Consider the following 70,971-nt stretch of genomic DNA (forward strand, 5'->3'; position numbering starts at 1 on the left):
ACCTAGGGGAATCTAGGTAAGCAACTTCATCCATTATGGAGGAATTGAAATTCGTGAAAAGTACAACCTACCCATTTTGCAATTCACATGAATTGTTAAAAGATACATATATCCATGAATTGTTAAAAGATACATATATCATATAAGAAATTAAACAGTGTAACTTTACCCATATTTAAGCAATAAGTAGACTATACAACCAGCTGTATAGGAAAAAAAATCTGAGCTTTATAATGAATTATTTGAGCTTAGACTTATAAATTATGAGCTTTATTTGAAAGAATCTGAGCTCCATGATAAAAATATTGGTTTTAAAGAATTATAATGAAACTCAAGAATAGTATATATAAGCTCAATTAGATTTTAATTTCAAAATAAATAAAAAAATATAAATCAAAAATTATAAAAGTTCGAAAAAAATACATATAAGCTGAGTTAGATTTGATACGATTGTAAAATGCTCTTGTACAACAGGTTGTATAGTAGTATTTATGATAATTAAGGGGACGTTTAGTTTAACAAACGGAAATGGAAAGGGAATTGAAACAACAAAGGCAATGAAGAGAAAAGGAATAGATAACCCATAATTTAACTCATTGTTTGGTTTGGTTAAAGAAAGCGAATGCCAAGTATTCATCTACCACCTATTATTTCAATCACCGACAACAACCGCCACGCCATATCACCACCACCACAAAGGGATGTTGGCGCCAGTACTACAACTCTTGTTGCCGGAACTACCTTCGTGCCCCACCACATCCACCGTCCTCCCTCGCGCATCTCCGTTCACCACCACTAGGAACACCAGCCACTTAAAACCCACAAAAAACATCCTCAACACCCGAAAACCCTTTCCCTACCCACGAAACCACCAGAGATCCCACTTTCTGGTGTGTGTGTGTGTGTGTGTGTGTGTGTGTGTGTGTGTGTGTGTGTGTGTGTGTGTGTGTGTGTGTGTGTGTGTGTGTGTGTGTGTGTGTGTGTGTGTGTGTGTGTGTGTGTGTGTGTGTGTGTGTGTGTGTGTGTGTGTTAAGGGTAACAAGTTAGAGAGATTTGGGGGTAAGAGAGGGGGAATAGAATGATTGAAATGGTTATACGAAAAGGGAATCATTAACTTTGATTCCTTTGCTCTTTGCTGAATACCCATAACCAAACAGCCCTAAGTATTCTAAATGACTAAGGTGGAAGATGACATGATACATTCGATTTATTTAATATTTTTTTTTTCAATAGCGTATAAGGTAATATCAGCGATTAGCGTAAAATATCTCGTCAAAAGATGAAAAAAAATCGTCTGATATTATTCACCTTATGAGATAGGGACTTTATATAGAGATTCATTTCGTGATCAGTTACCAATAATGTAACAAATTTGAATAAATTTGTGGCTAATCGGGTTCGAAACATAATTGGAAATCAAATTGATCCAAGAACAATTTTTTATAGTTCATCACAAATGAAGACGGAGCCAAATGTTGCCATTTTAGCAACAAATAGTGAGACGGGTCACATTTATCGTTAAAATGGATATGGAGTAAATGTAACCCGTCTAAGATGAAATGTAATCACACCCATTTTCTAAGGTGTAGCAGCTTTGGTCACATTTTTCGTAAAGTAGCAACATTTGGCTCGTCTTCATTTGTGACAAAAAGTGACCCATCACAAGGGAGATTTATTGTTATAATTTAGGGTCATTTGTTAACAATTAATTTGTGCTGACGGGGAGTAATCTCAGGATGGGATGGGTGATCTCCTGGATGAATGTCAAGGATGCACATGAGTATGAGTAAAGTCAAAATGCACTGAAAATAACTCGTGTTGATATGTAGGCCAAGTACACAACATAACAAGAAACCTTGAGTAATCGTTCCCGACCAAAGGTCTATGATGAGTAACCGCTCCTGGGCTCCTGGCCCAAGGAATGTGTATCGATTACCTCTCCCTCCCTTCATGCCATTTCGATCCTAATTTATTCGTTCAATAGTCATTTTAGATGTCTTTTAATTTCTCCCATAGTCGGCTTTTACCTCTTAATGCCTTTGTTCCGGGTGTAATTCCAGAGCAGTTATTTGTCACCACCCGTGCTTGTAGAATGACGTCCTTAGTTGAATCCTCCTTGCGGTCTCCTGAAACGATGAACAAACTGAGGACTCGGCTTTGGGCCGAGCGAACTCACTCCGACGCTCAAGTCAGTAACTTAGAGAGGTAAGTTGTTGTTACTTAGCAAAGTGCGTATTGTAGAGAGATAAGGAAGATATTACCAGATGAATAGTGATTCTTAGGTTAAATTGTGGATCCTTTCCTCAATGATAGTTGAGGAGTATTTATAGACTTTCACCTTTTGTCACGTAGTGGCCAAGTGGCTAGCAGGTGGAAAGACTGAGCTACCCTCGGCCGAGGGACCCATGGCAAGCCGGCGGGCCTTGTTGACTCGCCGCCGAGGGGTCTTGGATATGAGTTCGCGGATGTGTGCCCCGGCGGACAAGGTGTCCTAGCCGAGGCACATCTGACAGGCCGACAGGCCTCGTCGGTTAGGCTGTCTAAGCCGTTGACTTGCTGTGGATATCTTTGACCTTGCTCAATATGTTGACTGGTCAGCGGGTGCAGAATATGCCCCATCAGCCTTATTTTGCAGGTTTTTTAGACCGCTGAAAGGAGAATAACATAGACAACAATGACACGAGGTCCTAGGCATGAATGAGAGGAGAAGGAAGCCAAGGAGTGTCCTCAGCCGTTCGGCCTGGAACCAGTCAAAGCCATTTGACCCCAAAAAGTTACAACATGGAAGAAGCCAGTCGGCTTATCGGTGGCCGGTCGACCGACCGGGGACACCTCATATGTTGATTTTCATGCGAAACTTTCAGCGGACTCAAATCCGGTGAGGGAACCGGCGGTCGGCCGACAGGCTGACATCCCCAAGTTAAATTTTCGAGTCCACAAAACCCTAGATCGAAAAACTCTCTCTAATTAGCTTTAATTAATTCTAATCAAACTTTAATCTTTTCTTATTTTTAGCTTAATCCTTTATAATTTATCATAGATCTGACTTCAATTAGTCTTTAGTAGTTGATAATTTTTTGGGTAGTGTAAGAAGATTGAAGACATTCATTTTTATTCCAAAATTCAAGTTTTCATTTTTATGCATTATTGGTATAATCTTCCATTCTCTCATTTGTTTTAATCTTGTTTTGATTTCATCTTTTATAACTAGTTGAATATTCACAAGCAATTATGTTTATCTTTGCTTTTGTTATGAATCTTAACATTGTTGCTTTAGTTACATCCATTATGAGTGAGTAGATATTCTTTTAGGTTTAGAGAGATCTAATGTGAGATTAAAGGTTAATTTTGTATGTTGAATTGATTGTTAATTTATTGGGGGATTGTTTCCAATCTTGTGCCTGTAATGTGTTTGATGAAATGCCTAGATAAAAGTTGGGTGTTTTTCTATGCTATTATGAAAACCTTGATTTGTGTTGTGATTGTACATGATTGGTAGGTTTTGATTAATTGAAGTGACAACTCGATTAGACTCTACCTAAGGATCGTTTTACATCGAAAGATAAGACCTACCTAGATTACCCTCGACATTTTAATCTCAATTTGACTAAAAATTGTACCTTTCCTACATTGGTGAACCCATAACCCTAGGCCTTCCTAAATTTGATAAAACCTATCTCTTATTATCATATTTAGCTTTTATCTCTAGTTAAATCGCATATCTAGTTTAATAGTTCATAGTTTAATAATCAACAAACAAATCTTATTACTTGACTAAACTTAACTTAGGCTTAAGCATTCTAAGCAGTAGCCCACCCCATTCTTGAGTTTGACCCTGATTGCTACTAAATGAGATTTATAACTTGTTTTTGATTTGGATGTGATGACTAAATTCAACGACAATTTTCCAATTTACCTGTTTACCTGATGTGACACCCATAACGACTCATTTGGCAATATTCTATTTTCCTAGGAGTATATTAGAACCGATAAAAAAATTATCGTCTAAAGTTTCAAAATTTTAACTATAATTAGTTTACATATAAATAAACTATAATAAAAACTAGAATATGAAACTAGAATATTTTTATTTGTCAATTTTTTTAGGAAAAATAAGTATATTTGAAAAATAAGGTAATATACAATGTGAAAGTATCTTATATACTCCCCCCATCCTGATCATGTGTTTACCTATTTCACTTTGGGAATAGACCTGACAAACAGGTCGGGTCGTGTTCATGTTCGTGTCAATATTAAACGGCTCGCCACTACCCCAACCCTAACCCGACCCAATTACATAAACGAGTCATTTGTCTCAACCCTAACCTGGCCCGTTTAATTTTTCTATAACCCAACCCGACCTATTTAACCATTTTTCTTTAAGCATGTCATTTTTAACCCATTTAACCCAATAAACTAATACAATAAACTACGTTTTATAACCTTATTATCCCAAAAATGATAAATGAAAATACTAATTTTAAGTTTTGTTTAATTATTGACTCAAGCGAAATACATTATGATAATTTTAAATAAATGGGTTATTCGTGTCGGGTTCGTGTCAAAAGACATCAACCCTAACCCGACCCATTTAAGTTTCGTGTCGTGTCGTGTCGTGTCAACCCAATTATTTAAATGGGTCACAAGGTGTTGACCCTAACCCGCTAACTTCATGTCGGGTTCGTGTCGTGTTTTCGGGTCGTCAGTGATTGCCGCCTCTATTTGGGATGTTTAATTCACTTGTTTACCTTTCAATACCGAGAATTCTTTGAATGGGTAATTTGATCTTCCGCATCAATTATTATTCACTTGTCGTCCAATAACAATTAGTGGTGGAAATCGGGTCAGCCGAGTCGAGTCACATCGGGTTCGGGTCATATTGGGACAACATTCCCTTTCAGGTCGGGTCGAGTTTGGGTTGGATCATTATCGGGTCCCTTTGGGTCAAATGATGCACCGGGACCGGTCGGGTTTGGGGTAGGTCATTATCGGGTCTAGTTGTTTTATCATGTTACTTCATTTTGTTACCACTAAAATTAGTTTTCAACAATTATTCAGTTTAGTTACTTCATTATTAAGTTAAACGTATCATACTAAACACTAAATCGCTTTCATTTTGTTCAATATTAATCTTAATAATTGTCGGGTTATCAATTTAATCGTGTCAATATTGGGCATGATTCATATCGCATCAGGTCGGGTTCGGGTTACTGATCATCAGGTCATGTCGGGTTACAAGTCGTCATCGGGTCGAGTCAGTTTCGATTTACCATATTCTCGGGTTCTATCGGGTCAATCAGACTTGACATCTGTAATAACATAACCACAAATGACCACTTTCGCGGCTTCGCTCTTCCTGATCTTTGTGTAAAAGACAAGGGTGAACAAATAATCTAAATCGGAACTCGGAAGGAGTATCAAAAGTGTGTTTTTGAAAACCACATCAAAATCAATTGAGTAAATTCAAAGGAGGACTTCTTTAGAATAAATTTCAAAGCACTTTTAATTTATTTAATTGAATGTGATAACATCACTTGGTTTGGTTTAATTGCTAGGCTACTTGGATTGTAAAGGGGAGGGAAGTTTCACAATATTTACGACCATAATACTAATCTAATGCAATGAAATTTCTAAATGACTTAAAAAGAAGTCCGTCATAATACTAATCTAATGCAATGAAATTTCTAAATGACTTGAAAAGAAGTCCGGTCATAACTTGAATGATGAAAGTACTAAGAAGTTAAGAACACTTGACAAATGTGGAAAACACCTTTAGTGAGGACTAGTTGATTTTTGTTGATTTGGGACATTTCAAGGATTGTGTTTTTACTATAGTACTATCTACTATGCTTTTCTTTTTCTTGAACTATAGCTAAATTCGATGAATTTGGCTATATCTGGTTTAAAATTAATGATTGTTACGATTGACATGTCAATTTTACATTTTTATCATATACTCGCATTAAATTTAGGTAAATTTTAAAATGACATTATGTCTCCCCTAAATTTAATATGTGAGAGCAATTCTAACGAACGGTCCTACATCCGGATATAGACCAATCACAACAAAATACATGCCGTATCTTAGAGTGATTGAAGTAAACTAACATATAGGTAATATAGGCAACCATGAATTTTAGTACTTGAGGTTGGTTAGGTGTGTGACTTTTCTACTTTTAAATTCACAAATTCTTATTTAATACGGAAATATCTATTAGGTCAAATACTAATCAACTTGTATAGATAAGGCAAATTTCTGATTATTTTATAGACATTTCATTTTTATCTTATTTAAAGTACTTAACTCATTTTAACCATATAACAGATATATTCGCATTAAGATAGACTGATTGTTTAAATTTCATGCATATTTTAACACATTAACTATTAGTTGGGGCCCCTTAAACCAACCAACCAACTAACAATTGAGTCTTATAATACTTTAAAATTGAGCCATGAGTTCACACATTGACTATTGAATTGCCAACTTACCAAATAGTCAAATACCCTATATATACCTCATGTCTAGCAACATTTTGGACACACCAACATCTCCTAATTAATACTCCATAGTACTACTAATATATACATACATAAAATTATGAGTATGATCAATATAAAACAATCTATTATGGTTAAACCTTCTAAAGAAACACCTCTCAAAATCCTAAATCTCTCAAAACTAGACATGATTGTCCGAGCTCCAAAAACTCATACAAATATATTCTACATTTATGAACGACCTTCTCAATCAACACCAAATTTCGACGTCGAAATTCTAAAAAATGCCCTTAGTGAAATTCTAGTACCTTTTTACCCTTTGGCGGGTAGACTAACAATGAATTTGAATAAAGATCGGTATGTGATCGATTGTAATTCAAAAGGCGCATTATTTGTCGAGGCAGAAACAAAATATAGGCTCGACGAGTTTAATAATTTTGAACCGAGTGCTAAAATGACTGAGTTAATGATCCCTAAGTGTGACTATAATAGGGAATTATCCGCGATACCTTTGCTTATGGTTCAAGTTACTTGGTTCAAATGTGGTGGGTTAGGACTCGGGTTTGCACCACATCACCATGTAGCCGATGGAGCTGCGCATATCGATTTCTTTGCCAAGTTGATGAGGTTAGCCGGTGGTTCGAGCCTTACGGTTCCTCCGGTCCATGATAGGGTCTATGTTGCACCCCGTGAACCGGGTTGTATCAAGTCTCAGCACTTACATGAGTTTGACCCAATTGTCCCGTCTCTACCGCCACATGGACGTGAATTGTCAACGTCAGGTAACAATTTCATAAAAAGTGATCATTTTTAAAAGTTGTCATTTTCTTACATAAAATGTAAAAATGGTCATTTTTTTTTATCTTAATTGGTCAATTTGTAGTTGCACCACACGACGATCGCACACAATAACTACTGATTTGATTAACATAAAATGGTTATTGTTTATACAGATGGTCTTTTAATGAATTAATTCCCTTTTGGGTTTTCAAAAGAAAAAGTTATACTTTATGAACTTGGATATAATGTACTCTCAAAATGATGAAAAAGTACATTAAATTACGATGAAATTATAAAATGTACAAATTCCCGTTTAAAGCGATATTATCCAATTGGTTGTAAAACGGACTTATTTGGTAAATAATTGTCCTTTATTTGGGGTATGATATTGATATAAATGGATTGTTTTTTTATACTATATATATACGTGGAAAAGATATTTTATACTATATATATGTGGAAAAGATATACAGTATATGAGTAGTTTTCTACGGATTAATATAGAAATTTAACATTTACGAGTAATTTTCTAACTACGTAATTTTTTTTATCAGGTAATCAAAATAATAATACAACGCAGTCACTCTTCAAATTCTCCAAGCAACAAATATTGGCCTTAAAACAATCAATATTATCCCAAGCAACCAAGAACAACCAAACCATAACCACATACGCGGCGGTAGCGGGCCAAATATGGCGCAGCACGTGCAAGGCACGTGCACTAGCGTACGACGAAGAGGTCAAGCTCTATATACCGGTGGATGGACGGTCAAGACTGAAAAATCCAACTGTACCTAAAGGGTATTTTGGTAATGTGCTATTTTTTACGGTATGTGTTGCCAAAGCGGGTGATATTATGCACAAACCGCTTTGGCACACTGCTAGTAAAATTCACGAGGCTATTCAAAAAATGGACGACGACTACTTACGATCATCAATTGATTATTTGGAATTAAAAAACGGGTTACCAGACCCGTTAATGGGTGCTCATAAAATGTTGTACCCGAACCTTTTGATTAATTCTTGGGTCAGGTTACCGTATTATGAAGCGGAATTTGGGTGGGGCCCTCCTAAGGCTGTTGGTAATTGCGAGATCAAGTTAGAAGGACTTTCGTTTTTGACGAGTGGTTCGAACAAGGACGAGGGTTTAACTTTGGCCATTAATTTGTTCTCGGATCATATGTCTCGATTTAAGAAATATTTGTACAATTTCACGTCTATAAATAGTAAGTTGTAGAATGTAAATTTAATATATTTATATTATAATATACTTGTAATATCTTTGATCATTAATTGATTCCGGGAAAAAAGAAACATACATCGGATCTATTATCTTAGATTTTACTTGTTTTTGAGTATGTGTGTGTTTTTTCTAAGCTTATTACCTTAAACTTTATTTGTTTTGAGCTTATTAAAATTTATAAGTTAGATTTTAATTTTTTTCGGTCAAAACTCAAATTTAACTAAGTTTATATATCATATTTTTAAGTTTTATTGTAATTTTTTAGGCTTAATGTTTTAGTGAATAAACTCAAACTTTTTATAATAAAACTCATAATTTTTAAAACAAAACTCAAAAACCTTGTTATAATACTCAAAAATTATAAAACTGGTGGTTGTACATCGGATTTATTCTCGTATCACATGCAATTATTGATATACAAAGTAGTATACTCCCTTGGATTTTTTAAAATTGCCCCATTTAATTAAAATACTCGTAACCAAACTTTAAAAGTAGGATAATTATAAAGAATCGGAAATAGTACGAGTATTATTTAGAGTGACGGCACTCAAAAATGTAATGCGTCTGAGGATTAGTACACACTTTTACAGTTTACAAACAAGCCCGTGATAATAAACAAAGAGAGATGCCAGTTCTAAAACGTCTTATAAGTTGTCAGTATTATACAGCTCCTTGAACAATCGCTTCTAAAGAAGTACTACCCTTTCAACCAAGTTTTGTGTTAGCAAATAGCAACACTGCATCACAATTAAGTTACTTCGTACTCCCAAATAAGACATTTATATGATGTTAGGTGGCACTTGGCAAGTTAGCAGTAGGGGGGGCCTTGATTAAAATGTCAAGATGGGCCGAGAATTAAAAATGTTCCCTCTTATATGCGAAGTATACAATTGTAATATTAAAAATAAAAAGAAGGAAATGGAGTCATTGGGGCTCATGAGAATTAAAATTGGTACCTCTTATATACGGAGTATACAATTGTAATATTAAAAATAAAAAGAAGGGAAATGGAGTCATTGCGGCTCATTTTCTGGTCTCCCCGATGAAAGGTTGCTTTGTAAACCACTTGGGGTGGGCCAGGACGGAAATGGATCCTCTCCATTTCCTTTCTCTCCATTTCCTCTCACAATCCCCTTAAATAATAATTTCTTCTCTCACCCTCATTTTCCTTTATTTTTATGCGTAAATTTAAAACCGTTAGATGATATCAAGATACGATCCGGGCCATTAATAGGCACTTGCCTCTCCATTTCTTTTGAGGAAATGGAGAGGAAATGAGCTCGGCCAGGACCATGCCCGCGTGGCCTAAGATCGACCCCTATTAACGGTGGTGTAAATGCGATTATATACCTTATAATGATGATTTTAAAGAAGATTAAATAATAAAGTGTATAACATCTCATTATAAATCCACAATGGATTAAGGCTGGTCAAACATGCGGGCAAGCCTGGTGTCACGATCCGGTACTTTTGCCGGATCGTGGTGCGCACCCTTGCCCAACTCTAGGGTAAGAATACAAGCAACAAAGGGTCTTGTACTAGTGAGGGATCGCCCACTAGCACGTTTCTCGGGACTCGGGGTGTGTGTCGGGAATCATAGTCACGATTATCAAAGTCCGGCACACGAAAGCAATAAAAGTAAATAATACGATTATTGTAAGCAAGAGACAAGCAATATCAAGCTTAAAGATGAGAAGCGGTTGTTTATTGACTAGCACCTCTCATAGAGGCAAATTTGATAGTTTGGTCCTGGTAGCAGGATACATTGATTGTGCAGAATATCGATATGTTTTCTAAACGCCTAAAAACATATCTTAAACTAAAAACGAGACTCCAAGATTCGACACGCAGGAAGTACTCTTGGAGTACTAAATGAAACTAAAAACAGAAATGAAAATACATAAGCGAAAATATAAAATCTAAGGGCTCGAAGTGAAAGGACCGCGCGCGCAATTCTCAGAGATTATGCGGCTAAATGTGCGGCTCCTTACACCTGGCACAACCACCCATCGCGTCAATTTCTTCCCGGCCCAGTCGGGCCCGATACTAGACCGATCCGACCCGTCAAATACAAGAAGCAGGTCCGGGTCGAACATATCTTAACCGACCCACCCAACTCGGACCCACACTTGGGCTGCCCCTCGAATTGGGTCCCGGTCCACCTTCACCAAGCTCACTACGTCCCCTTCCTCGGGTCGTGCCCGGGTTCAACAAGTTTAGCCTGTCCGTTTCACCAACCCTAGAAGAGACATAGGCAAGTTCTAATTTTCATTATTACCTCCCATTATTTTAAGGGTTTTAATGTTTTATGACTTGGTTGTAAGTTGTAACCATTTGACAAGTAATGTGATGGAATTATGTAGTATGCGACTCTTCAAAAACAAAATTCCATTTATAAGGTAGTCCTATTTGATGGTTGCGTTTTTTTTTTGGCGGAATGTAAGAATTTCATTAATCACAACACACAATATTACAGCTTCTCCTTCAACATTAGAGCATGTCTTTCAATTAACCAACATATAAATTGATGTATGGAATACTACCTTGTTCAGACCTGCTTATGCAATTCCCATTACATTTACAAGAAATATTTATTCAGATGGTTGTCTAATTTAATTATTTAAGCTACTTTGTTTAAGGGCAATGATAATGCTACAATTATTATTGTTAATGCCACGAAAACTTAGTGTATTGGAAATTGGTTGATTTGACATTTGTTAGAATATATTTGTTGTGATGACATGCCTATTTTAACCATGCTTTAAGATGTTCCATTTCAGAATTTAGCCCACTTCCCCAATCAATAATTAATCAATGTTTAAAGTCAAGAAGTGTTGATGAAGCTACCCAAGAATTGTGTTGTAATAAGAGTCACTTATGTAAGGGTAAGAGAGTATGGTACTAAGGCAACAGTAAGCAGGACTGTTGTTTGACAACGGTCTGCTTTCTAAGGCAACAGTAAGCAAGACTGTTGCTTTAGCTCGTGTCACTTGAAGGAAGTCTTCAATTTCAAAAATACTCATATTTCCAAATACAAACTTCTATTTTTGAAATACTCATTTCTGATATTTGAATTCTATGAAAGGTTGTTTTTTAAGAAAAGAATATTCTAATTACATCTTTCAAAAGATTTTATCTCAAAATGGCAATACATTTTATCATACCTTTTGGAAAGAGGAACTTGTTTCTTTCCAAAATTCTTTCTCTAAAAATGTCTTCACTTGGTTGTCAATCTTGCTTTGACTAATTTTCAAAGGCCTTTTAAAGATAATAACAAAGCTTCTTTCCTTCTTCAACCGTTGGAAGAATGCCCCCTTTTATGCAAACTTGGTTAAGTCAAAAATATTTGTTTTCTATCATATGTCTTGACTTTTAAACCCTAGTTTGCTTCCCTATAAAAGGAGCACTGTTCTCCTTCATTTCTTAAGACTTTTCTGAGAATTTCAAAGTGTGTTGCAAAATTGTTTTCTAAAGAACTCAAAGCTTTTATTTCTTTTGCATAATATTTCTAAGTCTTCCAGTGACAGCAGTCTTCACTACCGTTGCCTTAAATATTACATTCTCTTACCTAAAATCGTTTGATCAATATGTTGTCCTTATCAATTATTTCATAGAATCAGTTTGAGGAAGCTTGACCTTGTAAACATTCTAGTTAGAGTCTTGAGTTTCTAGACGGAGTAGTCTTAGAACTCGTGTCGCAACCGGAGTAGGTTGTTGGTCCTTTTATTGTAAGTGTTTAAGTAGTCGGAGTAGATCACTTCACTTATGAATAAAAGAAGATTGGACGTAAGCCCTTAAAGTGTTGGCCGAACCAATTCAAAAACATCGTGTTGATCTCTCGTTACTTTTATTTCCGTTGCACTTATCTTACTTGTTCTTCACTTACGTTTTTATTTAACAACTGTTATGAATTCTATTGCTTTTGGTCATTAGCCTCAATCTCTTGTGCTAAGACAAAACAAGCAGCAGTCAGATCAACCGTTGCCTTACAATTCAGTAATCATTTTTAACAACATGATACACTCTTAATGAATCAATTTATTTGATGTATCCACTTGTCGTTCAAATCATTAATCAACTTGCTTTAACTCAATAAAGATCAAGTTGAATTTTTTAAAATAGTACCTAATTCACCCCCTCCCCCTCTTAGGTACTTAGAATCCTAAACTCTTCAATTGGTATCAGAGCCTCGTGCTCTTGATAAAGGCTAACCACCTTAGAGTTTGATTCTTGGGATATGGATTCCTCAAAACACTCCAAGATCCCGATCTTTACCGGCGAGAATTTTGGATGTTGGAAGCTCAAAATGGAGCACTATATCAAAAGTATCGATTATCAATGTTGGAAAATCATTGAGGACGAACCTCTTGTTATTGAGGAAACCGACGTTCTTACGGGTTCTACTAAAGTCAAGGCCGAAAAAGATTACAATGAAAATGATTTTAAATTGGACGAAAAGAACTCGAAAGCAATGTCGATTCTTCAACGGTGTGTAGGTGACGCCGAAGTTAGTCGGATTTCCGGATATCCTACGGCCAAACTAATTTGGGACTCCTTTGTTCTTGGCTATGAAGGGACGTCTCAAATTAGAAAACACCGTATTGATCTTCTCATACAACAATATGAGATGTTTCACATGGCTAAGGACGAGTCAATAAATAGCTTTTCATCTCGCTTTTCGTGTATTATCAACGAACTAAAAAGTATAGGGAGAAATTTCGAGTCTGAGGACATCATTCGAAAAATTCTTCGTAGTTTTACCACTAACTGGCAACCTAAGGTAACCGCCATAGAGGAGGCCAAAGATTTATCCATTCTATCTCTTCATGAACTAATATGATAACTAATGGCTCACGAGTTTAATCTCGATAAGCATTCTAGTGAATCTTCAAGGGGAAAGAATCTTGCTCTAACAGCCTCTTCAATTGATGATGAGGATGAAGAGGAAGATGAGTTTGCTTTGTTCTCTAAGAACTTAGTTGGAATGGTGAATGACCATGGATATAAAAGGTTCAACAACAATTACACGAAAAAACGTTTTCCAAAGAAAAGACCCTCTACCACTATTGGATGCTTTAAGTGTGGTGACAAATCACATCAAATTAAAGAATGTCCTAAGTGGGATGAGATTAAGTCTAAAGATAAGCGAGATAAGGCTAAAAAGGACTACAAAAACTGGGTCATGTCCGCCATTTGGGGAATGTCCGACTCCGAGGACGATGAAATCATCGAGGATGAACTAGAGGCTAAAATGTGTCTTACAAATCATCTTAAGGACAAAGTCTCCAAACCCTCTAAATCTGAACATCTTAGATGTCTTATGGCTCATCCCGATGATTCCGACTCGGATTCCGACAATGAGGTAAAACTTCTAAAGGCCAAGGCTATGACTTACTCCAAAGAAAAAGCATGTAAGCTTCTAAATAAACTCTTTGATAAATGTCTTTCACAAACTGAAAAGTTGGATCTCATGCAAGATGAGATAGAGGAAATTGCTCAAGAAAACTTTCACCTTAAAAATGAACTTAAGGCAACAGACAGTGTGACTGTTACCTCTGAGGCATACAATGAGGTGAAAAGAGTAAACAAATTGAACAAAGAGTTGTCAAATGAACTAGAGTGTCTTAGGTCGAACCCCAATGATGTTTCTGATCTTAAGAATGTCAATACTACTCTGATTTTACAAATGTCCATGATAACTAAGGAACATGATGAACTTCTAAATGAAGAATCCATATCTAAAGGTGTAATTGATGACTTAGTTGATGAAATAGAAGAACTTAAAACAACAGTGTCTCAGACTGTTATCTCTGACAGTGTCAAATGAACTAGTCATTAATCTGTCAAAAGAGAATGGGTGTCTTAAAGTCAACTTAGATGCCTCCAAAAGGGAGATTAGAATGCTTCATGAAAAGTTTGTCAAACTTCAAAATGAATCTCCCGAATGTAGCTCGTCTAGACCCAAAATTATTCATATAGATAGATGCATCTCGAGTCTTAAGCTTAATGTTCAACAAAAATCTAAAACTTTTATGGAATTAAAATCTGAGTATGTCTTAATGAAAAAGGAGTTAGAAAACTCTAAAGAAAGGAACAAGTATCTCACCTTTAAAGTCGATGAACTAAAAAGGGAACTTGTTGAGGCTATGAATGTGTCAAAGAATTGGAAAGGAAGTCAAAATGTCTTAAATTTCCTCACCAATCAGTCCAAGACATGTGATAAAAATGTCGGTCTCGGTTTCAAATGGAACAGTCAGTCCGACTGTTGCCTTATAAAACCGGATCCAACTCAAACTGACTTTCGAAGAAGGAAATATGTTGGATTTCCCGAGTACATCATTTGCAACTATTGTGGTAAAACCGGTCATGTCTTTAGTGCTTGCAAGAAAAGACATAATGACATTAACAAAAACATTAAGGTTGTCAAGTATGGATTCGAAAAGATATGTTGAGAAATTAAAAGGATAAAAAGGGACCCAAATTTATTTGGGTTCCTAAACTCAAAGTCTAATCTTGTGTAGGGCTTAGTGAGAGGCGGTCGTAATTGGTACTTGGATAGTGGATGTTCTCGTCACATGACGGGAGATAGAATCCAATTCCTCATTTTTTATAGGAAGTTAATTACATGGAGAGTTAATTAAATGGAGAGTGCAACTTCCCTTATTTTTTACAAAAAAGTGGCAATCAAACAACTCCACTTTTTGTAATTCATGGGAAATTTCACTTCCCATATTATTCCAAGGGCAACAAAACAACCCTTGAGAATGCACGTATATTTAGTTCTATTTTTAGTTTTTATTTTCTACGATGAGAGATTGATGAAAGTACGCACTAAATTTCGTGTAAGGCATTTTTACACATAAATAGTGTAAATGTTAGTGAGTGAAAGTAGTTATTATTTGTTTTACAATGAACTTGTGTTAATATTTAGCTAAAACTAGAGGTCTCGAGTTCGAGTAATGGAAATATAACATGTTAAAACTCATGAAGGAGATGTTTATCGATTTAGTGAATCCTACTAGATCGAATTCAAGCTAAACTAAATGACATACACCCAAAAAAAAATTATTGAAGAACGATTACATATCGGATTAAATATTTACATATTGAAGAATTAGTACAAAAATAAAAGTGATTCAAACACTTTATTTTGTTTAAATGTTTTCTAAGGAAACCCGTTTTGTTTACTCTACATTGATTTCTTGAAGGAATCTTACAAATTAAGGGGTTTATGGGCTTGTGACGGGGTTACGCGCCATTTTAACATGGTATTAGTAGACCTTGGACAGCGGATTGGGTGGGGGTGAGCCCGATCCTAGGTCACGGGCTGGAAGCGGGTCAGGCTGGGGTTGATGACCCTGGACCGGCTCGGTTGGCCAAAAAGGGTGGTGGGCCATGCAGGTCAGGCGGGCTAGGAAGGAGTGAGCCCGATCCTAGCCTGGTTGGAGGAGCGGGTTAGGTGGGCTTGGAACGGGGCCAGATGAGATGTGATCTGATTGAGCGGGTCGAGCCAAACCGTACTTCTGTCTAGCTCTGGGTATTAGAGGAGTTAAAAAACTTTAAGGGAATTAATTTCGAAACACAAATTCTTCTTTCTGATGGACATATGCGTCTTAGTTTACAGAATGCTTAGGCATGGCAAAAATCTTTTTTCATGTATTTAGTAAGTTAGTACTTGATCCGTTTTATTTTTAGATGAATATGACTGGGGATGGCAATGGGTAGGGTGTAACACCCCCTCATACCAAGGTACCTTACCAGGACTACCCCAGCATGAAAGGTTGTTACCATCTCGGTTGCCCGAGGTTAGTATATATCAAAAGCAACAGTCCAAACACATTTATTAATGTACGGTAGTTATAAAAGTTACATAGTCTCCAAAATCTAATAAACGAATTATCCAAATGGCAACAACTACCAAAACAATAACTAAGGCTCGTGGTGGTGTCATCTAATCCAGCGTGGTGACTCTCCCATAACTGCCCCAAGCTCAATAAATGTATCACCTGTCACAATCTGCTCACCATCCCCGAATGGATCTTCGCAGGTTTTACAAAACAACAACACGGGGTCAGTACTACTCAATCAATATAAGACAGCAAACAATACAACCAGCTGATCATCGATTTCACACACAATAACCGATTACACACCGAAGTGTGTAGCCCTGCCAGATTACCCATCGCAACAGGTAATCCTCGCCGCCAGTGGGTGACCGCAGCCCATCCCCACCTAGTCCAGCTCATCAACGAGCGACTAACAATCCCTGTCCCTTAATGTGCACATCCCCTCCCGTGACGGGTTCCGCGGAGGGCGAACTAGGGTGTGAAGCCACTCCCGCAAGTGACTCCACCACAATCATACACACACAGTATCACAACATCACAACCGTCACAACACAACCACACCAACACCGTCATCACAACACCCATACTCCGATGATCAGCAGATAACAACAATTACAACACAAGCACAGTCTTAAATCAATTAACGATGAATCGAGTAGGAAAACCCTACCTTTTCGCAATCCGATATGCTCTAATCAATCATACAATATGCATAGCAATTACCACATCGTCACCTACAACAATTATAATCAACAATCAACACACATATAATGACCAAACCCTAAACCCCCAAATTAACCCAAAACAATAATTAGAGCTGATGGGGCATATTCTGCACCCGCTGACCAAGTCAACACATTGAGCAAGGTCAAAAATATCCACAGCAAGTCAACGGCTTAGACCCTAACAAGCGACGAGGCACATCGGCTGTCAGATGGGTCCCGGCCGGGGCAACCAGCCAGCCGGGGCACACATCCGCGAACTCATATCCAAGACCCCTCGGCGGTGAGTCAACAGGGCCCGCCGGCCTGCCATAGGTTCCTCGGCCGAGGGGTAGATCAGTCTTTCCACCTGCTAGCCACTTGGCCACTACGTGACAAAAGGTGAAAGTCTATAAATACTCCTCAACTATCATTGAGGAAAGGATCCACAATTTAACCTAAGAATCACTATTCATCTGGTAATATCTTCCTTATCTCTCTACAATATATACTTCACCAAGTAACAACAACTTATCTTTCTAAGTTTACTGACTTGAGCGTCGGAGTGAGTTCGCTCGGCCCAAAGCCGAGCCCTCAGTTTGCTCATTGTTTCAGGAGACCGCAAGGAGGAGTTAACAAAAGACGTCATTCTACAAGCACGGGTGGTGACAAATAAACTGCTCTGGAATTACACCCGGAACAATTGGCGCCGTCTGTGGGGAAAGATACTAGAAGCTAGTCACATTCATTCCCAAACAAAAAAAAAACAAAACAAAAACCCACCCAAAAAGCTAAGAAGATGTCGAAACAACCAGAGAAGGTGTTGGTGGAGAACAAATTCTACCAAGACGACACATTCCACAACTCGGAAATCGGGCAGTCCCCCACCGGCCGTATCACGGATACGACGAACGGGACGCCAAGGGAACAAGATATGCCGCTGCCCGCCGACCTGGTCACCGTCATGGGACATGTGGTTGATGCGGCAAAGTCGGCTACTCCCGGACATAATCGGTAGTACGTCACCACACTTTGTCACACCGACAAGAGCGGCGGAACCCGTCCGGAGACCAGGGCCCCGGAGAATGTGACTCCAAGAGACTTGAATAGAGCACCGGAAGAAGGCGGCCTGTCAAGACGCCGGGGAGCCCCAGCGCTAGTGGTAGACCTGAGTCCTTCCCGCACTCGCGGGAGGACGGCGTCGCCGCCGGCCGACGAGGCACCCCCCAGAGGAGTGAAAGAAGTCCGACTCGCCAGAGTCGGAGAAGAAGCCCGACTCACCAGAGTCGGAGAAGAAGCCCTTCCCGCCACGGGGAGAGGAGCCGGACTAGGGATGTGAGGAGCCGATCGCCGCGCGTCGTTCGGCACGTGGTCAGACAGCCCCTCAGCGCCTACGTCCTAGATACCCCGGTGCCGACTAAGCTGAAGTTGCCACCTATAGCATACAAGGGAGAAGGCGGCCCAACCGACCACGTCGAGGCTTACGAGTCTCACATGTCAGTATGGGAGCAACCCGATGGGGTTTGGTGCCGAGTCTTCCCAACGACGCTGCATGGAATGGCACAAAGTTGGTACAAGGGGCTGCCCGACGGCTCGGTATACTGTTACGCCGACCTAAGGGACGCCTTCCTAGCCCAGTACTCTTGCAATAAGAGGAGGGCCGTGGAGACATCGGACCTCCTAACTATTAGGCAGGAGGGGGGCGAGTCTCTACGAAGCTATGTGAAGAGGTTCGATGCCAAGGTTCAGCAGATTCGAGAGATTAATCCCGAAATGGCGGCCTTGCGCGATGAAAGGCCTCCCAAGGGGAGACTTAAAAACGAGCTCATCAAGTCCGGAGGCCTGGGCTTAGACGCCGCCAGGAAGATGGCCGATCAAGCCATCAAGGTAAAGGACTATCACAAGACTGGGTCGGCCAGCCGGGCCGGGCACTCGAGAGAAGAAGAGCCACCGGGAGGACAACCCGGATGAAAGACGCCGTGACAATAATAGGTCACGGTCGATAAATCTGCGCGAAAGCGAGCTCGGCGGGCGCCGGGGGGAGTTCGGGAACATACCACCAAAGGCGGTACCGTGATCACACCCCCTGGTTGTATCTGCCCGAGGTCTTCGCCCGAGCAAGGGCGAGGGCCGAAAATGGGAAAGGCTTCCCAAGCCGAAGGGAGACGGTGACACGAGCCGATCTTTGTGAGTACCACGGCCACACCGGTCACCTTATCGACAACTCGTCGGCATCCAAGAATGCCATTGAAGAGCTAATCCGGAAGGGGAGCCTCGGCAAGTATGTTGCCAAAGGCCAAAAGACTGAGGCCGGCGGTTCAAATAATAAATCCGTCTTTGAATGGATAGGAGTGATCCATGTTGTCATCGGGGCAACGAGAACGGTGGGTCCGCTCATGGGCACAAACGGCACCTGAACGAGCCGTATCGGGCCATCAACTTTGTGCCCAAAACAGCAGTCCCCGCTTCCAACATCCCCGATATGACTATTGGGAAGAAGGACTACGAGGGAGTCATCGCTCCTCACAACGACCCACTCATAGTCCACTTGGACATCTCCAACCACCTGGTCAAGAGGTGCACGATTGACACGGGCGCCTACACGAACATCATGTTCGGGAATGCTTCATCAACCTCGGCACCGAAAGTCAAGGACCTAAGCCCTTGCGCCACCCACTGTCAGACTTCTCCGGGGCCGGACTAGTACCCCAGGGTCAATCGGGATCGCCGTGATGTTCGGCGAAGGGATTGCGGCTAAGAATGTCCTAGCCGAGTTCGTGGTCATTGACGGCTCGTCCGCCTACAACGTTCTTATCGGCCGAGTCACTCGAGCGAGGCCGACGCAGTGATGTCCATACGGGCCCGACACGATGTATGTCTCGGACCGGGGGGGAAGCGCATAAGCTCGTCTCCAAGGACGAGAAGGACGAGGTGGTCAACGTCCGGATATCCGCCAGAGGATGCAACTTGCAATCCCTCAAAGCGGCAAAGAAGTCAGAGAGGGGGAAAAGCCCATCCTTACAACAGGAGGGCGACCTCATGGATGCAACTGACGGCTAACTAGGAAGGTGTGCCTTTAATAAGCCGTTAGAACACTGACGATCTCAGAGAGTACCTTGTAAAGTGCCGGAGGTGCCCAAGACAACTGTGGGTACCCCGACACATGTTTATATCTAATGAGGAATCGTCCAAGTTCTCCATCAAAGTGTTCATTTCCCAAATAGTCACTATCGAAAAGCAGTGCCGCTCACACTCATCATACCGACAAGAGCGGCAGCCATCATCAAGAAGCAGGCGCCATCGCAGTCACCCCAAGTAGTAGACGCTACGGCAGTCACCCCAAGAGGTAGACGCCGCAGCAGTCACTCCAAGTGGTAGACGCCACGGCAGTCATCATCAAGAAGCGGCGCCGTCGCGGTCACCCCAGTAGTAGACGCTACGGCGATCACCCCAAGAGGTAGACGCCGCAGGCGGTCACTCCAAGTGGTAGACGCCACGGTAGTCATCATCAAGAAGCGGGCGCCGTCGCAGTCACCCCAAGTAGTAGACGCTACGGCAGTCACCCCAAGAGGTAGACGCCGCAGCAGTCACTCCAAGTGGTAGACGCCACGGCAGTCATCATCAAGAAGCAGGCGCCGTCGCAGTCACCCCAGGAGGTAGACGCCACGGCAGTCACTACCAGCACAACTGATACTCGCAAAAGCAATCAACCTTCCTTGGGAACGTTAAACAGTTGAGATACGCACTCTAGACTGCCTCGGCCAGGCCGAGGCGAAAACAAAAGAGGCGCTCAATTAATAACGTGAGAAGACAACCCAGACGAAGACGAGAAAAGACCTCGGCCAAGCTAGAGGCAAAGTGAAAACGTTTACAGTTAAGACGCTCAACTACTAGCGCAAGAAGACAACTCAGAAAAATGGGGTAAAGACCTCGGCCAAGCCGGAGGCAAAAGAAGCGAACTCTTATTAAAAATGTTCAACAGATTACAAGAAATGCAGACGACGGCCGTTCCCATAAGGATAAGCCAAAAGACAACCTACCAAAGTTGTACAAAATACAAGGAAAAGAAAGGCAAAAGGTTACAGATATCACTTAAGCGCCAAAAGATGGCAGGGAGGAAAGGCTTAATAATTGGCCCCCGAACAGCTAAAGCTATCCGAGGCGCCGGGAGAGCCTGGTGACAACCGTCCGTCTCCCTATGCCTGGTGCTGCTCGCCGTCAGCAGCGTTAGCAGCATCGTCCTCAATAGGCGACCCGGAAGTGTCTCGGCGAGCTCGGCTTTCTCGGCGGCGCGACCTCGGCGACCTCAAATGCCTTCATCCTCTCGGCTTCCTCCCTGACTGCCCTAGCCTCCTCAGCAAGGGCCGCCTTCTCCGCGGCCGCCTCTGCCTCCCTCTTCACCCTTACCTCCTCCTTGGCCTTTTCCTTCGCCTCTTCCTCCTTAGCTTCGAGCTTGTCATCAAACAGCTCGTCAAATCTGTCCCACGGAAAGGAGCCATCGAGAGGGAAGAGCTCCTCAATCACTTCCCTGGCAGCTCCTTCGGCCAGGTCCCGATATTGGGCACACATGTTAGGGAGAAGAACGGTTTGGAGTTTCTCAATGTCCTCCTCCCTTTGGGCAATGATAGCATCCTTGTCCCGGACCACCTTCCCCGGGTCCGGAACAGTCCCTAAATTCGTTCCTCTGTGTAAGGTAAAGGTCGGCGCGCTTCGAACAAGGTCACGCATCTCCGCAGACTTGGCGGCTTCACGCCGCGGCCTCGGCCTTGGCTCTCTCGGCAAGGACTTCCTTTTCAGCGTCCTCCCTAAGTTTTCTCTCAAAGACGGACGCCTCTTCACCTCCGCCTTGCCCTCTTAGCCTCCTTGTTCGCCGCGTCAAGTTCCGGCCTTAGCCGCTCGAGCGTGGGGCGGCCTCGGCCATGGTCTTCTCTTGCTCCATAATGTGGGAGCCGGCTAGCCGAGTCCACTTCGCCAGCCTCTTGGATATTTTTGCACCCTCCGCCACAAGCTCGGCGGGGAAATCTTCGAGGTAGGGGAGCGACGGTGACATTTCTATCACCCGCCCTCTCAGGCTGCTTCTCCAATTGCCGCACGGTGAGAACGGCGGCTGCCGACGGTTGATCTACAAAAAGTCAATTAGAACATCCGTGTTAGTATACATGGACATATCGGAAAGCCACTCATCAGGAACGCCCAATGAGCCGGCTGAGTTTGAGCCATAGGATAAATCGGTACCAGGCTTGGACTTCTTTGTCGGAGGGCCCATTTCCTTGCCGCCCTCGGTAGCGGCGAAACAAAATAAAGGCGCGAGCGGGGTGGACCTTTTCCTCTTAAGGACGAGGGGAGATCCCTCCGCATCAGAGTCCTCCCCGTTGGTGATGTCAACGATCTCCACCGTCTCCTTCTGGACTGAAGGGATGGAAGGTGGAACGGATGTCGACGCCGTCGCCGCCGAAGACTTTGTTTTCCGCGTTCGACGCGGCATGTTACTAGCAACCCTTGCCTGGGCCGCCTCCACATCCAGGCCTTTCAGTTGCTGATCCATCAGATCATTCGGCGACGTCCTGCGATCGCGGGCCAGAGCCTTAGGGTGTGTGGACAGCGGGCCGCCCACGGGGGCGCTTGGGAGTGAAGGGGCTCGAAAACAAGCGTTTGCATTTTGTATGGAGTCGCCACCAATTTTTATGGGAAATTGGAACCGTTCGAATACCTCGTGTCATGTCAAGACACAAAGTAGTGACATGAACACTAAGCAATCGTTACCCTTAGCATTCTATGTCTAGAATGACTCTCGTGGATGCCAATGAACACGGGTGCTCACGGAGATCTGGAGTAAGGGGTGAGGGTACGTATTAGGAAGCTCTTTTGATCGAACACCTAATCCCGCCCGCCTCGATAGCGGCCTCTACTAATGATTAGGGAAGTTATTCATACTTGATATATCGTCGGCTATATGCATGCAATGCAACATCCATTGATTAATCCTAACATGTGAAGAATTAACTAAGTCGGTGAACAATTAATTAGGCAAACAATTGGGGTCGAAGTAGGATTTAATATTGATTTACATGTGGAAGCATACAAATGATAAATGAAAGGAATACAATAAATTAATATAACTACAATAAAAAGAATTACATTAATTACAATGAATTAGGCGATTTATGTCGAAAGCACCTTTAAAACGGATGATTTGATAAAAAAGAATAAAAGAATAAAACAACAAATTAACGAACAGGAATTAGCGATATTACGAATATTAGTTAATTGATACGTAAACTAATTAATCTAGGTCAAGGCGAAAAAAGGAGTTCGGGGACGAAGTCGTCCTGAACAGCGCAAGAGACATCGCGCCCTTTGGAAGAGGCGCAGCGATTCTTTGCGTCTGTTCCAAGGACGAACTCTGGCTGTGAAGCCAAAACTGCAATTGTTAACGTTAATTGGTGAATTTAATGGACTGATTTAGATTATGTACTCGGATGAAAGTGATTTACAGATTATTTAACATGTGATTGAGGTCATAAAACAATAAACATGGATGAAACGGAGACGAAGACAGATTAAACATGTGAAGGGTCGATGTTAATGAACGAACCAAACAAGCGAATAATTAACTAAACATGATGAATTGATGGCGGATTAACAATGAACATGATGAAAAACATATCAACAATGAATCCCAGAAACTCAATATGAACGAATTGAACCTCTAAAACCCGAATTGAATATTAGTGACGAAAACCCGCAAATATGAATTACTTGGGATTTAAGTCGGATTAGATGAATTAAACATGTGAATGAATGATGAAATATATGATACAATATACATGCTAATTATTATGATTTTATGACGGAGAATTAACAGACGAACAAACAAAACAAATAAACTTGATACGAACTGCAGAGGACGGAGGAAGAAGAAAAGAAGCGAGAATCTGGCGGCCTCACAAAGAGGCGCAGCAGTGCTGCGCGCTCCTTTAAAGAGGCGCGGCGATTCTTGCCGCGTCTTTTCTCGATCGTCTGTCTCATCGGAAATCCGCAAAACAGGTTTTAAAGACGGTTTTAGAAATCGGTTTTAATGAGATGCTTTCGACATAAACCTTACAATTGTTATACAATAATTAAATGCAATAAATAAAAGAGAGATTAATACACCCTCAGACTTACATGTTGACGGAACGAGAAGAACTAAGAAGATCGATTAGTGAATGCTCGACGCGAATGCAAGGAAAGAGTGCCCTCGAAAGAGGAAAACGATTAAAACAGATTGATTAATTAGATTGATTGAGTGTAGTGGTCAAATTGGTCGGTCATGCAACGGAGAGGCTGGTACCCGGAAGGATCCGAGCTTACGTGGTCGGAAGTCCAAGCACGTAGGCGCCAATTAGTAAGAACGAAGTCTAGAATGCAAAGGGAGAAGAGAAGGGCGGACACTCGCGTGAGAAATATGAGGAACGAAGGCTCCTATTTATACTAATCACGTGAAGGAATAGGGTTTCGGAGACTCTTTGGAAGTGAATCTCCGAAAGATATAAAAAAGATACGTAAATCATGCAAAGAAGGGCCTGGGAAGAGGCGCGGCGATCATGCGTCTCTTGGAAGAGGCGCAAAGACTGGCCGCTTTGCGTCTGTTCCCAGGAGGTTTCCTCCTGCTTAAGAAAGAATCTCCGCGTTTAAGTTATGGTAGGACGGATTTATTTGATTATCTTTTACGGGATATTATTTGCCAAAAGATAAAATTTGAGAAATATGGAATAGAAATATCCGGAACATTCCAGAACATTCCGACTCGGGATTTAACAAATATCGAAAAATGGAGACGGTTTTTGACCGGACTCAAATGTACTCTAATTATTGCCAAAACGACCGTATCGGCACGTAGATGACAACTAAGAGGTTGACATTTATATTTGAGCAATCACTTGACGATAATCTTACGAATCACACTAATCGTTCCGCGAATCAAACATGCGGCCCAATCATCACCGGGTGGTTTGCGAGGGGTGCAGAAACGAGGTGTCTACAGGGTGCAAATCAGCAACGATCTTGTCCTTGTGCAGCCCCATCCTCTTAAGAATATCCTCGGACAGGTCCGCGCCAAAATGATCTGCAAAAGAAGCAAGGCAAGAGTTAAGCAAGGAATGAACCAAAATTCAAAACGGACGAAACATTGAGAGCGATCATGGGCCTCACACCGACCCCACTCACCCCGCGCCGGGGCGGTATGAGGCCGACATGGCGAGAAAGCACTCATCCGAAGGATGATCTGCGTCGGGGGGATCCATCTTTTCGACGCCCCACTCTTGTCCGTCTCAAAGAGCCTCATCGCCAGCCTCTCATCCTCATTAAGAGGGACCTTGTCGGCGTCCATCTTAAGCTTTTTCCGTTTAACCCATCTGTCATGCTCCGCCTTAGTCTCGCACCGCAAATTAACTTGGTCTTTGGAAGGACCGGGGAGCGGATAGTCATCCGGACCTCGGATACACCCAACGATCTTTCCTGTCTTTACAAGAAGACAGCTTATCAACGGAGACGTAACCCGACTCCATTTGCACGCTGTACCATCCGACGCGACCGGAAAATGACGGCCGAAGGTGGTGAAGCCGACGGAATAAATTAACCGTTGGGACCTCTCCCTTAAAGAGACAGAGCGGACAAAGCCGACTATGGTCCTAACGACCAACGGGTGAAGTCAACCACGGCGCGTTCATGGCCCTAATGATGGCCATAACGTAATCATTCAAATGAAACCGGAGCCCGTACTCCCGGTGCCGCATATATACGCCGGTGCAACCCGGTGGAGGGCAACAGATGGCCTGACCCCTCTCAGGGATAACAATTTTGTATCCCCTGCCAAAGTAGAAATGGCCCTCGAAAAATGTCTCGCCGGAACAACGGGCGAACTTATGGGTCCAAGTACGGTCAGGGCCGACCTTACAAGGTTCGTCGTGATCCATGACGTACTGCCTCCCCTCATTAGGGTGAGCCCTTTCAGCATCATCACCAAAATCGTCTCCGTCGTCATCAACATCATCATCATCCTCCCATTCCTCCAAAATTTGAGGATCAACTTCGGAGAAGGAGACCTCGGACCCCGGACCTTAGTGGGACGGCGGCGGTGCCTCCCCTTCATCCGACGCGACGGGAACCCCGGCGCAGGGTTACTAGGTCCGGCCTCGATAGAAGACATGGTAGCAACAGTTATTCAACAAAATAAGAGATCGAGAAAAGTTTGTTTGTTTACCTTGAAGAAAAACACTAGCCAAAGTAACGACACTGAAGATTAGAAAAGAGAAAAACCCCTGGAAATTTGGAGGAAAGAAAATTTTAAGAGAACGAAATTGGTGCCCAATTTCAAAGACTAACTGCCCTATTTATAGGAAAAAGCCCATGAAGAAGGACCAATCGGGGCACACCCATGAAACGTCGACCAATCAAAGAATCGACACGTGTCAGACATGCAACCACGGAATGTCAATCGTTGCAACAGTTGAATGTCAATCAATGCAACAGTGACCAAGCGTCTTCAACACGCCCCTTCATGTCTCTCTGCCTGTTCATCTTCCTCAACAAATTCCAAAGTATCCGTTTCTCCGCCGGCCACATGATCAACCAAGCCAGAAAGCACCGGCCAGGGGGCAATCAGAAACAACCGGCACTCTCAACCCTGGTCTCAGCCATCGTCATTGCCTTTTCCACATCGGATGTCCATTGCACAACCATGTGGAGGGGGGATATGGTACGGCCTAAGAAGAGCCACGCCGAGGTAGAAGAAGCGGGCGAAAAATTTTCACTTGCGCGAGAATATACGCTCGGATACATCGGAGCCCATACCACGGCATAGACTACGCTGGGGGCAAATTGATGGGGCATATTCGCACCCGACCAAGTCAACACATTGAGCAAGGTCAAAAATATCCACAAGAAGTCAACGGCTTAGACGACCCTAACCGACGAGGCTGTCGGCTGTCGATGGTTCCCGGCCGGGCAACCAACCGGCCAATGGGCACACATCCGCGAACTCATATCCAAGACCCCTCGGCGGTGAGTCAACAGGGCCCGCCGGCCTGCCATAGGTTCCTCGGCCGAGGGGTAGATCAGTCTTTCCACCTGCTAGCCACTTGGCCACTTGGCCACTACGTGACAAAAGGTGAAAGTCTATAAATACTCCTCAACTATCATTGAGGAAAGGATCCACAATTTAACCTAAGAATCACTATTCATCTGGTAATATCTTCCTTATCTCTCTACAATATATACTTCACCAAGTAACAACAACTTATCTTTCTAAGTTTACTGACTTGAGCGTCGGAGTGAGTTCGCTCGGCCCAAAGCCGAGCCCTCAGTTTGCTCATTGTTTCAGGAGACCGCAAGGAGGAGTTAACAAAAGACGTCATTCTACAAGCACGGGTGATGACAAATAAACTGCTCTGGAATTACACCCGGAACAAGAGCAAAACCCTAAAAGACAACTTAATGAGACTCATGAAATCAGAGACTTACCGACATAATCGACGCAAGGCAAGATTCGTTAGACTCACGAACAATCCACGCAAATGAGAGGGAGATTTGGAGAGGATTAGAGTTACGTTGTGTAGTTTAGGTTTTGTAAAATGTTTTAGAAACTGTAAAATGCGTCTCAATATAACTCTAATCCTTTCTAAATCAACCGCGGAAAATATTACCCGTCGAATGGATACTCGGTCGAGTATAGAGTATACTCGGCCGAGTATCCTCTACTCGATCGAGTATTACCCATACTCGGCCGAGTATTCCCGGCGATAGCTAAACAGAATACCCAACACACTTTACTCGACCGAGTAGGCCATACTCGGTCGAGTACCACCTATAAAATCCGTAGTGTTACATAGGGTGCGGTAGGGTCCACCTGCACCGGACCCGAGATTTTTCCTTTGGACCCGTGCAGGCCCGGGACATGGTCTAAAATTTGAGGACCCATACCCGGACCCTATGGGTAAGGGTCGAGTCTGGGTCTACCCGCGGGTCCGAGTTTCAGCCACTTTAACATTATGAGTTTATTAATCTCTATTGTACACTACCAAATCCAATATACATACCAAAGAGATTAAGAATGACAAAGAAGACCTAAATTAATTTTACCTCCAAATACATGTGAAAGATTCAAACTCGGAACCCTAAAATTAATACCGTACTTGATAGCCGTCTCCATCTGACCGTCGCTGGCTGCCGTTAATGGTGGTTGTCGGTCGCCGCCTATTAGAGAGATGGTTGCCAGTCGCGTATCAGTGCTGTGGTGGTGGTTTCCTTGTGTCAGTGGTGGAGTGGTGGTATTGTCAGAAGAGTTTGATTGGATTTTATCACTTTATGGGATGAGGGAAGAGAAAAAGACTTTAGTTGCTTTGGTTTCTACGGTCTGCCAATATGAATTCAGAGAAGTTATGATTTTTTTTTTTTTTTAATAAAGGGTCTAAGGGTCGGGTATGGGTCTCATAACTTAGACCCGGGCCCGAAATATTTTCATATGACCCATACCCGGCCCATACCCATTGGATCTGAAAAAATGAGACCCATACCTAACCCATTAGGGTTCGACCCTCAAGATCTGGGTCGGGTCCCCAACCCACTATCATCCCTAAATATGACCATCTTTAAGAAGACCAACTGATTCTCAAAATGAGGAGAATATGCTCACTTGATTCACCTGGACTCGTTGAGTGAGTGAGTGACCACATCAATATAGGGCCCGCCCAAGTCTCAACGGTTGCCAAACAGAATTCGTAAAATTCAGACACTCCCTATCTCCCTAGGGAACTGCAAAAGCCAATTTGCAACAACGGAAAATGGACGATAAAACTTAGGAAATAAATCGTCACACATTTATTTTCTGATTTTTCCTAATTTTCTTTTAATAATTTCCTCATAAACCTCATTTTTCGCCATTGTTGCTCATCTCTTCAAGCTTCAACCTCTATTTTACTCATTATCACTGCTCACATTCATCGGTAAGCAACACTTATTTGCTATTTCTTGCTTATTCAATTATTTTAAGTAGCTGCGTTTTTTTTTATTTTAATTCGTAATTCTAGGGTTTATTTTCGCGCGTTTAAGCAATTATAAAAGTTGAATTGGTGAAATTGTTCTTAGAAATTGATTTTGTTGTTTAATCAGGTGAATTGTGTTTTGGTCAACTGTAAGTCTTAGTGATTGTATGATAGAATGGAGGTAGCTTGTAGTTTCAAGCAATCTAGTTTGATTCATGGTGTTGATTGTAAAAGATTTCGTGTTTCGGATTTTATGCGGCCGAAGAGTGTGTTTGTGAGTAAATTTCGCGGTAAGGTGAGGCATGGTGCGAGGATGTCGTTATCGAGGAATGTGAACGGAGTTGTTATATCGAGTATGCCTTATTTGTGGAGTGCACGGGTGGAGAAATCTTTGTTAGGGGTGGTACATTGTCAAGGTAGTGATTCGGTAGTTTATATTGATGGAAATGGACGGAGTGTAGACGGAGATAAGAGTTTGGAGGAAGAGAGTTTGAGAGAAGAGGAGAGAGTTGTAGATTCGAAGAGTTCGGGAGGGGAGAAGAGCGATAAAGAAGACGGTGAGGTGGTGAGTGTGGAAGATTTGAGAGAAATGTTGCAAAAAGCGTGTAGGGAATTGGAGGTTGCTCGGTTGAACAGTAGTATGTTTGAGAATAAAGCACAAAATATATCGGAAACTTCTATTGCTTTAAAGGATCAAGCGGAAAATGCTAAGGATGCGGTAGAAAAAGCACTTAGTATGATTGAAGAGGTTGTAAACCAAGAAGTAGGTGCTAAGGAAGCTGTTCAGAAAGCGACGCTGGCACTATCTTTGGCTGAGGCAAGGCTTCAAGTAGCGTTGGAATCGGTAGAGGCTGCCAGAGCAAAGTGTGTCCAAGGAGAAGTTTTACGGGTTAGTGGTTCGGAAAATGATAGTGAGGAGGAATTGACCGACTTACTGAGGGATGAGGAAGAGGGTCTTCTATTTGCTCAAGCGGAGATTAAGGAATGCAAACTAGATTTGGAGAACTGTGAAGCTGAGTTAACACGATTGCGGCAGAAGAAAGAGGAGCTTCAAATAGAAGTGGACCGATTGAACGAGGTTGCTGAGGTGGCACATGTAAATGCACTGAAAGCAGAGGAAGATGTGGCTAATATAATGGTTTTAGCTGAACAAGCTGTGGCTTTTGAGATCGAGGCTGCAAAACGTGTGAATGATGTCGAGATTAAATTGCAGCGAGCTGAAAAGCTTCTTACTCTTTCTCGAGCTGATGTTATAGATTCTACTGATCAACAAAGTATTCCTTCCCTAAATGAAGATGTCGCTGCCCTAGAACAGCATTCTGTCGAAGGATCTTCTAGTGCATCTGATAGTGAGAAGGATTTGGTGAATGAAGGTGCTTCTTTAGCCAGCAAAACCTTAAAGGATAGCCCATTTGACAAAGTTGGCCAGAGTGAAAATGATATTGCTTTATCTGATGATTTACGTGATAAGGAAAATGGAAAATTGGGCGTGGAGGCCGCCAGAGATGCGGAGATAGAAGTAGGAAAAGGGAAGAGCAGCGTGCAAAATAAGAAGGCAGAGGTACAAAAAGAGGGAACCCGAGACAGCTCTCCATCTAGTACACCTAAGGCATCAGTGAAGAAATCATCGCGTTTCTTTTCGGCATCCTTCTTCTCGTTTGCAGCCGATGGAGTAGAATTCACACCTGCTTCAGTTTTTCAAGGCGTCATTGACTCTGCTAAGAAGCAAATGCCAAAGCTGATTGTTGGACTATTACTTCTTGGAGCAGGGTATGTTTGAAAAATTGTCTGGTATTATATGTTTGAATTCATTTTGCTTTGACGTTTTATGACATTACTCAAAATGAGATGAGCCAATGCTGATCTATTCTTGTAAGTTCAGATTAGATAACTATGGAGCCTCACTAAACCATGTCATAGGATTATAAGTTGACCTGTAATGAATGATATAGCATGGCCGTTTCTTTTCTAGGCTGATAATTGTACTAAAGTTCCTTAGAATGCCACTATGGAGATGTGTTAACAACAAGTGAAATTTGATGAATGTATTCCTTGATTTAGTGGTTCTTTTAGCTTCAAAACCCTAGCATAAGCTTTGTTCTAACGGGTTAAAACTCAGCTCTATGTCAGAGATTGTCATGTCAAAATGCTAGTTACCTTGACCTTGACAATTAATAGCAAGACGATCAAAATGCTCTATGTCATAAACTTGATTTGTGGATGCACATCTATTACAAATTTGGTGTTGCTAGAGCACACAAATGAAAAAGACAAATCATATACATTTTGAGATGCCTGATCAATTATAATTTGTGATACAGCTCATATGCAATCAACTTAAACCCAACACAGTATCTTTGAATTACAGATTCCCAAAAGGAAACACAATATGTAATGCAAATTTTCGATTGTCTAACAGTTTGTCTACCAAATTTAATTGTAATTGAGTTAGAGAGCCTCTCAAGTTCCATTTAGAATCTGAAAAGTTATAATACTCTCTTTCCTAAAATGTACATCAGATAGTGTTTCTTATTTGTGATTTTTTTATGTGTTACATTGACAAATCTGTTTTAAGGCTTTTAACTAGGTAAGTGATGTTTCAGGGTCACTTATTATTCAAACCGAGCTGAGAAAGGTGCTCTTCTTCAGCAGCCAGGTGCAATAAGTACCAGTATTGAAGAAGTTCATTCAAATACAAAACCTCTGATTCGGCAAATTCAGAAACTTCCCAAGACATTGAAGAAGCTAATTGAGAAGATTCCTCATCAAGAGGCACGTGACTTGCTCCGGAAACATCTAATTTTAATATTTTAATATAATATATTTGTGCTTTTGTGCTTTTTAAATTTGTTTGTAGGTTACCTGTTTTGTATCTGATGGTTGTCCATTGCTCTTTCTTTCTTTTTTCCTTTTCTTCCACAGATAAATGAAGAAGAAGCATCCTTGTTTGATGTGTTGTGGTTGTTGCTGGCAAGTGTGATATTTGTACCTATTTTCCAGAAACTTCCTGGAGGTAACAGCTAAATGCTTATATAACTCCTTAATTCAAAATGTATGAATGTGAAATGTGTATCCTGCTGCAAAGAAACATATCCAGGGAAAGTTTTGGATGGTGTTGGCCTGTTGGGTTTTAGACTTTTAGCACTCCATACTCGAGCTGTATTTTCTAGAAGTGTTCATTATTCAATTCCAGTGCTTTCTATCTCTTAATTGCTTTTTCTTGCTCTCCTTTTCTTCAGGAAGTCCTGTGCTTGGCTATTTGGCTGCTGGCATCTTGATTGGCCCTTATGGCCTTTCCATCATACGCCATGTTCATGGCACTAAGGCGATTGCTGAATTTGGTGTTGTCTTCTTGCTATTTAATATTGGTCTTGAGGTGCATACAAATCTTGAAAACACTGAAAGTTGTTATATTATTAATACTGAATAGCTGCAGTACTAGGACAAAAAATCTCAAAACATGGTTCTTTTGTCAGCTCTCCGTTGAAAGACTAAGCTCCATGAAGAAGTATGTCTTTGGATTAGGCTCTGCTCAGGTAACTACTATCTAATATTCCCTCCTTTTCTTTGATTTCTTCAATTTTTCCCGTTTTTGGTCAATTTCTTTGATTTATTCCCTTTCTATTTTGGATCTTTTGTTTCTCACACATGCAAGTGGCCCACCTACTTTATTATTTTCTTATTGTGCTATTTTGAAAGTAGAAGATATCAAAGAAAGGAGGGAGCAATATGTTTACCTCACTGTATTTGTGTTGGTTTTGCAGCTGCTAGGCATAGTATACACTTACTGACTTACTCTTGAGTCTTGACTACCGAGAATGTGTATGCAGGTTTTGTCAACAGCTGCAGCCGTGGGTTTGGTTGCTCATTTTGTTTCAAGGCAGGCAGGTCCTGCAGCAATAGTCATCGGGAATGGCTTGGCATTGTCTTCAACTGCTGTAGTTCTTCAGGTAGCATCTGAAACAGTTGGTTATTGGCTGTTAGTACTGCACTTGTTTCGTTGAATATTCTCAACTTCAATGAGAATATAGTTTTTTTGGTGTGCCTCATGTAGTTCTCTAGTTCGATACTAAACGTAAACGGACACCGTTATTTTTAACCATGTTTGGTGAATCGGTGATAGTACATTGGGAAACACTGCTATAATACTCCTTTTTTGCTGGGATTGCAAGAATTCAAGCTGTATATATTTTGTTATATTCTGTGTGTTAATGTATAAATTTGCTTGTTTTTGAAGTTGTTAAATGTCATGCATCATTCCTTTCTAGGGTTTTGTAGTTGGTCTATATGCAGAAGCAAAAGGGCATCAAATTTAAAATCCTATTATTGTAGATCTGTATTCAGCTTGTGGACTTAAGAGTGAATAAGGGGGATGAAGTACTCTGTAAAAGAGAATGTTTACTTGTTGCTAATTCAATTTCGATAACTAGGTTGCCTCTTTTACCAACAAATTTGTTTTTGGTTTGCTTAAGACGATAGGGGTGATAATGAGACAAGACAACTCGCGAATAGCTCGAGCTTGGCTCTGTCAAAGCGCACGGCTCGAGCTCGGGCTTGGCTCGATTACTTAACGAGTCAAGCCGAGCTAACGTTAGTTCGGCTCGAAAAACTCGCGAGCGGCTCAAACTTGTGTAGTTGTGTGATAAAATAATTTCTCAGATTTATTTTATAAAAATATTTATCATGATTATAACTTTGTATCACCATATTACATGTTCAATTAATTTGCGCAATACTTTTATATATAACCTTTAAATCCTTGTATTGAAAATATCAAAAGAATAAAAACCGATAATTTAACAATTATATATAGGCTTGAGCTGAGCTCGAGCTTGGGTTAAAGCTCACGTGCATGGTAATGAGTTCAAATTTTCAAGCTCGGGTGAGCTCGAGATTGGGAGCTCGAGTTTTGATTCATGAGCACAAGCCGAACAAGGCCAAGCTCGTGCTTGTTTCGTTATCACCCCTACTTACGACAGTCTTTGAAACTTCATCAACAGGTCTTGCAGGAGCGTGGTGAGAGTACTTCCCGGCATGGGCGTGCTGCATTTTCAGTGTTGCTTTTTCAGGTAAATTCCTGGACTTCGTTGTCTTTTGTGAACCAAGTGAATTGGAAATGGAGTAGGGTGGTCACTTATTGAAAAGCTCTTTGTGAGTGAGCCAAGGAGCCTGGTGGTGTGGCAGGCTCTAGTGTGTCAGTGTAAAGAAGCCCATGGTTCTGCATTTAATAGTTAAGCTTCTCATATGCATAATTTAGTTTATGCCTTTATTCAAGATTGATTGGTGTTCAACTCATATGTGATTGGTTTATTCACTTAAATGGCATCAGATTCTAGTTCAGCCATACCTTTATGAGCTTAGAGTGATTTTATTCCTTGTGCCCCCCTGTATAATTAACTATCTGCTGCTTGCTTTTTCCTTCTCCAGGATTTAGCTGTGGTTGTTCTGTTAATACTCATACCTCTTATTTCACCCAATTCATCGAAAGGCGGGGTAACATTCTTCTCCAATTAATGATCAAAATCCTTTCTGTTACTTTGTTCATTATAGCTTCTGAAATGTAACGAGTAGCAACGATACTTAGGCATCATAATGAGATTCATAGTTTGATATTCTCTACTGTTTCAGGTTGGTTTTCAAGCTATTGCAGAAGCTCTAGGGCTGGCTGCTGTCAAGGCAATTGTTGCTATCACCGCCATTATTGCTGGTGGGCGCTTGGTGAGTGGTCGATTTACATTTCTGCGGCCATTTTTATAGTTTGTTTTAGAAGTCAGAGACTCGTAATTACTGGTTAGGTACTTCAGTACTTTTTTAAAAATTGCTGTTGAACATGGCTGTGTGTGTAGTAGAACATGGCATGATATATTCCTTGATACTCCGTATACCATCAATATGTAATTTGCTTGGTTATGACCTCACATGTATGTGGTCTTATTAACTGTAGCTGCCTCTCGATTCCGCTAATGAAGTTGACTTTGAGTTAAGAAGTTAAAAATTAATATTTTACTGATTCAGTCAGAATGTGCTGTACATGAAAACATTATTCAAATGGCACACTTTATCCGTCCTTCAGTGAGAGGCCGCCATTTTTTACCATTTACCTAGCAGTGAGAAGCTGTCATTGTTTACCATTTACCTAGCGTGGTTAATTACTGTGGTTTTTCATTAATTCTAGAGAAATTTTATTAATAAGTTGAGACAATCTACAGTTTTTTACTAACATGTTTGTACTTTTGCAGCTGCTTCGTCCGATTTACAAACAAATAGCAGAAAATCAGAATGCAGAAATATTTTCTGCCAATACGCTTCTTGTTATTCTGGGAACTAGTCTACTTACAGCTAGGGTGGGTGCGATTACCGATTATAATTCTGAGATGTTTTGAGGTTGTTTTATGCGCTTAAGAGACCATCAAAAGTTATAATTGACTGTGCTATTGTTTCTGTCAGGCTGGTCTATCCATGGCACTAGGAGCATTCCTTGCTGGTTTGCTTCTTGCAGAAACAGAATTTTCATTACAGGTTGAGTCTGACATAGCACCATATCGTGGCCTACTATTGGGACTCTTTTTCATGACGGTAGGTATCATAGTTGTTATCAAATTAACAATCAATTTTTCTTTGCTATACCGTTTTAAAAGGGTGTTTTGATTTCTTCAATTTTTCTTCATCTTAACCATAACTGTCACATTTTGTGTTGAGATTGTGATTATGGCACCCTTGACGAGTATTTTCAGGTAGGAATGTCTATTGATCCAAAATTGTTCATCTCAAACTTTCCGATTGTCATGGGTACACTGGCCCTCTTAATTGTGGGAAAGACTGCGCTGGTCACTCTTGTTGGAAAATTCTTTGGTGTGTCAACCATTTCCGCAATCAGATCTGGTCTTCTTCTTGCCCCTGGAGGAGAATTTGCATTTGTTGCATTTGGTGAAGCTGTGAATCAGGTAGGATTTTCTACTCGTTTCTGTCAGTTGGGATTATCATGTACTGTATCACTATCTAATTCTTAAAGTTAATTTTCCGTTTGTCAAGTGCAGCTAATGAAAATACCACAGGGTAGGTATCTGAGTCTAAGGCACTGTTTGTGTTTTTTATCTTCATTTTCTTTGTTCAATTTGGCTATGGACTTAAGGTGTTCATCTTCAAACATTGTGTGTGGAAAGGTCTGTTTGAATGTGCTAAATTCTAACAGCGTAGTTATATAGGTGCATATAGCCTTGCATATCTTTCACTTGGTCAATTTCGAGTTGTGTGACTAGAAACTACAGCCTCCAAAATATGAGGACTTTATATATTAGATTAAGAATGGCCTGTTGCTCTGCTGATTTATGTTCTGCTTTATCTGCAGGGAATCATGTCTCCTCAACTGTCATCTTTACTTTTCCTTGTGGTGGGGATCTCTATGGCTCTAACTCCTTGGCTAGCGGCTGGAGGCCAGCTGCTAGCTTCTAAATTTGAACTAAATGATGTGAGAAGTTTATTGCCTGTGGAGAGTGAGGTATTAGAATTCAGAATCTTCATTTTCTTCTAATTCCATACCATTCAGAACTCAGTCGTTTTGGCTTTTGATTAACAGTTTTAATGCAAACTGAGGCACATATCCAGCATCCCTTTTTGTGGACTTTTAGTTTTATCTGCTTTCATGTCGCTGTATCTTTAAATCTTGACCAGCTGTCAAATGCTATGCTGGTGAAAATACTACAAGCTGAAATCTGAACCACTGACACCAGTACACTGCTTTGAGATGAGAGATTTATATTCTGCTGAACTTATTGAAATTGAATAGAGTTAAACGTATCTTACATGTTTAGCAAGCAGTTTTAAACAGTTACTTTTAATAATCATTATTACAACAAGATGTTCTTGCTGTAAAGCTTACTACTCTATCCCTGAACACGGAAGGCCCTGAGAAACCAATAAATGGGCAAAATCATCTCGTTAGTCATCCTTAACAGTGAAACAGCTCCTCTGATTCAAGCTTAGATTCACTTTTTAGGATATGAGAGTATTAAGGATTTATGTAAAATAGCTAATAAAGATTTGTTAGCCTTATCTAAATTCACGAGCCTCGACTAGTGGTATCTAAGTTGTTAATGTGCTTCAGTAGCCAACTTATTAGTTGGATTTGTCGGTGCTCGACATGGCGGCTATTGTGGTGGTTTCTGAAGGCAAGGCAATGTGTTTTTCGTACATTACTCATGGTGTACGCAGTACATAGAAAAACTGGATACATTGATGGACTCGCTGAAAGATGAAACTAAATGAAAATATGACTTTAGATTATTTGTGGTGGCAGTTGAGAGAAGATGGCTGTTAGAAACAGAAGGAAAACTGAATTTAGTATATTGTTCATAGTATTATATATGCAACTTCTCAGGAGGTTATCCCAAAAAGATGTTCGTTTAAGAATTTCCCAAACTCCCAAAGACTGCCTTGTGACTTGCGATTTCTTTGTTCGTTTAGGAATTTCCCAAACTCCCAAAGACTGCCTTGTGACTTGCGATTTCTTTGTTCGTTTAAGAATTTTGTTATGGATTGGTCAGTCTATTAGAGGCTATTATTTCATTGGCAACAGTGGGTGCTTCTTAAATCTCTGCCATTGTAAGTTTGTTCCATGACAGAGGCTGTAGTTTGTTCCCGAGTTTTTCCTGTTAGTAAAAAAAAAAAAAACTGCAAAATATCCTGTTGGATGACTCGTAGTTAGAATGTCTGCTGTTTCGGTACAACTTCACTATTTATTTCTTGTTAAGTCGGAGTTCTTTCTACTAATCAATCAAAAGTGAAGCAGCACAGTGTATCTTACACTAACATAATACATACTGCTATTACCTAGAGCATAAGTTCTTATGTTCACTTGTGGGTTCTTGTTTCCAGACTGATGACTTACAAGGTCATATTATCATCTGCGGATTTGGACGTGTAGGTCAGGTATGATTCGAGTAACTTTTTTCTTTGTTCACAAATCACAATAGAACTATTTCCTTGCTCGACTGTATGTGAATTTTACCTCCTTTTCTATTGTCTTCTCCTGTTTGTTGCAGATTATAGCTCAGCTTCTTTCTGAGCGTTTGATACCATTTGTTGCCCTTGATGTGAGAAGGTAATTTTTACTTGCATAACTGCTACATTTGTCATAGTCCTAGTTCTAGCTTCTCTTTTATACGTGGAGTAGTGGAGTGACGAATGCCTTGGAGTCTAAATGATCTTATCCAGAATCGTCGAAATAAATTAAAGCAAAAACGTATGTTAGGAAACTCCAGCATCCATCAGTCTCCATCAATGCGTACGTTGCTTCAAATTTTGCTTATAAAGAAATGGGAATCTCAATGTGACTCCCATTTGTTTTCTATTTTCCAATTCCCATTTTTTATAAACCTCTCAACAAGTGGAACTCATGAGAGCTCCGTGTGCCTAGTTGGAATTTTTTTCTTTTTCTGTATTACTAATAGTTGCTTCTTCTTTTTGTGGTTTCAACTTTCAATCAAACAGTTATATATATATAAGTTTCTGACATTTCAAGAAATATTTAGTTTCTAGAATAGTCTAATGTCATTGTTCATTGTCTTAGTGTTCATGAAGCTCATTACTAAACATTTTCCTGATTCTTTTACTCTGTGATTTCAGTGATCGGGTTGCTGTTGGTCGTGCACTTGATCTTCCTGTGTATTTTGGAGATGCTGGAAGTCGTGAGGTAAAACAAGTTGTTAAATTCCCATTGCTTGTGATCTCAGTTTACATGGTTTAATATTCTCTTTTAGGTCCTTCATAAAGTTGGAGCTGGAAGAGCTTGCGCAGCAGCAGTGACCTTGGATACTCCTGGTGCAAATTATAGAACTGTATGGGCTTTGAGCAAAAATTATCCCAATGTGAAAACTTTTGTCCGTGCTCATGATGTTGATCATGGTCTTAATTTGGAAAAGGCGGGTGCAACTGCGGTATGATGTTGAATTTCATCCCTCGTTTCTTTATACCCTTTCTACCATATGCTTTTGGTGCAAAATATAGCTAGTTTTTTTTTGGTAAGACTTAAGGAATGCATATCCTATTTAATGCTTCTATCTAAAACCTGACAAAACCAAACTGAAGAACCCGAGTATGACCTGTAGCCCTAATTGATCTTATATGTATTGACCAGATTAGAAATAACCCAATGAGATATAACCCATATTGACTAATTTGAAACTCGTAATGGATAATTTACGTAACAAATGATGAACACGGCCCGGAATGCCCTGACAGTCTGACACAAACCCAAATGGCCTGACTCGTAACCAGTCAGCTCAAAATGAGCAGACGTGAGCTGGCCCGTATCTAAGATGACCTGGTAATATCACACCCAGAACAGACTCGAGTCTGGAACTCCCCAGCTTGTACACAACCCGGCCTAAAAGATCCGTATTCCAGCTCCCCTCCGATACCATGGAAAGTGGGAACTAACAGTTTCTGTTTTACAAGATATTCTGCACAGCATAATAAATGTTGCTCAGATGCTCACAATAAATATTTTGTCTAGGTTGTCCCTGAAACTTTGGAACCCAGTTTACAGTTGGCTGCGGCTGTTCTTGCACAGGTATTACTTTGATGTTGCTCTAATAGTATTGGGAATTGTCTGGTACTTCGTATTAGCTTAGTCCATCAGTTGTGATTGTTCAGTATATTATTGGGTGTATAGGTAGTAACCATTACAGCAAAATACATCTTTTGTTTTGTATTACTAGGTGGTGCAACCGGTGCTCTCTGACTTGAATCTCTTAATTTCAGCACAGTGTCTCACTTCGCTTTATATAGTTTCACTATTTATCCTTAGGCCTAATAACTGCTATAACCATGGTCTTAAATCGCAGTTTGAGACTTAAATCTAGGTATTGGTTGTCATGGCGTATCTTGATCATTGATCCATAAATTAGTACGATATGACGACAATGGTAAATTGGTATTGAATGTAGTCCATGATAGTGCATCATAATCAGGTTAGTAATATTTTGAAAGGTACCCCGATTTGAGGCAGTATTGGTCACATAAATCCCGCAATGACCGAGATCAGGCCATGACAATGGTAATTATAAGTTTATAACCTGCAGATATTGATGACCTTGTACAAATTAGTCGCTGGAGCACGTTTCAGATTCAGATGACGAATTATGTTAACATCTTTTATTCTTTTATGACTGCTTTCAGGCTAAATTGCCGACATCAGAGATAACAGCTACAATAAATGAGTTCAGATCCCGTCACTTGTCCGAGTTGACTGAGGTATGTCCGAAATTCTCTTGTTTAATAGTTGCCTTCCTCCATTCTTCTTATAGTCAGGTCGTAATGTTTAGTTATTCGTGCATGGATTTCAGCTAAGTGAAGCTAGTGGAAGTTCTCTAGGGTATGGATATTCTCGAGTAATGACCAAACCCAAGTTGCAACCACCAGAATCTTCCGATGATAACCAAGTTGGCAAAGGAACGCTGGCGATATGATCACGGCATGTAGTTGACAACGAATTGATAGAACGAAAAACTGTATAGCTGGGTTATAGTCTAATTAGTCTCATTCTTTTTAATTTGTATAGAATTTTTTTTAAGTAAAAATATTCAAATTTTTGTCTTTTTTTTCCATTGATCAGGTATTATTGTGATCAATGATGAGTTGATGACTAATGTTCTTTCATGTTCCTTCTCCAAAGGAATCTAAAATTTTGGTTGATCATCAACATGCAAGTTCTGAGTGGCATTTGAAGTTTAAACGTTTAATGTTTGTACCCTTTTTTTCGTTTTTTTAAGGTGTACGCCTCCTTTTGCATTGAAAAACTTGTTGCAAGAGTTATGATCGGTCCAACTTTTTTAACCAAATAAAATTCAATTGAATATATCTCTTGGCCGCATTCAAAAAGTGACGTTTTTCTTCCAAATTAAGATCTGCTTTCAGAATTTGTGGTAGAGAGTTATGGTCAATCAAAGTTTTTTTTTTAATACCCTTGGAAAATGACAAAACACAAGGGAACCATCTAGTTTATTACGATTAGGGCTGTAAATGATATGAGCCGGCTCGTTGAACCCTCGGAATTGGCTCGGTCAAAGCTCGGCTCGTGCTCGGTCAAAACAAGCCCTCCGGCTCGTGCTCGTGCTCGGTCAAAACGAGCTTGAGCCGAGCTTTGCTAAATACGAGCCGAGCCCGAGCTCAGCAAGGCTCGGCTCGGAAGCTCGTTTGGACTCGTTTAAATTTTTTTTTGTATAATCTTTATGTTGTATTATGTTTATTTCAAATTATGTTACTTAGACATTTATACAAGTATATTATGATATACAAGTAATATTTTTGGGTATTTTATAATTTAGTTTTTTTTTTTCAAAAATATTTATATTCAAATAGATTTAAAAGGTGAAAAGGTGAAAATATATAATGATAAAACGAGCTCGAGCCTCAATTTTTTAAGCTCGACGAACTTCGAGCCGAGCCCATTCTCGAGCTAAAAAATTCGAGCCGAGCCCGACCCCACCCGAGCTCAAGCTCAGCTCGTTTACACCCCTAAATTTTAGGATAACCTGTTTGTCTCAAAAAATTTACGTAATTTATTTTCGCAGTACGATTTTACTCATTACAGTACTTTTTGTACCAAACTTTCCATTTGTCTACCCTCCCTAAAAAAAATCAAATCTAATTCTCTCTACCCTCTCTCTATTATTGAAATATTAACCTTCTTCAACCTCTTTGAAATTCTTTAATTATGAATGAATGAATGATTATTCGAGTGAAGAACACTTATTTGATTCGTTAATCTATATTAATTATTAAATTAACTCTTTCTTATGATCTTGTTCCTTTTTTAATTAGGGTTTATGTCTAAATTAATTTAGGGATTAATTAGTGTGGTATGGTGGGGTTTGTTGGTGGTGGTTTATGGCTAGGCGTCGTCGGTGTGGTTCGACGGTGATCCGTCCCCGACCTGAGAATGGATGTGTTGGTAACGTATTACATTAAAAAATAATTTAAAAAAAAATTCAATGTACTGACTACTGCGTTATGCACAAAGGTGACACAGTGATGCAAAACAATATTCCTCCGTAGTACACGGTAATGTACTCCGTAATACTCAATGTAGTACTCCGTATTCCGTAATGCTTACCCAACACCACTCCGCCACCCTAACCCACCCACTCCACCACCCTAACCTACCCACCCCGACCCGCCTATTCATCCCCCAGCCAACGTCGACAACCGTCTGAATAATAGGTTTATGAAATTGAAAAGAAAAGGAGGTTTGAAACTAGAGAGTACATTAGAGAGAAGTGAGAGAGGGAAAATGGGAGGAAAAAATGTAAGGGGTATAATTGTCAAAAGTGTACTGCGGTGATTAAAATGTGTACTGCGAAATCAACACCCAAAATTAAAACACCGCTTATGCAAGCAAGCGACAGAAGAAAATTCTGAATGCAATTCTGACCCAGCATCAACACGATTCAAGTCTTTGATCCAACAACAATGTCATGGATAGGCTACTAGTACTATTACATATAAGTTATAACCCCTTAGACAAAAGTCAGGAGGAGGAACAACCATAGTAACCGAGTAATTAGGCTACCCAACAGCGCACGGTCACAACTACTTCAGTTTTAGAATGCCTTAAAAACATTGACCGAGAACACAGGAATTGGGCGAATGATGCTAGACAATCATCCATCAGAGATCGACTTGATTTCATTATTCGCCTCCCACCTGCCTCTTCCACGAATCTTCGACAATCAGCTCGTCCACACCCCAGTCTTCATAACTGCGCATAGCAGATATGACGAGCCAATTAGCACAGGTTCGAGTAAAATGTACTTATGGAGTTATGGGGTAATGAAAAGGTAAAAGAAGCAGTCTCAAAATGTATACTGAGTGAGACGGTCTTTTTTGTGAGATTGTGCAATTTACAAAGCATCAGTTACTTCTTTTCATATTAACCTTTGCAAATTAGAGTATTGCTCATGAAGTATGATGATAGAAAAGTATTACCTTCCATCGGGCAAGTATCGACGGATGGTAAATGGTATCTTGCGCTGACGAAGCTCCTTCATAGCAATCTTTTCAATAAAAATTAAAAAAAATAAATTGAATTAAGACCATGGGAACATGTACATTGTAAAACAGGTGACAAATAAAACAAACAGAAAAACACGCAAAAAGAATAATACCTCAAGCGGATCAGTTTCCCCTTCCAATTCAACCATGACTGGCGCATTCATACTGTTCAACACATATATTTCCATTTTAACAGCCATGGTATTCAGAATATAAAGAAAATAAAATATGATAAAAAAATACAGTGAAGGAATTGCATGGTAAGGAAACCAATATGACAAACCTAATCTGAAGAGCACGTGTTCCCAGAATTCTAGCTCGCTCATACTTTGTCATGTATTTTGTAGTTTTTCTCTGTTGCTTCTCTTTCCCTTCTCCATCTCGTTCTTCACCATCTACCAAAGGTTCATTTAACTCGTCTTCTTGTGGTTGTGCATTCTCCTCCTCCTCCCCTTCCTAATCAAGAATACATGTCAACCAGAATCAAAGTGAAATCTATGAAAGATCACAGATAAATTTCTAATACCTCAATTTCGGGCTCTGGGGGCTCATCATCGTATCTGCAAGTCATAAACAGCTTCACAAATCAGCTAAGTGAGAAACTAACTCGTTCAAATCAAACACATGGAACAAAGAATAATTCACTTGTTGGTAAGTGACAGTTATCAATAATCCATCGCCAGATCATCAAGCAAATTACATCAAACACAACACTAAAGAGAAAAGAATGCAACTTGCGATCAAATTTGATTAATTAATTTTTGTTGTTGTATCGACCATTCAACCTTAATGTTATGCATAATTCTGACAGAGATGAAAGGATTTTACAACAATAAGAGATCTTTAGTTCCCTTCTTTAATTTAAAATAAAGGGCAGAAACTAGAGAAGTGGTTAACATGAAAGCCCAGGCAAATGTTGATGTGTATTGTTCCTGATCTACTCTTATGGAGATCTCATAAGGGGATTATCATTTCTCATCATGGCTTGCAGAAAAGCAGTACTAGATATGCCTCACTAACCAAAGAAACAGAGCATTAGGAAGCTTGTCTAAAAAAAAAAAACAGGCCTCAAAGTTCAAACTTTTATAATCCCTCCGTCCTGGTCAATTGTTGTCGTCAATTGTTGTCCTTTGGTTTTGGCACAAAGACCAAGGAAGGAGGAAGGGAGCAATTATTAAATGACAAGTGGAACAAATTGAGTGTGAATGATCAAATTACTCATCAGGTTTATTCTTAAAATAGAGAGGACAACAAATAATTGAGACACCCCAATATGAAAATGGACAACAAATGACCGGGACAGAGGGAGTATGTAATAAGGTAAGCCATGGAAATGGTAAAATACAAAGAAGATATCAGGTTGCCTTTTTCCCTTAGCAATACAGGGTTAAGAAAAAGAGGAGTGTTCCAACATTTAAGCTCAGGCAAATATTCATTTGTTTTGTCCCTGACCTCGTCTAAGGAGGTCTCATAGAGCTGGGATTAGTATTTGTCATCATTGCTTTGGGAAAAAAGCTGTTTCAGAATCACCCAAGACCCAACAGAAGAAGTTGGAGAAGGATTTCGAAGTCCGGAAGTAAAAAACAAACAAAATATATTTTAAAATAAGGTACTGTAAGATTGATATTGAGGCCTATGCAACACTTCAGTCAAAAAGTTTTCCTTATTGCACATACGCATTAATGTGAATGCTAATAGTTTCAAATAACTGCTGATGCAAATAACTGAAACCAAAGATGCAACATAAAGAGAAAACTTCAGTTGCCTCCTTTGCTTAAAATCAAGATGAAAAAATTTAAGATAATTGACAACAGTAAGAGCTCAGGCAGATGTTCATATGTCTTGTCCTTGACCTCATATTAATGACATCTCATAGAGCTGGGATTAACATTTGTCATCATCGCTTTACAAATGCAAAATGTAAAAACAATTAGCAAAAGAGATTGAAGCAGAACTTTGACCTTTCAGAACAGAAAAGGTCATAAGCCTTGTGAAGAAAGAAGGTGAGGTTTGTTGATTTTGAGGTTTATCAATATTACAGTAAACATAAGACACCTCATTTCACACAATCAAACTAGAGTTTTACTAACGACAATTTACCGCTCCAACCTTCTCCTCTAATAGAGTACTTAAAGAGAGAAGATTTTGCATCAACCAATTGATATGGAAGTTGGCAAATTAATACCTACGGAGTACTTAGTAGTCTCTGAGAGGAGAAGGTTGGAAAAGTTAGAAAGGAGAAGGGTTGGTTGCACTCCTCATCAAACTAATACCGATGTCTATAAATTGATACTCCCTCCCATTCATAGGAAAAGCACCATTCCAATTTGGACCAAATCTCAAGGCAGGTGAGTGAATTATAGGTAAGTTTACTAAAATACCCCTCTCACTCACCCCATCAAACACAAGTTCACATGAATCACAAGGACAACTCCTTAGTTATTACCCACCAAGCAACCCACCTTACCACCAATCCTGACCCTACCACAGCCCACCCCTGCTGCCGACATCACCTCCCTCTTCCCCCACCATAAAACCCTACCATTTTTCTCTCGCACCATAAACCTCCACTCCACTTCCACCTTAAAACCATCACCAACACCCAAGAGAAAAATACCCCACCCTCCCAAAACCACCACCAAACTACGAATACCCCACCACCGACCACCATCATAACTCAAGGCTTTGATTGGTATTAATAAGACATTACTCAATGCTTTTAGTGTAAATGTGATCACATCATTCACATGCAGGCTTAGTCAAGACATAGGTTGGTCCCAAGCAGGCTAGCAGATTTGGAACGGGTTGGCTTAATAGACCTTTGTAAATATTTGAAATGCATTTCTTTTGATGCCAAGTCTAATAGATATGGCAACACATAAACAACTCGGTTTTAGTAATTGAAAACGTCACCCGAAACCTAAAAATACTTGCCCAATAAAACTGAGACTGAATTACCAAAGTTTAAATGATAATTAGGGTTTACACAAAGATTTAAACTTTCACCATTATTCATTCAGTACTTATACAAAATCAATTGACAACAACTTTATCAATAATCGCGCTAAAAAAAGAGATAATAAATCCCCTAATCTTGATAGAACCTCAACAACAATAATTATTGTGTAAACTCATTGATCATAGTAATGAACGAATGGTTAACGAATAAAAAGACAGTCACAACTGTAAGACGGTCTTATTCTATAATTTCTGACGAAATTAATTAGGGCAAACTTCAATAAACTTGCTAGCCACAACCAAACAAATCAAAATCCATACCTTTTACAGAATTAAAAGGCAGATTAAACAAACAGAAACAAAACCCAGAAACACACACACATGCAAGCTTAATATATCATTCAGCGAAACGTTAAACATCCAAAAAAAGGTCGAAAAACAAAGAAAAGGGAACCCTAATAGCTGAAAAATAAGAAGAGAGTGAAGCGAAAAGAAAGGTGGTGGAAAGAGTAGAGTACCCATCAGCCATGTCCATGTCATTGTAGTCGTCGTCCGCCATTAATACGCTACAGTTAAAGGATTCTTGTTCGCAAAAGAGAGAGAAAGACGATGGAATGTGGGCGAGCAAATGAAGTAAGGGGATGTATTTTGGGGATATATATACAGATACTAGACCCTTCACCCTAAGTTTCTTTTTACCCTTTAGCTCGGATTCGACCCGGATAATAACAAATGATGAGTTGGCATTTGGCAAACGAGTTAACCGGATTGGGTCCATTTCGGGTTTTTTGGTTTTGGTTCGGGACGTGTTATTTTGGGTCGGATCAATTCAGGTTTCAGGTTAAACTCAGGTGTCGGGTCGGTTTCGGGTCGGAACAATTTTGTCAGGTCTAATCACAATATAGGTAAACTCTTGCCTTACTAGTTTAATACCATTGTATTTAGTCTGGGTAAATAGACTTGACCTGAAGTGCACAGCCGACATTCGGAATTTGACCCGTACCTAGAATTAACATGTTTTATATGTCTTAACCCGAATATTTATGGTTGCATATAGGTCATTATCTTTAAATAATTTGATAATAATTAACCTGAAAATGACTCGACTCTAAAGTGACCCAACCCGACCTGATCTAGCCCAAGTTATAACAAGCCCATAAATGACCCCACTTGAACAAATCCGATCCGCACCCATTTTGGTTAACCTGTTTGCAATGTCTAAGTGTAATTTATGGCCTCAATCCTCATACTTCTGGTAAATTAAAGGAAAAAATGAAAGTGTTACATGTAACCTAATATGTAACTGAGTTTATGTGTATTTTTTCTGAGTTTTTTAAAGTTTATAAGTTACATTATAATTTTTTGATGTCAAAATTCATTTTTTTTAAACAATCCACAAGGGGTTTATATTGCATTATGACGATCAATCGACGCAGTCTCGCCAATGTTTATAGGTAAACCATTGACCCAACTACGCCTATCAACAAACCATGGTATCAGATGAGCAAACTCATGCGCCACACGATTATAACATCTCCAAGGTAAGAAAACTCAACATCTTCAAAAGATGAACATAACGAATAAATGCCTTCATAAACTAAAAAAATATCACTTTGACCCGTCTTGCATCGATTCAAATCTTCAATCACACCCATGCAGTCGCTTGCTAAAAAAACATCTAATGCAATTATACGGAAAAACAAACAAACAAAATGTTAACATACGAGTAGATTGCTTGGGAGGCGTTTTCAATTATAACTAGTTAACTACAACATTGTTTCATTTAGAATTAGAATACTTACTCCGTAGTTCGTAATTACTCCATCTGTCTCCGTCAATAGTTTACATTTGGTTAATATAAACTATTCACTAGGACAGAGAGTATGTGAAATACAGATACCACATTGTTTCCTTGTAGATTAGCGAGTAGCAATTGCCAGTCGTATCTGATGACACTCGGAGGCTCACGAAACAAAACAGATTTTTTAGAGGCAGAGCAGTGGCATATTCACAAATCACAACTCACAAATTCCAACAACTTTAGCTCATTGTTAGATCGTAAACTCAATACCGTGAAATGCAACATTGTTTCACTAAAAGAACTAGCAATGAACATTTTTTGCAAATTGGAAGATCAAGCTATTTTAAGAATTGTGCCAATTAAGCTAGGACTAACATCAAATGTATCGCGATTCATGAGTACTTCTAAACCAAATCCCACGATTGCCTCACAAACTTCACGGCTTCTCTTATTAATCTTGGTGCTCTTACTCGAATTGTTGATGAATAAAAAACCCGTGCTCTAAAACCAATTAGGGCAAACCCGCTTAAGTAACTCCTCAAGCCTGGGAGTAACATTAATGCCATCTGCCTTTATCCTTTCACGCATATCAGGAGCCGTTTTCTCAGCATCCACATAAGTCTCAAGGACCCATAAATAGGCTTTTGCGTCCAAGGCCTGAGATCTTTTTAATAACCGGCAAAATTTCTCTAGACCGTCAACATCTTTCCGATCTTTGAAGTGCTGAAAGCAAGGATCAAGCTTCTCAGCAAGCGGTTTCCATTTGGAATCAATGGCAGCTTCCATATGCTTCAATGCACACTCCGTCTGACCTTTCTCGAAGTAGTAATTCATGAATTCGACATGTGGAAAGCGTGGTACACTTCCTTTTTTCTTTGTAGCATCTTTTAGCAAAAGGTCGGCCTCCTTGAGCATGCCGTGCCTCAAGTACGCACCTATTAGAACAGACGGTACAATGTCATCGTAATTCTTGGAGGTTGATTCCCACTCACGGAAGTACTTTTCGAGGGCTTTAATATCGTCTAATCTTGACAATGCTTGAAGCAGTGTAAGGTAACTCTGCTTGTTAATAACTTTGTACTTTGACTTGAGCGTGTTCCAAGACTGGATAACGGCGTCCAATTTACCAGCACCTGCATACAAGCTAATCAGACGATAGAATGCATCACGACTTGGATTATCGGAACAATTCAAGACATTTTCCAATTTTTTCAAGTATGAAGAAGCTTTCTCGAATTGGCCAAACTCGATAAACACAGATGCAACGTTGCAATATATTAACCAATCGTCTTCTATAAGCTTATCTTCTAGAGCCTCATGAAACACTCGCTCCACTCCCTCGAGATCTCCAAGAAGTCGACAGCTTTGGATCCAAAAGCAATATGTGTGGCTGTTTAGAGCCAAGTGTCTTTTCTTCATTTCTGATATAAGTTCTGGAACCTTTTCGGGCTGTTTGGTTTTCACGTATAGATTGAGAATATTGTTGAAGACAACAACATGAGACGCAAAACCCATCTCGTCCATCTTTTTGAAAGTAGCTAAGGCTTTATCAGTTTCCAAATCAGCACAGTAGCAACTTAAGAGTGACCCATATACGTAACTGTTCTTAGAAACAGACGGAATGCTGTCAAAGTACTTCTCAACTTCAGCAAGACCCTTAAATTTGTGCAATATATCTATGCGCATTGTGAAGTTTCTATCTGAAATGTCATTTCCGTCTTTCTGAAACCAATCTATAATCTGCATCAAACATAAAACAAGAGAATTAGAAGTCGCCAGAAAGAAACTTATACTCCGTACTTTCTTAAATATCCTTAGAAAGAAACTTATACTCCGTCCTTTCTTATATATCCTCGGGGTGTACTGTAAAATCTATTATAGCACGCAGTGACCCGATTACCCAAAAGCATGTAGATGTACTGAAACTCATTTCAATTCCAGTGGCTACGGAATACAATAAGTCGGTCATTTACTAAGTGAACTACACAAGACACAATCAGGCAGAGAACGCTCTCGGCACAAGCTAAAAATCAAAACTATTTCAGGAATTCGAATTAGCTCCTGAAAAGAAACACGCCAGTTTGGATGGCGTATTCTATTAGAAACGGTGTCGCTTACTCAGTAGTCAGAAGTAATGACAACATTTCGCAAATGACACAAAGTAAAGGTAAAGCTACAACAGGAAAAAAAAAAAAAAAAAAAAAAAAAAAAATCCAATATTTCTTCTTGGACTGTATTTTTTTTTTCTGATAAGGTAAGGAAACTAGAGTACCCAAAACATCAAATTTAAATGTGACATGGCAAATTTAAATGTAATATGTGACTTGGCAAATTAATGTGATATCAATGTACTCAAACTCATTTCAATTCCATTGGCTACAGAATACAATACAATAAGTCGGTCATTTACTAAGTGACTACACAAGACAGAATCAGGCAGAGAACACTCTCGGCACATGCTAAAAATCAAACCTTTATATCAGGAATTCGAATTAGCTCCAGGAAAGAAACACGCCAATTCGGATGACGTGTTCTATTAGAAACGGTATCACTTACTCACTAGTCAGTAGTCACTACCAATGGCAACATTTCGCAAATGACAAAGTAAAGGTAAAGCTACAACAGGAAAAAAAAATCCAATCTTTCTTCTTGGACTGTATTGCTTTCAATCATTCACAGCAGCATTCAGCAGCTTTGAAGTCACTAAGAGCAGAGAGAACAACATAAACACAATCTAAAACCCAAAAAGAAATCGTTTCGATTTCGGTTTATTACCAATTACTCCATACAGCATCTAGCAAATGTAAACTCATACACCAAAAAAAAGAATCCATCTTTCTTTACTAGGAAATGGTATTTATTACCCTTACTAATTACCCATCATCATAAACTCGCAAACTACAATTCTTATATAAAACCGTTTTACATAAGCATGTTTGTTAATTATTTACCTAAATACCCTCACTCAAATAATAATGACATGAAGGTCTTTCGTTACATGGTTATACAATGCAATATTGTAAAACCGATTTACAGGCGACTTACTCATATAGTAATTCACAAATTCTCATTTGTGACGGCGAGGTGAGTGGGAAGTACATGGGGTGCCCCCTCTCCCTTTTTGTGAGAGGTCACAAGCTTGTGACGGGATTAGCCCGTCACAAGCAAGACTAGCTGCAATTCACTATACTAATCAAACTCAAACAAAACAATGTGCTTGGATAAAAAAGTTAGCATCTTTTTGACAAATTAATTCTCGCTCCGTCTTAATCATTTATTTAAATTCGATTAAAATACCTCTCACATGAATAAAAAAAGTCATCTCAATCATTTGTTTACCTTCAATTAAAAATACGGCTAACAATGAATACAAAAGGTAAAAAAAAAAATGACTGAAACGGAAAAACTAGAAGTTAAACAAATGATGGAGACGTAAGAAGAAAAGCAAACAACCTCAAGACATTGTTGGTAACTGCCGTTTCTACGGAGGTCTTTCAAACAATTAAACAGGGTAAATGTAGTGACCCGTTGACCCGTTTTTGTGATATGGTCCAAAACATCCGACACTTTGCCACCAGCGGACCCCACTTTATATATTTGTTTCATGATATGTTCTTTCGATGCGGCTTTGGTGGTTGTAGCGGCGGCGGTGGTGGCAGTGGTGGCGGTGGTGGATATGTGGCGAAGGAGAGAGTGGAGGTTGGTGTTGAGACGGGTGGCTATGGTGGTTGAGACCTTCATTTTTGTGAGCTTTAATGCCTGATGCATCTTTTTTTTTTTTGTTCTTGAGAAATGAGGGTTTTAGTCGGGTCTTATTTAAGGGGATTTAACTAGGTTATTTTTTTTTTTTTTTTTTTGGTGAAGTTTAAACTAGGTTATTTTGGCCGGGTTATTTTTGTAAAATTTATTCAGCTACTCTCCTATAAGACCGTCTTATAGTATAGGACGGGCCCAATAGGAGAAGATAGCCCAACAAAAGAAAGAAGTTACTCCATTAAACTCCTGCCTCTCGCCACCACTTCCTCTATAGTCGACAGTTCGACACCACCATTTCGATCATCGATCGCATCTCCTTAGGTTGCCCCCTTCTATTCTTTTGTCACTGTCGGGCGTAGGTATTTGGTAGTCTCATGGACATCAACTACCAACATCCAGGTTTAAATTCCGAGTTTACGAATTCCCAAATCTGAAATTAAAACTCGGTTCCAAATTTGTTTTACTGTGAGTAGTTGTTTTAACTTTGAATATTCATAATTTTATAGTGAGAACTTTGAGTTTTAAGTTAAAAATTTGGGTTTATTTAAGTGCTTGTGGAGTTTAACATTCAAAACTCACAATTATATTTAGAAAACTTAATTTAGTTATGATAAAAACCCAATTCTTAAAATTGTTCTTTTTCATTGTAAAAGTGAGAGTTTTCTTTACTTTTGTGAAATGAGCTTTTTAGTTTATCAACTATCAATTTTAGTTGGATAACTTTGTGTTTTACATTAAGCTTTGGATGAGTACTGACGAAAAATCTAAGGAAGACTGTGGTTGTTATTTGGTGTTGGGTGGAGGTCGCCATTCATAGGTGTGACAGATGGGTCGGGTGACTCGGGTCGATACTACAGAATGGAGATGAAAGATGGGCATTGCATCAATGGCGTTGGGACTTGGGAGAACATGGGAAAATATAGGGAATACTTGTGAAATGAGATTTTTAAAAAAAAATGAGAATTTTTTTGGACTTTTAGATATTGGGCCGGTCTTATGGTAAGAGACCGCCCTATACAACAATTTGTGTTTTTTTAAAGAAAGGATCTATTCATTAAATGATATTTATAACATGTGTCAAATTTGACCAGATACAAGTCGACTAGAACCAAATAAAATAAATCTCGTTCAAATAAAGATCTATAAACTTGAATTGCTCCAAAGCACATCCTCTATCATATCGCCGTAAACAGCTTTTCACAAGAGGATCATAGAATCTTCAGCCTTGACGAGGGACGATTTCATCTAACCAAATTGAGTGCAACCAACAAATCGACAAGATACGAGTATGTAATACCATATAACGATCAATTACGAAACTGATATTCCGCATCTTCATCATATGAGAAACGATCAAAACGCTATCATCTATATTTCCAATATAACTAAAACCTATAAAGACAGGGACTTCAAGAACTCCGAAAATAGAGATGGACAAACGGATCTCGCCAAAAGGGAAACTTTTATTAATTAATTCATAAAGTTCCATACTAAGAATTGATAAATAAAATTATTTAGGGGCCTACCATCGGGCCATAGTCGATGGAAGCCCTATATTTGATTGTTTGGACGTTAGGGTTTTTAGAGAAGATAGGAAGAGAGAGGTTTACTTTGCCTTATTTGGGTCGGGTTATCTCGAACCTCGAGAATTTTTTTTATTATTATTATTTATTATTTATTTTTGGTGACGAGAGAACCCGCAGCGGCTACTTTTGGTGTGCAGTGGGTAAACCCTATGGTACATGTGAATATGTGATAGCCTGCAAACCACATATACCAAGTCAGTCACCCGAGAGTGACATGCTTGGAATCTATAAGACATGGACTCATGCCAAGAAATGCTCCACAAGCTTTTTCTCTTGGGAGGCTTGAACCTGGGTCACCTGAAAATTCCACTCAAATTTTAAGCACTATACTCCACCCTTGCGGGCCATCGAGATTTTTTTGGAATAAGCAATTGTGAGGCAAACATTTAGCTTAGGTCGGATTATTTTGGGCATTGTCAGTTTTTAGTGGGTTGTTATCGAGTTATATGTGGATAAGTTCTCTTTGCGTCCATAAACATTTGGATTAGATCAATTAGGGTTGAATTGAGGATAATATCAGATGGATCGGATCGCTCAACCACGTAGCACAGCGGAAGTATAATTTTTTGGGAGTGGAAAATTGGGTGGATTTTTTTTATTTAAGATTAGATAAAATATATATAACATATGAAAAATAGAGTTACTCACATATTTGTCTCCTAATGGATAACATGTAAAAGTTATATATATAAGTATATAACTAGTTCCTGTATCCGTGAAATTTACGAGGCTTTTATGTGCAGCGGTATGTTTGCCGGTAATGTATAATTTTGTTAAGGAGAAGGTGGTCGTTAGATGTTTTTGTTTATTTGTTGTAGATAGGGTAACTTAATAGACAATCATTTTCAGATGATGTTTTTCAATTAAAGAAAATAACAAAATTTAACACAATACTACTGATGGGGCATATTCTGCACCGCTGACCAAGTCAACATATTGAGCAAGGTCAAAGATATCCACAGCAAAGTCAACGACTTAGACAGTCTAGCCGATGCAACCCATCGGCATGTCACCTGGGGTCTCGGCCTGTCAACCAGCCAGCCGGGACACATATCCGCGTACTCATATCCAAGACCCTCGGCCGGCCTGCCATGGGTCCATCGGCCGAGGGTAGAACGGTCTTTCCACCTGCTAGCCACTTGGCCACTTGGCCACTACGTGACAAAAGGTGAAAGCCTATAAATACTCCTCAACCTTCATTGAGGAAAGGATCCATAAATTAACCTAAGAATCACTATTCATCTGGTAATATCTTCCTTATCTCTCTACAATACATCCTTAGCCAAGTAATAACAACTTATCCCTCTAAGTTTACTGACTTGAGCGTCGGAGTGAGTACGCTTGGCACAAAGCCAAACCCTCAGTTCGTTCATTGTTGCAGGAGAGGCCGAGAGGAACGATAAAGACAAGAGGGATTCAACTCAAGACATCATTCTACAAGCCACGGGTGGTAACAATACTTGCTCTGGAATTACACCCGGAACAATTGGCGCCGTCTGTGGGAAAAGACACTAGAAGCTAGTCACATTCATTCCCAAACAAAAATATACACACAAAAAACCCACCCCAAAAGCCAAGAAGATGTCGAAACAACAAGAGGCATTCGTGGTATCGACGAAACCGAAGATCTCGCCAAGATGATACCGTCACAAATCTGAGTTGTGCAACCCTCCGCCGATCGGTGATTCAACCGGAGTACGGGATGCCAATAATACCGGACACTCACGCTGCCGACGTGTCACCATCATGGGGCATGTGGTTGACGCAAAAATCGAAGATGCTCCTGGACCTAATTGGGAGTACGCCGGCTCACCTCACACGCCGACAAAGAGCGGCGGAAACCGTCCGAGGCCGGGGCCCGAAACGTGACCCCAAGAAACTTGAACGGGGCATTAGGAGAAGCTGACCCTGTCAAGACACCGGAGGAGCCCAAAGTGGTCGTGGTAGACCTAAGTCCTTCTCGCACTCGTGAGAAGACTGCGTCGCCGCGGCACGAACGAGGCACACCCCGGAGGAACGAAAGAAGCCCAACTCGTCAGAGTTGGAGAAGAAGCCCGACTCACCAGAGTCGGAGGAGAAGTCCTTCTCGCTACGAGGAGAGAAGCCGGACTAGGAATGCGAGGAGCCGATCGCCGCGTGTCGTCCGACATGTGGTCAGACAACCCCTCAGCGCCTACGTCCTAGATACCCCGGTGCCGACTAAGCTGAAGTTACCACCTATAGCATACAAAGGGGAAGTGTGGACAGCAGGCCGCCCACGGGGGCGCTTGGTGAAGGGGCTCGAAAACAAGCGTTTGCATTTTGTATGGAGTCGCCACCAATTTTTATGGGAAATTGGAACCGTTCGAATACCTCGTGTCATGTCAAGACACAAAGTAGTGACATGAACACTAAGCAATCGTTACCCTTAGCATTCTATGTCTAGAATGACTCTCGTGGATGCCAATGAACACGGGTGCTCACGGAGATCTGGAGTAAGGGGTGAGGGTACGTATTAGGAAGCTCTTTTGATCGAACACCTAATCCCGCCCGCCTCGATAGCGGCCTCTACTAATGATTAGGGAAGTTATTAGTACTTGATATATCGTCGGCTATATGCATGCAATGCAACATCCATAGATTAATCCTAGCATGTGAGAATTAGCTAAGTCGGTTGACATGTAATTAGCAAACAATTAATGTCGAAGTTGGGATTTAAGGTTCATTTACATGTGAAGCATACAAATGATACGAAATACAATAATAAATATAATTACAATAAAGAAAATTACAATAATTACAATGGGACAGGTGATTTATGTCGAAAATACCGTTAAAACGGATGATTTGATAAAAAAGAATAAAAGAATAAATTACGAACAGAACAGAAGGTGATAATACGATTAGTAGTTAGTTGATACGCAGCTAATTAAACTAGGTCAAGGCGAAAAAGGAGTTCGGGGACAAAATCACCCTGAACAGCGCGCGAGCGAGCAATCGCGCCCTTTGGAAGAGGCGCGGCCCGATTCTTTGCGTCTGTTCCAAGGGTGAGTTCTGGCTGTGAAGCCGGAACTGCAAATCGTTAATGTTAATTATTAATTTTAGGGATTGATTTGATAATTGACTCGGATGAAAGTGATTTAACAGGTTAGTTAACATATGAATTAGGTCATAAAACAGTAAAACATGGATGAGACGGATTTAAACGGATTATTTACATGAAACTACGATTAATTAGTGAATTATAAACGAACTAAACTAATTAATTAGACTAAACATGATGAATTGATGACGAATATATAATGAACATGTGAATAAACAGATGAAAATATGTCAAAGGATGAATTCCAGAAACTCAATATGAACAAATCGAATTTCTACAACCCGGATTGAATTTAATGACGAAAACCCGCAAATATTGATTATAAGGGATTTAAGTCGGATTTATGACGATTAAAACATGTTAATGAATTATACATAACATACATATGAATTATAAGTTTCCGTGATGAAGAATTAAAGAACAAAACAAAAGAAACGATTTTGGAACAATTACGAGAGGACGGAGGAAGAAGAAAAGAAGCGAATCTGGCGGCCCTCACGAAGAGGCGCAGCAGGGGCTGCGCTCCTTCGAAGAGGCGCAGCGGTTGCTGCGTCTTTTCTCGACGTCTGTCTACTAGAAATCCGCAAAAACAGATTTTAAAGACGGTTTTAGAAATCGGTTTTAACGGTGTATTCGACATAAACCTTACAATTGTTGTACAATAATCAAAATACAATAAATAAAAGAGAGATTAATACACCCTCAGACTTACATGTTGACGGAACGAGAAGAACTAAGAAGATCAATTAGTGATGCTCGACGCGAATGCAAGGAAAGAGTGCCCTCTTAAGAGGAAAACGATTTAACAAGATGATTAATTAGATTGATTGAGTGTAGTGGTCAAATTGGTCGGTCATGCAACGGAGAGGCTGGTACCCGGAAAGATCCGAGCTTACGTGGTCGGAAGTCCAAGCACGTAGGCGCCAATTAGTAAGAACGAAGTCTAGAATGCAAAGGGAGAAGAGAAGGGCGGACACTCGCGTGAGAAATATGAGGAACGAAAGCTCCTATTTATACTAATCACGTGAAGGAATAGGGTTTCGGAGACTCTTTGGAAGTGAATCTCGGAAAGATATAAAAAAGATACGTAAATCATGCAAAGAAGGGCCTAGGAAGAGGCGCGCGCCCACTGCGTCTCTTGGAAGAGGCGCAAGACTGCTGCGTCTGTTCCCCGGAGGTTTCCTCCCGCTAAGAAAGATTTCCGTGTTTAAGTTATGGTAGGACGGATTTAATTCGATTATCTTTTGAATATTACGGGATATTGTTTGCCAAAAGATAAAATTTGATAAATATGGAATAGAAATATCCGGAACATTCCAAACATTCGACTCGGGATTTAACAAATGCTATCGAAAAATGGAGACGGTTTTTGACCCGGACTCCGAATGTACTCTAATTATTGCCAAAACGACCGTATCGGCACGTAGATGACAACTAAGAGGTTGACATAAATGTTTGAGCAATCACTTGACGATAATCTTACGAATTGTCACTAATCGTTCCGCGTATCAAACATGCGGCCCAATCATCACCGGTGGTTTGCGAGGGGTGCGAAACGAGGTGTCTCTGAGCCCCCACTTTGACCGAGGCTTGGACAAGGCGAAAGTCAAAGTATAGCCATCAGGTCAATCGAAGATTACAACCTGACGACTATGGCGACGCGAGGCGGCTCAAGGGGTCTGAGCCAAGGACCTGTCGTCGGGAACATTTTAGAGTCTGTCGACTATCGGGGAGGGTCGTTTAAAGTCCATTAGACTACGTAAGGAGGCTCGCCACCATAAGAATAGATCATACCGAGACTTGATCGAACTTCGCGGGAATAAGAGATATTGAAAATAGCAGGACGTCAGTAGAAACTGCTGGGGGAATCCGCTTGCGTCGGTCTCAAGCGAACTTTGGCGAAATTTGGAAGTTGAATCTGCTTGCGTCGGTCTCAAGCGAACTTTGGCGAAATTTGGAAGTTGAATCTGCTTGCGTCGGTCTCAAGCGAACTTTTGTTGGGGAACATATCGACGACTAGGAACATCTTGATCGTCGTAGGGGAAACTTTGAATGAGCAGTACTGCAAAATACTACTGCGCCGGGTAAAATGATTGAGCAATACTGCGAAATATTGCTGCGCGGGATAAAATGCATTCGGACAATACTACAAAATATTGTCGCACTGGATAAAATGCGGGCCGGAACGAAAGGAAATCGTCGAAACGGACCAAAGTGATAAAATGTCATCGAGGAAGAGGCGCACCAAAGATGGGCCCACAAATAACGAACTCATAACGGATTTTTGAAAATCCACCAGGAGGGAAACAAAGGAAGAGGCGCAGCAAGAGCTGCGTCTCTTGGAAGAGGCGCAGCACCTGCTGCGTCTGTTCCCCAATTCAGCAATTCTGCGTAAAAACGCGAAATCAGAAGGGTTTTATTTCATTATTTCGAAACACAAATCCTTCAATTTCTCTCTCAAATCTTCACCATTTCTATCAAGGTTGGATTCAAAAGCTTGCTTAAAATATGACTAATCGAGGTATGTGTTTTAATCTTGCATTAATCTTCCATATTTGTCGAATTTTGAGCCGCGATCACTAGGGTTTTCGACCCTTTTGATCGAAAATTTGGGGCTTTTCCCCCAAATGGATTTTTCATGCCAAATTGATACTAGAAATGAGTAGTAGGCAATGTTAGGAACGTAACCATGTATTTACTTCGAATTTTCGTCGAGTTTTGAGCCCTTGAGCGAATTTTGAGACGGTTTCACAGCTAGATCGAAAATTGCTTCGAAAATGGCCTTAGGATTGCCCATTTGTGATGAAATTTGATATTAGGGACCCTTGGATGATGGGTAAACTTCCTGTCATCTCGGAATTTTGGTTGGTGACAACTTTTGCAGGGCACCTTTCTAGGGCATAATTGCCGTTATAGCGAAATGCTGCCGAATTTTCGACTCGAACTCGGAACTAGGCTTTGACTTGGACCTGACTTGACCCTGTCCATCACGTGAGTGACTGATTTGGCGGGAATATGGCCGAGGATGGCCAGAAAGGGGTGATTTCTGGGCCTTGAAGGCTCGAAATACTACTTAACAAAGGCTTGTCATCATGTGATGCGGCCTGGATTTGCTTTAATCGTTGCAGGTGACGATGCTTCTACTTCCGGGAGAGATCCCATGGACATAGACGCCGCTGTTGTTGAGGAGGCTTTAGAGCAGGCCTTCACCGCTGCGGTGATGGCTGCTGCAGAGGAGGTTCCCGAGGAGGAGATTCTTGATGAGGAGGAGATTCCGAGACGGGCTCATCTCGGACGAGGAGGTCGCCAGCTGAGAGGTGCTCCCGCGTGGGATGAGACCTAGGAGAGTAGGCACCTTGTGTGGGCTGCAGAGGGTCACTTGTCCTACAGGACGGTGAAGAGCTTGGTAAATAGGAATTCCCTAACTCATTACCTATCCTTTTCCATTTTTGTTCAAATCTCTTCTAAATTTATTCTAAAACTAAAGATAGCTTTGTTTCAAATCATAATAGGAGGCCGGGAACATCCGGTCGTTCTCGGGGTATACGACGGCGATGGAGCATTACGAGCGGCTGTCGGAGGAGGAGAGGGCCATGATCGAGCGCGGAGCGTTTGGTCCTCTGGTTCAGGTTTGGAGGGATATCGTAAAGAGGAAGTTGCGGGCCAACCTTAGCCTGGTCCGCGCTTTCTTGGATCGATTTTGGGATACGACTTCCACATTTCACCTGCCTTTTGGTGAGGTGGGAGTCACCTTGGAGGACTACGGCATGATTTCTGGTCTGCCGTGCGGGACTGAGGAGATGGTGTGGCCGGAGGCTGGCATGAGGGCGGATTCGGCCGAGGCGAGGAGGTTGATCGGCTGGAACCTGTCGCCGAAGGCTGTTGCGGTGCCGGGTTTGGTACCCAGTACCTATGTTCGAGATTACTTTGCGGGGAAGACGCCGACATCGGTGGTGATCGATGGGAGGGAGGCGGCTCCTCCTCCTTGTCAGCCCGAGCGGGGCTCGTCTGTGGCTTTGGTGGTTCTTGTCTTCGATCTACCTCGGGGACAAGGGTGAGAGGCTGTCGACGAAGCTTCTTCCCTTTCTTTCTGACTTGAGTTCCTTAGGGCGCTGGGACTGGGTCACTGCTGGTTTTGCGGTCCTCATCCGCTTTATGAGGGCCATGGTTCGTCCGGAGTTGATGGAGAAGGGGACTTCTCCTGGCGCTGTCGGACCTGGACTACTGTTGGAGGTATGAACCTTCCTTTAGATCAACATAAATTCCTTTCCTTTGTCAAAGATCGTCATTGACTATTTTGTTTTATAGGCGTGGGTGTACTCCTACTTTCCGGGCCTCGCGCCCAAGAGGACGGAGCCGTTGGAGAGGGCCTATCCCGTGGTGAGGGATTGGGTCATGTGCCGGACGAAGAGCAAGCGTTCTTCTCACAACGTCTACCGGCGGGATGTGAACGCCCTTCAGCTGAGCAGCGTGAGTATCCTATTTGTATTCATTCATATTTTTGTCCTTTGCTTTAATTTGATCATAGGAATGACCTTTGCCTTCATATTGTCGCAGTGGGTGCCCCGACCTTGGGCGGAGTACGCTAGAGCGCCTCCTTTCGTTGCTGAGACCCTTCGTCCTAGGAGCTCGAGTCGGCTGCTGTTGTGGACGTCGATGGGTCCTGTATGGTATCTGGGCGAGCGGTTAGCTCGTCAGTGCTTTCGGGGCGCGTTGACGGTTCCCGTCGATCCTCCTAGGACGATGTTCAGGGAGCCTTCCGAGGCTGAGAGGGAGGCGGATTTGGCCGGTGTCGGTGGCGACGACCTTCTTCTCCCTGAGGAGGATTACTCGGCGTTCCTTTACGGGAGGTTGGCCTATTGGCCGGTAGTGGTGAGCATCCTTTGTTTTCTTGTTGATTTGATTTTGAAAATTACGACGAAGGATCATCGATTAATGAGAGTCGTTTTGTCTTTGTAGGAGGTTGAGGCAGCGGGCATCGAGCCCCCAGAGTACCCCGAGACTCTCGAGTACACTGACGCTACTGGGAGGACGACGATCTCCGAGTTACGTGACTTTGACGTAGCTGTGACGGATGCTGGCCTAGATGACTGGCAGCATCTGATTCGGAGGGTGAGTTCCCATTTTGCATAGTTTTCGTGTAAGAACACATTTGACTGAATTTGTTTAATTTGCTGAGAGTTTCCTTTTGAAATGCAGGTCGCGCCATCTCGGTTCGTGGCACTATGAAGGGTGGCCAACCGGCTACGAGCTACGGCCATTGAGGCACTTGTCGGCGGTCGAGGTCGTCAGGTATGAACCTTTATACCCATTTTTCGATCTTCTTTTTTTGATTTTTGGTTTTCCAATTGAGTTGATTGACATGAGCCAATTCGTTGCTGTTTGCAGGGTGACCGCGAGTCAGGACGAGAGTTGGCCCAGGCTCGGGAGGAGACGGCTCGCCTGTCGAGGGAGCTCGAGTTTCGGGATGCCGAGATCGCTGCTCTTATGGCGAGGGTTGCCGAGCCGGGAGGGCGCCAATAGCTTGTGTAGTTTTGTACATCTGATTTTGAAACATTTTTGGACTCGGTTTGGGGCGCGAGCCCCCAGTTTACTTGGTCTTTTTGACTTGTTTGGGGCGAAGCCCCCAGTTTGCTTGTACATTTGTACCTTGTTCGGGGCGCAAGCCCCCAGTTTGCTCGTACATTTGCTTTTTTGTTGTATATACGACAGCCTGAGTGCCTTTGATGTTGGGTTGTGTTGTTTGTACCTGTAGGTTAGTTCTTGAACAGGTTTGGTAGACAACGGTTTACGCCGTCATGCTGCCGGAATTTACATACAAAAAAATCACGCAACACATACATTTTATATATACATAAGGCCTTTAATTAGTGCAAAACGAGACTCAAAAGGACCAAAATGCAAAAAAATTTGTCGAAATGACCGGACGGTAGGGAGGGCTACCCCCTTAAAAAAAGAAAAAAGAGAAATCTATAAGTTAGAAAATGGAGAAATATAAATATTGAATTTTATTAAAATGAAAATAAAAATATGTCAAAAAGAAATGATTTAAAGTGTGCTGAAATGGCGGAAGTGTCGATGTCGCCTCGAAATGCGTGCCCGCGAATTTAGGAAACCTGAAGCATGGTAAATTTCTCGGATTTGCCAAAATAAAATCCCGTAGGAATAGGAAATTATTCGTTATAGGATTAGGAAAGATCCAAACACGGAAATCACGAAGTGAGTGCGGGAAGAGGCGCGACATGAGCTGCGTCCCTTTGAAGAGGCGCAGCAGTGCCGCGCTGTTCCCAAATGGGTCGGTTCGACGGATTTTTGGAAACAGCAATTGGTATAAATAGAAGCGTCGACGAAGCTTTAAATTATATAATTCTTCCGTCTCTTCTTCGTCGCCTCACATAAAATTCTCAAAACAATTTCTCAAGAGAAAATTATCATCATGAATACTTTGGAGGTCCGCTTGAAGGAATGGACCAATGAATTTTCGAACACGGAGAAGCACGATATGGGTGCTTATAACCTTGGGTCTTTGTTGAGTTTGAAACTCATTAAGGTTGTAAAACCGTTCTTGGATGCTTGCCTTGATTATTGGGATCCAAATTATCATGTTTTTGCGTTCCCGGGGGTGATATTTGTCCTTTTCCTGGAGGAAATTGTCGCTATTGGCGGGTGGGACCCCGAACATTTACCTGCCATCCCTTCTACTGCTCAAGGGTATAAGAGCAAGTTTAGAGATTTGCTTGGACTTACCAGGACTCGAGGTGGATCGTCTTGTTCTTGCGAAAGGCGTGCGGATGTTGGATTTTATAGATCGATTCATCAACAGGGCCGACCCTACTGTCTCTTATGTTGCTAGAAGGAGAGCATTTGGCTTCTGTTTGCTTCATGTATATGTCTTTCAGGGACATGTTGACGAAGAATTGCGAGGTGATCCCCGTCTATTGGGTCTTATTGAGCAAATGGAGTCGCGCAGAGCCCGGCTTGCCTATGCTTAGGGGAGATTGTCTTGGGCTTGGATAATAGGAAATCCAACCGCGATCTTCCATTTTTGGGAGTCCCGTCATCCTACGGTAAAGACACCTTCTTTTTTTTTGTTGTTTTTTTTTTTTTTTTTTTTTTTTTTTTTTTTTTTTTTTTTTTTTTTTTTTTTTTTTTTTTTTTTGTGGGTGTCTAATACCTTCTTTTGGTAGGTTTGGCTTATGGAACGGCTCCGATTGCTCGAGCCCCCTGTTCATGCACTTTCCTATCATGCCCGTATGATTTCGATGAGGACGAGGTTGTACATGGTGGATTTCACTCGGTGCGTGACTATTGGAAGAACAAGTCAAGACCGATGATGGCCCTTTGATCGGTGGGTTGTACCGTGGTGGCACCTCAAGTCACACTTTGAGTGTCTTCTTTGGATCCTACTAGGTCCGTGCGCATTCCTGGATTGGAGTTTATGGTATGCATCTTTCCCGAGAGGTTGATGAGGCAAGTCGGGTTGAAGCGGATGATCCCTAGGTTTGACACATCCCCCAGATCGCTATGGCGTTGACTACCGAGAGCCGAAGAGAGTGGGCTATGAAATGGGCCCAAAGAAACATGTGGTTTCTGAGTTTCTCCGCCAATGCTTTGTGGGTGTCGGATTCCTATCGAGGTGGAGAAAGGCCGCAACTTCGGAAGAGCGAAAGATCGAGGAAGCGCGAGCCCGTTGACTACAAAGTGCGCGAGGGAGAGAAAGAGAAAGAGAAGCATCCGATCAAGGAGAAGAAGAAGCCGGCTTTCAAGTCATTCATCCTTCAAAGAAATCGAAGACTACTCCTGTCGCGGAGATGGTGGTTGGCAAGAATGGAAGAGTCAGGCCTCGAGAAAGACCGTTGGTGATTAGGTCTGAAGTGGTGCAAGAGCGCCCGGCTCGAGGTCGTGACAAGAAATATGACAAGAACGACAAGGGCAAGGGAAAGATGGAGGAATAGCCCAAGTCTCATTTATTATTATTATTTGATTATTATTATTATTGTTGTAATGAAAAGGAGGGATTTTTAGAATCCTAGCCTATCTATTTTTATTATTTGTCGTACTATTTTTATTAGAAAAAAATGGATGAATGAAATAAAAAAGGTTAAATGGTTATGAAACCGTTGGTATTTTCTTTAATTATCCTTGTCGAATTTCAAATGCAATGCAAATGTCCTTCTATTTACATTTTAAATATAACGGTGGGTTGAATCCCGTGAAGGATTGCCTACGTATTCACTTAAAAAGCGAAATCAAACCCTTGCGCGTAGTTCGAGTAAATGTAAAAGAATAATTGTTCGGAGCAAGAGCTTGTAATGAACATAGAAAATAAGCATGAGCTTTTGCTTACTCTGGAGGTGCGAATTTAGTTTGTTTGATGATATGAGGATGACAAGTTTGCCAAGATGCAAGAGCATAGTGACATTCAAATAGGCCAGGGGCCGTTTATTTAGTGCCACAAGAGCGACACGTGGGTTTACGCGAGGCGCGTTTTTGTTCTATCCTAGGCATAGTATCGTTTCAGTTGGTCGAGATTTGTGGGGTTTGAGAACTCATTCCCATCTAGGTCCGTGATTCTAACCGCACCCCCTGGGAGTATTGATTTGACTAGATATGGTCCGGCCCAGTTAGGTTTGAATTTTCCCCTTGGGTCGACAGGTAAAAGAGCTCTAACCGATTTGAGAACTAAATCTCCTTCTTTGATGTTTCTTGGCCTAACTCTTTTGTTGAAAGCTCGTTTGATACGTGCTTGATATGTTTGGACATTATGTAAGGCACGTAGCCTACGCTCATCCAGGAGGATGAGTTCTTCGTATCTATCTTTCTTCCAATCGGCTTCCGGGATTTGACTTTCTAGCGAGAATGCGCGAGAGATGGTATTTCTAGCTCAATTGGTTGTACGGCTTCCATGCCGTAGGTCAAATAGAAAGGAGTAGCCCCATGGGCGTCTAATCGATGTACGATACCCCCACAAAGCGAAGGGTATTTTGCTTGGCCAATCTCTGTAATTGTCGGTCATTTTCTTGAGAATTGTGACGACATTCTTGTTAGCGACCTCTACCGCGCCGTTAGTCTGTGGTCTATAGGGCGAGGAGTGGTGATGCTTGATCTTGTATTTGGCTAGCAATTGTTCGGTTTCGGCTTGGAAGTGTGACCCATTATCGCTGATGATCTCATGCGGGCAACCATATCGACAGATGATGTTGTTTTGTATGAACTTTGCCACATTTTTAGCTGTAAGAGCGGTGTAGGAAGCCGCTTCTACCCACTTGGTGAAGTAGTCAATCGCTACTAGGATGAAACAGTGACCTCCTGTTCCGGCTGGGGTTACTTTCCCGATTATGTCAATTCCCCATGCGGAGAATGGCCAAGGAGATGTCATCGTATAGAGCAACGAAGGAGGGACATGTTGTACGTTCCCGAAGATTTGACAGTTGTGGCAATGCCTCACATATTTGATGCAATCGGATTCCATTGTGGTCCAATAGTACCCTAGACGTGTGATTTTCTTTGCCATCATAGGCCCGCTCATGTGAGGACCGCATTCTCCGTCGTGGACTTCTTCCATTACTTTTCGTGCCTGTGAATGATCAAGGCAACGTAGGACTACACCAAGAGGTGTTCTTTTGTACAATTCTCCTTGCATCAGGATGTATTGGGAAGCTAGTAGGCGTATAGCGCGTTGCCCCCTTTTGTCCATATCCGGCGGATAGGTACCATTGAGCTTGAAATTCAGGATTGCTTGGAACCAGGGCTCCTGCGCGATTTCTTCTTCATTGGTAATTTGATGGACGTAAGCCGGCTCCGACCGTCGTTCGATACACAAAGGCATTTCCATCATGTAATCTGGCATGTTTATCAAAGATGCAAGTTTCGCAAGAGCGTCTGCAAATTGATTTTCTTCTCGAGGTAGGTGTAAGTAGGTTACGTGATCAAAGAATTGAGCGACTTGGTCTATTCTAGCCTGATAGGGTGCTAGGCTTTCACTTCGGATTTTCCAGGATCCCGTAACTTGGTTGATGATCAGTGATGAATCCCCGTGCACTCGGAGGTTTTTGATGCCTAAGCTTACTGCCGCTTGTAGTCCAATTAGACAAGCCTCATATTCCGCGGCGTTGTTTGTCACCTCGAAGTCGAGTTTGACAGCAATCGGTGTATGCTCACCTTCAGGAGAAATGAGCAACACTCCTATCCCAAATCCTCTTAGGTTTGATGCTCCATCAAAGTATAGATCCCAAGAGTCTACATCAGTTTGAAGTATATCCTCGCCGGGAAATGACCAAGTATCTATGGTTTGTGCGTCGTTGATGGGATTTTCTGCGAAGAATTCGGCGACGGCGCGACCCTTTATTACTTTCAGTGGCACATATTTGAGGTCAAATTATGAGAGCATCATGGTCCATCTTGCCAGACGTCCGTTGAGAACGGGTTTCTCGAAGAGGTATTTGACTGGATCCATTTTGGAGAATATCTTGACAGAGTAGCTAAGCATGTAGTGACGTAGCTTCTTTGTTGCCCACACAAGAGCGAGGCATGTCTTTTCGAGTTGTGAGTATTTGCACTCGTATTCCAAGAACTTCTTACTTAGATAGTAAATAGCTCTTTCTTCACTTCCTACGGTTTGAGCCAAAGATAGCACCCATGGCGTTTCGATTCTTGTGAGATATAAACCAAGAGGTTGATCTCGTTGTGGTGGCATGAGCACCGGTGGTTTAGCCAATATCTCCTTGATTACTCGTCGAACGCCTTTTGGCAGTCGTCGTCCCACATGGTGTGGTCTGTTTTCTTGAGTTTCTTGAAGATAGGCTCGCAGATCATCGTAAGTTTCGATATGAATCGACTTATGTATTGCACTTTTCCCAGGAATCCTCTGACTTCTTTTTCTGTTTGAGGTTGTGGCATTTCGATCAGAGCTTTGATTTTGGAAGGATCTATTTCTATGCCTCGTTGGCTAACGACGTATCCTAGGAGTTTGCCAGATGTTACCCCAAATGTGCATTTTTGAGGGTTGAGTCTCATGTTGTACTTCCGTAGCCTTGCGAAGAACTTGCGAAGGTTCGCAATATGTCCCTCTCTTTCCTTGGATTTGACGATCATGTCATCCACATATACCTCGACTTCTTTATGCATCATGTCGTGTAGAAGTGTAGTCGCGGTGCGTTGGTATGTAGCTCCGGCGTTGATCAATCCGAACGGCATTACTGTATAGCAATAGGTTCCCCATTGGGTGACGAACGCGGTCTTATGCATGTCTTCCATGGCCATTTTGATTTGGTTGTAACCCGCATATCCATCCATGAAGGATAGTAATGCGTGGTCTGCAGTATTGTCTACCAATATGTCAATGTGAGGTAGAGGGAAGTCGTCCTTTGGGCTTGCTTTGTTCAAATCCCTAAAGTCAACACAAACTCGGATTCTCCCATCCTTTTTGGGTACGGGTACTATGTTAGCTACCCAAATCGAATACTCGGAAACTTTGATGAACCCGGCTTTGAATTGCTTGTCAACTTCTTCCTTAATCTTTAGAGCCCACTCTGTTCTCATTCGTCGAAGCTTCTGTTTCACAGGTTTGAAACCTGGCTTAATCGGAATCCTATGTTCGGCGATATCCCTGTCGATCCCTGGCATGTCTTTGTAGGACCAAGCGAAAACGTCTTTGAATTCATTTAGGAGGTCTATGAAGTCGGCTCGTTCGGTAGAGCTCAAGGTAGTCCCTATCCTAAGTTCTTTGGGTTCTAGTTCAGTTCCCACGTTGATGGGTTCGGTGTCCTCAATTACAGGTCCCCCTTCCCCTTCCTGTAGTATTTCTTTGGCTACGTAGGGAGGTATTTCGGTCAAGTCTGGGTTTTGGTCATCCTCAGTATCATCATAAACAGAATTGCACTCAAAATAACGCAAAGAGTAAGCAGAACCTGATTTATTTGAGTAAAGTTGAAACAAATGAGCCAACTGATCGATGGATAGTGGCGGCAAAGGGACAGTAATTGGGGCATTTCCCGAATTACTGTGACTACTTGAAAATAAGCTAGGAGAAACGAGGGGAGTGGGGATGACGACAGGAGTAGACTCTCTAATGACTTCTCTAGACTTTGACTCTGACTCCGACTCCGACTCTGATTCAAACTCGTCGTCTTCTGGTTCTTCTTTGAACATCTCTCCTTCTCCAGTGGTGAGCTTGAAGAGTCTTCCTTGTTTGTTGGTCCATTTGATTGATTTTCTCCACCCTTTCTGCTGTTTTGTGTCGATTTCCGTGATCAAGGCGGTGGGGTTGAAGCGATCGTCTTGAAGTATCGTAGTAATGATCTCATCCTCCGCGCGCCCTAACAAATCGGTCCTCTCCAAACAGGAGGCTAACGGCTTGCTCGTCTAAGCAAGGTGCTTGACGGGTTTTGACGGTAGGAACCGTTTCTGGAGGGATGAAGTAGCAATCGTGAAAGATCTCGATTCCGGCTAACTTCTTCTCGAGGTAATGCCAAGGTTCGGGAAATCCATGAAAGAGTTCCGAACTTCCTTCTTGAACGAAGTATCCATTCAAGGTAGGGAGATATGGCCTCATTTGGATTCCTACATACTTGCGATTTTGGACTTGGGCGAGCATTTCGAGAACTTCTTCTGTTGTGGGCTTGTATCCTAGTCCAAGTGGTATTCTTGATGAGTTGCCTTTCTTGTATGGCGCGAAGGTGTTTTTCCGAACTGGGTTCAAAGGCATTCCAGGGAAGTATCTCTGGTTTTTGAGTATGTGGTTGACCACCAAGTTAGAGTAGGGATTATAGTATAAGGGTGCCAACTCACTTTCTATGACATTTACACTTTGGAAGCCCCCAAGTTCGTATATGGGATCCGCAAGGACTTGATTATTTGATTGCTTCTCGATTGTGGCCTTGATGGGTGACGAAGTGATTGTCACAACTTTGCCATTTAGTGGGATCTTGATCTTTTGATGAAGGGTGGATGTTACTGCTTTGGAAGCATGAATCCAAGGCCTTCCCAGAAGTATGTTGAATGAAGCTTCGATGTCCACTATTTGGAAGTTGACCTTTCGTTCGATTGGTCCTGTTGCTACAGTTAGGTTAGCAAGTCCTACCACCTTTCGTCGTGTACCGTCATATGCACGTACACCTTGATTTGTAGGAGTCCAGTCCGACTCTTTCATGCCTAGTTTGTATGCCGTTTTGAGAGGTATGACGTTGACCGCGGAGCCATCATCTACCAAGGTCATTGGCACATTCTTCTTTAGACAGATGACGGTGATGTATAGAGCAAGGTTGTGACTGGCGCCAAAAGGAGGCAAGTCTTCATCTGAAAAAGTAATAGGATTACTTAGCTTCGGTGATTCTTGGAAGACCAAGTTGACTACATCTTCGGGAGTAGAGTTGTGCGCCACATTCAATTTGGCCAAAGCTTGCGGTAAAGCTTGGCGGTGTGGAAATGAACTTGCCACCGGTTGCCGGTGAAAAGATCAGCCTTGGTTCTTTGTAATTGCTTGAGCAAATGATCAGTGGGGTCATCTTCGTTGTCATTTGGTGTGATGACATTGGTTGGACCGTTTTGAGTAGCGCTTTGGTATGGACGACCCGAGCGAGTTAGGTGATCTACATCTTGGTCTTCGCCATTTTGGACTATTTCCTTGACTAAGGAGTTTTCAATGAGATATTCATCTTCATCGTCATCGGCCCAAACCCCATTGATTGCGGCTAGTTCCCTCATCCTCATGATGTCACTCTCTAGTTGTATGATTTGATCGACTAGTTTATCGACCACGGCGACTACTTCTTGCATAGTGGCATTTTGAGAGAAGGTCAATGGTACGCGCTCTTTAGGTGTTGCATTGGGATTGCGCAAGATTGTTACCATGTTTTCTAGTTCCCACACTTGTCTATCTACACTCCTTGCCCAGGCGATGAAGTCGGAAATGGTAGGGGAGATGGTAGAGTAGAGTCTTTCTTTCTCAATTGCATGAATTTCATCCTCGGTGGGAGAAATGAGATGTGAGCAATCTAAGGTAGATTCATCACTTGTAATCACTAGAACTCCAAGAGGATTCTGAGTGTTATTGGGCTTACCTCCTGGTGGAATTGGAAGTCGACCGTCTTCGATCATATCCTGAAGCACGTGTTTCAACTTGTAGCATTTTTTGGTGTCGTGCCCCTTGCCCCTATGGTATTCACAGTAGGAGTTTTCGTCCCAGAATTTGGACTTCCTTTCGGGTTCGGGAGTAGGTCCAATGGGTTGGAGTTTGCCTTGCTTCACTAGTCTTTTTAGGGCATTGGAGTATGTATCCCCAAGGTTTGTGAACTTCCTTGGTGGGCTAGTTTTCTTGGATGGCTCGAGAAGGTTGACTTCGTCGGTCTTGCTAGTAGAGCCGTATGAACGACTTGTGGACCCTTGGTATCCTCGACCTACCGTTTTGGACAAGAGTCCTTTGCGGATGTCATCTTCAATTCGTGTCCCTAATACGGTTAAGTCCTTGAAAGTCTTGATGTTTTGATATCTCAAATGGTTGGCATATATGGGTTTGAGATTGTCCACGAATTTTTCCACCAGAGTGGCCTCATCCGGGCGTTCTACTAATTGAGTACTAGTCTTCCTCCACCTACTTAGAAAGTCGGTGAATCCTTCTTTGTCATTCTGGGTAAGAACCTCT

The 70,971-nt window shown here is 41.3% G+C and overlaps 4 protein-coding genes and 2 non-coding genes across 7 annotated transcripts; 2 read left to right on the forward strand and 4 right to left on the reverse strand.

Annotated features, from left to right (window-relative positions):
- The first annotated feature begins 6,532 nt into the window (after positions 1-6,532).
- LOC141607198 (anthranilate N-benzoyltransferase protein 1-like) lies at positions 6,533-8,546 on the forward strand. Its single transcript, XM_074426558.1, has 2 exons — positions 6,533-7,283; positions 7,836-8,546. The coding sequence occupies exons 1-2, from the start codon at positions 6,602-6,604 to the stop codon at positions 8,516-8,518; spliced, it is 1,365 nt and encodes a 454-aa protein (XP_074282659.1). The 5' UTR covers positions 6,533-6,601; the 3' UTR covers positions 8,519-8,546.
- Positions 8,547-28,731: 20,185 nt separating this feature from the next.
- LOC141605129 (K(+) efflux antiporter 2, chloroplastic-like) lies at positions 28,732-40,753 on the forward strand. The gene is made up of 21 exons (XM_074423789.1): positions 28,732-29,056; positions 29,223-30,865; positions 31,699-31,867; positions 32,018-32,108; positions 32,335-32,471; positions 32,572-32,631; positions 32,926-33,045; positions 34,096-34,164; positions 34,523-34,588; positions 34,724-34,813; positions 35,335-35,439; positions 35,543-35,671; positions 35,830-36,039; positions 36,444-36,593; positions 37,970-38,023; positions 38,137-38,195; positions 38,720-38,786; positions 38,854-39,030; positions 39,609-39,665; positions 40,274-40,348; positions 40,441-40,753. The coding sequence occupies exons 2-21, from the start codon at positions 29,271-29,273 to the stop codon at positions 40,561-40,563; spliced, it is 3,603 nt and encodes a 1,200-aa protein (XP_074279890.1). The 5' UTR covers positions 28,732-29,056; positions 29,223-29,270; the 3' UTR covers positions 40,564-40,753.
- Positions 40,754-42,470: 1,717 nt separating this feature from the next.
- Positions 42,471-46,745, reverse strand: LOC141605130 (DNA-directed RNA polymerases II, IV and V subunit 6A-like). 2 transcript variants are annotated; one of them, XM_074423790.1, is made up of 6 exons: positions 46,624-46,745; positions 43,674-43,707; positions 43,431-43,603; positions 43,261-43,312; positions 43,082-43,149; positions 42,471-42,854 (listed from the first exon to the last, which is right to left on the reverse strand). In XM_074423790.1, the coding sequence occupies exons 1-6, from the start codon at positions 46,662-46,664 to the stop codon at positions 42,785-42,787; spliced, it is 438 nt and encodes a 145-aa protein (XP_074279891.1). In that variant the 5' UTR covers positions 46,665-46,745; the 3' UTR covers positions 42,471-42,784. The 2 variants fall into 2 exon arrangements, with proteins under 2 accessions (XP_074279891.1, XP_074279892.1); XM_074423791.1 differs by having other exon boundaries at positions 43,674-44,239; positions 44,449-46,733.
- LOC141609935 (small nucleolar RNA snoR69Y) lies at positions 44,561-44,656 on the reverse strand. The gene has a single exon (XR_012527837.1). It is a non-coding gene; the product is annotated as a small nucleolar RNA snoR69Y (small nucleolar RNA).
- LOC141609934 (small nucleolar RNA snoR69Y) lies at positions 44,961-45,056 on the reverse strand. The gene has a single exon (XR_012527836.1). It is a non-coding gene; the product is annotated as a small nucleolar RNA snoR69Y (small nucleolar RNA).
- A 1,414-nt stretch (positions 46,746-48,159) lies between the features above and the next one.
- On the reverse strand, positions 48,160-51,719 carry LOC141605131 (pentatricopeptide repeat-containing protein At4g01990, mitochondrial-like). The gene is made up of 2 exons (XM_074423792.1): positions 51,360-51,719; positions 48,160-49,646 (listed from the first exon to the last, which is right to left on the reverse strand). Exons 1-2 carry the CDS (start codon positions 51,672-51,674, stop codon positions 48,408-48,410), a joined length of 1,554 nt encoding a protein of 517 aa, XP_074279893.1. The 5' UTR covers positions 51,675-51,719; the 3' UTR covers positions 48,160-48,407.
- Between the last annotated feature and the right edge of the window lie 19,252 nt (positions 51,720-70,971).

The sequence above is a fragment of the Silene latifolia genome, chromosome 10 (assembly GCF_048544455.1).
Source record: "Silene latifolia isolate original U9 population chromosome 10, ASM4854445v1, whole genome shotgun sequence".
NCBI lineage: Eukaryota > Viridiplantae > Streptophyta > Magnoliopsida > Caryophyllales > Caryophyllaceae > Silene > Silene latifolia.

What these genes read in the sequence shown, in the direction of transcription:
- LOC141607198 (XM_074426558.1), top strand. Translation starts at nt 6,602, where the DNA reads ATGAGTATGATCAATATAAAACAATCTATTATGGTTAAACCTTCTAAA. An exon ending in ACGTGAATTGTCAACGTCAG is followed by an intron (nt 7,284 to 7,835) that starts GTAACAATTTCA and finishes TTTTTTTATCAG; the next exon opens with GTAATCAAAATAATAATACA.
- LOC141605129 (XM_074423789.1), top strand. Translation starts at nt 29,271, where the DNA reads ATGGAGGTAGCTTGTAGTTTCAAGCAATCTAGTTTGATTCATGGTGTT. An exon ending in TTTCCAGAAACTTCCTGGAG is followed by an intron (nt 32,109 to 32,334) that starts GTAACAGCTAAA and finishes CCTTTTCTTCAG; the next exon opens with GAAGTCCTGTGCTTGGCTAT. An exon ending in GATTTGGACGTGTAGGTCAG is followed by an intron (nt 38,024 to 38,136) that starts GTATGATTCGAG and finishes TGTTTGTTGCAG; the next exon opens with ATTATAGCTCAGCTTCTTTC.
- LOC141605130 (XM_074423790.1), bottom strand. Translation starts at nt 46,664, where the DNA reads ATGGCGGACGACGACTACAATGACATGGACATGGCTGATGG. An exon ending in CCCCAGAGCCCGAAATTGAG is followed by an intron (nt 43,604 to 43,673) that starts GTATTAGAAATT and finishes ATTCTTGATTAG; the next exon opens with GAAGGGGAGGAGGAGGAGAA. An exon ending in CGATACTTGCCCGATGGAAG is followed by an intron (nt 42,855 to 43,081) that starts GTAATACTTTTC and finishes TGCTATGCGCAG; the next exon opens with TTATGAAGACTGGGGTGTGG.
- LOC141605131 (XM_074423792.1), bottom strand. Translation starts at nt 51,674, where the DNA reads ATGCATCAGGCATTAAAGCTCACAAAAATGAAGGTCTCAACCACCATA. An exon ending in GTTACCAACAATGTCTTGAG is followed by an intron (nt 49,647 to 51,359) that starts GTTGTTTGCTTT and finishes TGTTTGATGCAG; the next exon opens with ATTATAGATTGGTTTCAGAA.